Raw genomic sequence first — 65481 nt, forward strand, 5'->3', positions numbered from 1 at the left:
AAATAATAAGAAGCGACTTCCTGTCTAATCAAATCAACATGTTGTACTGTATATGATGCTGTGTGTGTGCTCACCATATGTACGATGACATACACACACTGTCTTTGTCCGTCTACTGTACTCCCACACACACATACAGACTTAACTTTGTTTTATGAATGAACACAAAACAGTTTCCATATCTCTTGATACAAACCGCCAAAGGTTTTATTGACATCCTTGTATAATTTGCGGGGGAGGCCTCGTGGTTGGTTGCAATAGGAAAAAAAACAAAACAAACGGAGAGATCGAAAGAAGAAAATTAACAGCGGGTGCTTGCTGACCAGCGTTCAACAAAGCATGTGAGCAAATCGATTTGCATCAACCAGCAATGATGGTGAGAACAACCGTGGCGACAGAGAAGGCTACGGCTAATATGTTCATGGTGGAGCCTCTGGGGTCACAAGCGTTTGGACAGCGTTTGTGTAATTACACTCACCACCAGATGGAGGAGATGAAGGTAAGACATGATTTCCGATTCATTTCTCCAGTGGAAATTTTCGTCACTTTTTTTTTTGTTTATTGTTTTAGAACATTTTAGGTAATATCGGAACATTTCATGTCTTCGAAAAGTCTCTATCCAATCACAAGTGTTGCATTAGGGGGACCATTTCTTACATTCACTGTGGCTCAGCAGGTAAAGTTGGATTCCCACTAATCATAAAGTAATTAGCTCATTAATTTGCTCTTGCATCACAGTGAATGAGTCAAATAAATGCAGCCCATTATCCTGGCAGTCCACTAGAATCCCTGTAATATTGAAATCATTACAGGAGTTCAACACATTTCTTGTGCCTTCATTGGAGCACAATTTATCATAGACCCCATGATTTCTACCTCATCAGTCTATGCTTTGCTAAATAAAGTGCTTCGCTTGAAACGGAACCGTCAGGAGTATTTTACTTCGCTCAGGAAAAACAAAATGCCATCCTGTAACAGCAGCTTCACATCAACACAACACTCTCTGATATGTGTTTCAAATGAATTAAAGCGTCAAAATGTTTCAGGGGTTGATGTGTCCGGCCACCTGCACTTTGACCTTAAAGCAGCCCCACAAAACATTTTCTAAGTCTCATTTTCCCAAAGTAGGAACTCATCTGTCAACACCTTTCATCTCCCTGTAGCCAAAACAGTGATTATATCAATCGCCTCTGCTGCGACTAATTTAGATAACAGCGACGCGGCAGAGGGAGAATTAAGTGCAGGGCTGCTAGAGACGGACAGAGAGAACCAGAGCTTGTCCTGCTCTCTGCCTCCCTCCACCACAGGCTCCATTGTCATTTTCGGGAAGGTGATCACAGCGATAGGGTTGTAATTGGCTTTAAGTGGATTAAGTGCTAGGCAGGGCAGAAGAGCTCTGGCCAGTGATGTGCAGTCCAAACGCAACCTGTTGCCTGAGCTGTGGCTGACTGAGAGCTTTCAATCTGGACAACAGACATGGCTGCTCACAGCCGTGTCCAGGTCACTGTAAAACATGTCGCTCCGGTCCTCGCTCCTGATTGGCTCAGTCACAGTTGAAGACTCTTTGTTAAAAAAAGCCAGTAAGCCCACACCTGTGGCCGCAAACTGTTCAATCCTCAGACCAGCACTGAAGTGTCCCATAGCAACCAATTTGTTGAGCTGATGTATGGGAGCTACATGGAAGAATGATGATAAAGAATAAAGAAGAATAAAGTTCAATGTTTGGCATGAAATAATTTGATTTAATGTCTTCAGGGATTTGAATGCAGCAACAGGGCTGCTAAGGGTCATAAGCAAGCAGGTTCAGTTAAGTCAGGTGCAGTAAAAAAAATAATGTTACATTTAAGTTAGGCTAAGGAGACTATCAATGAGCACTACCTTAATACCCAAGCCATTAAATCTTGTGTCATTAGCACATAACAAAATCAAGAAACATACTTGTTGTACTGTGATGGAGAAGGCCTTCCCTGTACTTGTCTTGTTTCTATTTCCAGCACAGTTTTTCTGTTTTGCAGAAGTCAAAAAATGTTGCTCGTTTTCGTTGGCAGAATACACCGATCAGCCACAACATTAAACCACTGACAGGTAATGTGAATAACATTGATCATCTCATTACAATACAACGTTCTGCTAGGAATCCTTGGGTCTGGGCATCAGTGTGGATGCTACCCACTGGCCCTTTAAAACACTGCAATAAAATTGTAAACGTGATTGTGGATCTCTTTCTGCTGACTTCAGGTCAGGCCAGTTAAGTCACAAGGTCAAAAACAAAGAACTGCGAAAACATTTGATGCACTTGTTGAATTTCTATAATAACAATAAAAGAAAAATAAGTACAACTGTTCGAGGTGCAGGGCATTTACAGTACTCTGACACTTTATAATGATGTGATTTGAAATGGGTGGGTGAGCTATTGCGACAAACTACAAACACAACTGTGTTATGCAGTCCCAACGTCACAGAGCGACGCTCAATTAAAATCTTCTTTCCATTGGGTCTTTACTGGTGGCTGTAAATTTAACTTGGCATTCCTTTATGGAGCAGGTGTGAGGGATTAGGCTCAGATGTCTCACAAAGCATACATGTTGTGAGACATCTGAACTTGAACTCTTTCTCATACAGATTGACTCACACACTGATCTGTGTGAGCAGCAGAGGAGGCTATACATTCATTACACTATACACTGTATACACGGACATTAACAGAGCGAACATTACAGCACAATGGAAATAAGAGTAGGTTACACTTGCTCTCTCAGCACCTGCTGTCATCACAGAGAAGACAAGTGCTGCTGGTGTAAACCTGCTGCCTGTTGAACTCTTCACAGCTTCCTTTAAAAGGTCCTTGACCATAAAGGGAAAGCCTCAGACGGACACTTTGTACGCGCCTGTCTGAGGATCCATGTAGAATGTGTTTATTAGTTATCACATGGGTATTGGTAGTCTAAGGTAATATTTGAATTACGCATGATGCAGAGAATATTTTGCAGTATTCTGTGCTCCATTTTTCTTGTCCGTAACATCCTTTCACCTCTAGAAAACAACTGCTCCAGCATTAAAGAAATACCATGATTCATTGGGACAAACTGTGGAAGCAGGATCAGTTGAAGTTGTTTATTATTTATTCATCTTGTATGATCTGATATCACCATGTTGGTGTCGGTCCTGCAGCATCCTAAGTGGTGTGTGCTCCTGGAAGATCATCGCAGCTGATCAATCGCATTTTTGTCCTGGCATTGTTGTGCGACAAAGGACACACATGGTAGAATTGATTCTTCCGAACAGAGCTGACGTTGCATAAACCTAGCCAAACTGTGACAGAGAACTGAAAAACAAAGCTAAACAAAAAAGAACTTCTTGCGCAAATATATGAGAGTACAGTCACATACAGGTCACAAACCTGATCGATCCTACGTTGAACCCATTCAGCCACAACAGCAACACCTGAATATGGATTTTTGTTTTTTTGGTCCTTCAGAAACATTGATTGTGATGCTGTAAGAACAACACCAACATGGCTATGTCAGATCAACCATCATGCTCTGCACTGTAAATGTAACCATTTTGCCTGCCAACTTGCAACAACTTTGCCCATGTGTTAGTTTTGATCATATCTGGGCAAAATGAGTAAAGTCAAGTAATGTTGACCTCAGAGCACACCATGGAACGCCCACAAGCAATGAATTCTGATTTGGTGTAGAGTGGGTGAAGAGACCGCCCTTAATTTATACAATAAGGCATGAAAACAGCTTCCATGTGATCTACTCTTACACCATGTTCTGTTTTTGCCTCTATGTGTCCATGTTTAAACGCTGCAGCCAGTCACACATCCACAGCCAGCCTTCGTCCTCCAGCTGCGCATTGCAGCGACTTAAAAGAAGGTTTGGCAGCGTTGAAGCAGTCGGTCAGAGTGAGTTTTTTTGTCACACAGGTTTCAGGAGCTCACTAAACATGTGCAGCCATTCCAAATTCCACCAGAGGAAAGAGAGAGGACCCCGGCTTCCTGTTTTCCCGTCTCCGCGCACGTCGCAATGCGACACCAGCCAAGCTGCTGGGCGGCACAATGAGTGCGGGTGTGATTCAGCTTTCAACAGGCCTGTTACCGGGGATTATCCCAGTGTTGTTTAATAGTGTTATCCGGACCACAATAGAATGTTGTTTTATCAGAGTAATAAGTCAGACACTTAGCTCACTGACGGCTTCAGAAATGTCGCTGTGAAATTTCTGCGAATCTGTCCCTGGCGTCTGCCCAGCCAGTGCAGGTGAGGTCCATGAGAGAGCACAGCTGCCACTCTCAAACTCGCATTCAGACACGCACCAGCAGGCATGTATGGCCCCCATAGATAGATTGATGGTGGCTGGGGGGAACCGAGGGCTGTGTGGCTGTCCTGAAATCAGGCCAGCTTTAACACAGCGGACACGCTCTCAAGCCCACAGTCATAGTAACATTTTATGTGACAAGCATTATAAAGGTGATTTATAGAACGCATGTGTGTTAGGCTGAATATGTTCCAGAATATTGAGCCAGGGGTATTAGGTCTGCATTTTCAAATCTGCCTGGTTGTTCGCATTGTCCCGACATCGACCGTTAAACAAACTTCCTGTGAAAATAATGAGCGTGGCGAATGGAAAACTCCAAATGCCCTCTCAGAAGGCCTGACAAGGACAAGGGAGGCACACTGTTGCAAGTACACACTTATAAGCATTGTTATTTTTATGGGATGGCCTCCCATGTATGGCACTGACCTCTGGCTTGTTCTCCTTTGTACTCTTTCATTCAGAGCAGACCTGGGCCATGGTGCCAACAGAGCCTGGAAAAAGGTTCACAGCTTTGATGTAAAATGCCTACACGACTGACGAGTGGAGCTTAGTGGGGACAGTTCAAAAGGCTTGAATTGTCAATCATACCATGGTTTCCTCATTGTACTGGCAATACTATTGTTCTTGTTTTTTTACATTTCTTGTGTCAGCCTGTGAGCAAACAATCTTTCTATTAGCGACTCCAAATCTAGTACGTCAGTTTTCTTTAGTTAAAGTTCAACTTGTTAGTTTGGGGGTTAAAGGCTTCAGAGCACAACAACTGTTAAAGGAGCAATTTGTAGGATGTGCTCTTTTAGTTTAAAACATTCAAAAAATGAACCAACATTATCCATACAGTCTGAAAAACAACAGCTTTCTGCAAAATGCGTTTTGTTGCAGAGACAATTACGGAAGTTAGCATGCTAACCAGCTAGCCCTGGCCCATCCGAGAGCCCAGTCCAGGCAACACTGGAGGGCTGATTAGCTACTGGTAGCTAGGTACAGCAAAGGATAGCAGGCAAACCTGGTGATATGCTTTTGGACCATATCTGGCCATATTCTACAGCTGACACCTTTAAGAACACACTAATAATGCCACATTTTTGAGAAGATACATTTTTTCATTACTTTCTATGACTTACTTTAAAGTGGGACAAAAAGGCACTGCTCCCTCCGTTACATGCATTGATGCAGTATTACAGCAACTCTTCCTACACGCTCACCATTGCCAGAGTTTACAATCCTTTAAATTCACTCTGTATTTCCTAGAGATTCAATGACCAGTATTCAAGCCATCAAATACCAAAGATCAGGGAAGGGGAAAAAGTCATAAAACCTCATAGGACCATCATTAAATCTGCAAGGTATGGTTTAGTCGTATCATCTTTGCTTGAAGCAGTTTCAACTTCCTCCGATCAGCAGCTCTGCCTCCTCATACTAACAAGCCTGCTCTTCTTTACAGACACATGACTTCCACATGAAAGCTGAACTGAGTGTTTGAAATGAAAGGAGGAAAGCAAAGCATGAATGTACATTAAAGTGTCTTTGACAATTACACTTAGTTACACTAGTTCTAACAAAACAAAGTCACATTGTACAATGTACAATGATAGAGGAGGTCACATTGAAAAAACAGGAAATCCAGAGCGCTCATATTTTATTGCCACCAGTTGACAGTCAGATTATGTCAGATGGCTGAACACAAGCCACCATTCCTAATGTTCATTTCCCTGCTCGAGGCCTGAGGACACCTGTTTCCCTGTGTGGACCCACAACTCAGCCAGCTCTCTTTGTCCCTCTACACTCTCCCCCCCATCATCCACTCACCCCACCACCGCCATCACACACAGCATCACGGCGCCTTGATATACGTCAGTGTCAGACACACAAATACACTTCATGTGTGAAGAGGACACAATTTACTTTACCAGTCACTGTTGTGTTATCATAGATGGAGAGGAGGAATATGTCTTGCAATATATTAGCAGAGCAGCTTCAGTCCTCCATCTTGTATGATGTAGGTCACCCGCATTTAGGCAGAACAGAGTTCAACACACACCATCACTGTGGTTACAGTATGTAAATATACATAAGTCATTTAAAACACAAGCCATTAATCAGCCTGTGTGAGCATCAGGACTCCACCAACTTACCTTTCCCACTGCAAACCCTTCTCACACTCCACCACTCCAGTTCTCACACTTTAAAATCAACTCTCCACGGGAGTCTCAACATCCGGGTCACCTGCCCGGTCAGTCACACTATCCGCTGGATCTCTAAGGACCTGACTGCAAACTGCCACACAGCACCGGACCTCTCTCATTTAAACACCGGGGCTGCCCTGTGGGGCATCTTTGTACTCAGCAGGCACAGCACCATGGGACAGCCCGGGCCGAGGGTTTTATCAGAACCACCTGCCTGAGCCGGTCCACCATATCTCAAACATCTTTTTTTCCCTCCTGAGGAAGAAGAAAATAATATAGAGTGTTTCCTGTTGACCTGCAAGCCATTACTGAAGCTTTTTCTGAGAGTGTGAGAATATGTGTGTTTAATGTCGCCTTTCTGAAATGATGAAAACTCCTTTATTCAGTTCTCCTGAGGGATCAGTAGCCTGGTTGTCAGAGGGGTCTTTCTATGGATGGAGTATGCAGTAGTATTATGGTTAAGTGTGAGTGTGAGGATGTAGTTGAAACAAAGGCCAGGTAGACAATGCCGCTTACGCTAGTGGTAGCATGTGCTAATGTTTACAGTGAATGTATCGTGGAGATGCTGTCGTTCAACCATACCAGTTTGACCCAGAATCAGGGTTAGGGTTATGGAGAAACTTAGCTTTGGCTCAGGTGCAGTTGCTGGGTCCCGTATGGTTGGGACTGATCCTTTTACCAACCCTTACATGACGACAATAGTTGAATCTGAACAGCCTGTATGGGCGCCGTTTTACCAGTGGGTGGGCTGTGGAGACCATGCAAAACTCGTTTGCTTTCCTCATTCTGGGAGTTGGCAGACTTAGGGAGGACCAGCTTATATATGTAGAGACCAGAGAAAACATGTTCTTCATTATATGGGACCTTAAATTGTGATAAAAATGTGCAAAACATGACTGTCCAGAATTCATTTATAATGTTTCAGCCATGGAGAAAAAACAATGACTTTACAGAAGATGTACAGTGTGTTGTGTTATTTACTATTCAATAATTATTTTCATGTTCATCTAACACAGATTTGTAGCATTATAAATGAGAAGCTTATGGGGAATAAATGTTATACTATGGTTAAACTCTGGCTTAAAATAACTTTGGTTACGGTTCCGTTACTCTGCTTCCACTCACCAGCGGTCTCCTTGGTGAAAGTCCTGTGCTTGTTGAACCCAATCATCCATCCCCAACCTACTCTCTATGCAGTACTGTCACTCTTCAGCAATGACAAGATGATGGCTGGCAGCACAGCACAATTCAGTATGGCACTAACTACATTGCGTTCATACACTGAGTCTTTATACTACTTTGCCTGACTTCCTCTTTAGATTATCTAATGATGCCCAGTAGGGTACAAATTAAATAAGAAACAATCATGGCTCATAATATGCTGCTTTCACAGCTGATCTACATTCATCACTTTTCTGATGACGATGGCCTGAATTAAATTAAATACATTGTTTAAAAGTATGTAATATATGGCTCAACCAGAGAGTGATGGGTGCAGGAGATTTCCTGCAAACGGGAAGCTGCACATCTTTTTCCAAATCCTCTTTCTGATCTTCCACTCATCTGTCCATTTTGGATCTGTTGTTAATTTACTTTTTCCTCAACTGTCCATCTTTCTTAAACCCAGACAGGGAAAAGCAAAGAGTCTGACCAACTGTATGAAGAGAGGAACAAAAGTTTCACAGTTGGCTGTGGCCTGATTTTCTTTTTTGGTATCAAATGTTTCGTCTGCGCTGAGAATGGCTGACATGGACAAGAAACTTTTGTTCTTGTTCCCGTGTGAATAAGTCTGTGTTAGGGAGGATTCTGTGGTCGACTGATCATGACTGCTGGGTGACAACATCAACAGCAGCTAAATTTTCCAGTCCAAAGTGGAAGGTCAACATCAGCAATGACAGGATGATGGCAGGCATCACAGCAAAATTCAGTGTGGAACAAATTGCACTGCATTGATACACTGAGTCTCTGGTATGAACTTGGGTACGCGCTGCTTTTGTCAACATTATTAGTTTTCAGAGTAAAATTGCCAGCTTCTATACATACCACAATCACAACAATGCTAAAGACAAGCTCGTTACTTTTTGTAAGACAATAAATAATGTTAGATTGGTTGTTTTTTATGTTTGAAGAGTTTATGCTGCCAACCCTTCAGACCCTTCAAATAATAACAAGCATGCATCTCAGCCACCTTTCAGATTCCTAAGCTTTTCATAGCCCAGTGGTTTGGGTCAGCCCGGTCTCACTCCCAGTGCGTCAAACACTGCAGCCTAATTAGTGGCCATACACTTCTAAGTATGATGCTATAGGTACCTCTCCAGTGCAATAGTGTAGTATTACAACAACATAATTTGTTGCTATCAATTGGTATCAGTAACAGTGGCTAACCTGGCTGTTTTTCCATCACTGGACGACTCATTCAATTCGGGTATGACATTCCTAGCTCCGGCATTTTTTTAAAGTCATATTATCAGTGTTGCCACAGTTACCCTGAAAAAGTAGTCAGATGACTGATAACTCCTTTAAAAATTAACTTAGTTACTTTACTGATTACTTAGTTTAAGCAACTAAGTTAGATAACAAGTTACTTCATTAGTTAAGTTCAGCAGCTGCCGACAACACCCCTTGTCCTCTAACCCTAACCCTGCTGAAAAATGAGACTTGTCGCATGCATGACATCACTCCCTGAGACCCAAGATGAAAGCAAAAACATATATTCTTACTAAGGAAAATGACAAAAATGATAGTAACGCACAGTGACTTGAATAAGTAACTTTAATCTGATTACTGGTTTGGAAATATTAATGCGTTAGATTACTTGTTACTAAAAAAAGTGGTCAGATTAGAGTAACGTGTTACTAAATAACACCATCACTGCATATTACGTCAATAAGTTAATGCACATAAATGATGTAACTCACGTCATTTATGTAATTGTGAACTTCAGACAGAACAAAGTTATTTCATACAAGTATGAACCTGACCGTGGTAGGCTCTGAGCCTAAACCTAACCAAACCACAACTGTTGATAATACCAAAACATCATTATGTGTCATGATATGCAAAATGCTTTTCAGCAGGCTTTATTTTCAAAGTATAAACTGACATAGCATATTTTACATGATTGCTAACTTGACTGCAGAGCCCGTCACATGTAGAACTGAGGAGTAGGTAGAATGGCATAGTTTAAAGCTTACAGCCACTGTCAACGTCTTGTGTGGGTATATTCAGGCCTCGGGACCTTTATGGCTGTTAGAAAACTGAACTGTGACATTACGGAAAAGTCTTACAGGAAAGTGGGAAACAACAGAAAACTGAAGCATGTGTTTTGTTTTGGTTTTTTTATAATTTTCATTATTGCTGTTAAAGAATAGATGGTTTATGATCTGTCACGGTTAAGAATGTATTGAGATCAGAAACTTACAATAGCATTTGAATGAAACAATGATTCTGACAGTGTATTTTTGCCTGTAATAAATAAAAGGGAATTGCTGCCAGAGACCAAAATTCACAAGCCGATGATTTGTGTTGAGGTTTCTGCTCTAACCAGCTTTAATTTTAATATTGTGAGGGGTCAAAACTGTGAGTCACAAAATAATGGCATGTGCATGCAGCACGTGATAGGACGATTGATCAGATTGGGTCATTATCTCAGCTTCAGTACATGCTCCTCTTTACTTTGTGAGTCATCATACTTCAGTTAGAGAGCGCGGCTTTCCTTCGGAGATCTTCTGTGACTGTAAAAACATTGGCCACATCACCAGAGTCTGCATGTTTCTTTTTTTTTAAGCCTGACATCTGTATCATGACTTTATCAATCCTAAAATAGTTTCAAGATGTTCCTTGAAAGGGAAAAAGAACACTGGCGTACGGCGACTGAAGGTATGTGAAAGCCCTTTGTGAAAGAGTGGTGATTTAGTGCCTCAATACACATGTCAGGCACACTGTAACACCTCAGAAAAGTGGGTCTACGTCCCCTGTCAGCAGTAATTTACTGTGAGGATGAGTCACGCCAAGGAATCTCAAGCATAAGAGAGGAATAAACACAAGAGGGCAATAGTTTACCAGGAATTTCTGATTGGAGCGTCTGATATCAACTCAGACTGTGTCGTATCAAAACCAGACCGTCAGATTCATGAAATGAAAGTTTTTTCTCCTCTTTAGCGTATGGTCACTGACCCCCTCCTTGGCTGGACTTGCGTCCAGTAAAGTTCCCCAGAGAGCGATTCTGAGTCTGTTAAAATGTCTGAGATGTGTTCTGACGGGAAGATCAATGACTGCGACAGGGGGATTATGGGATACCTTCCAGTCAGCGGGCTGTCACTCAAAATGGGCTCAAAGCGGCAGATTAGGCACCAGATCCCTCTCATCTCTGTCAGAGGATCTCGTTAAAAAACCCGGCCCTGTATCTCCAATTGTTCCAGTTTCATGTTTTACAGCAAGCTTGGCCGCACACTGCCGTTAATCAATCAATGGGATCGTTTGCATACTTTGTTTCTGATGGAGGACGCCACGATGAAAGGCAGAGAGCGGCTGTTAGTCAAGCTCCGCCATTCTTTTCCACTTAAGGACCTGATGGATAGTTTACGGTATAAAAACAGACCTGCTGTGCATTATGTCATACTGCAGCTCTGTAGGCCCATGTGCACTGCTCCTCTTTACAAATACATCTCCTAATTTAACTGGCCCCGAGGTAAGTTTGCGGTGAGGACTGGTGGGGGGGGCGACAAGAAGGGGGGACGGGGTGATTTTGAATGCTGCTGGAATAACAGAGGGGGTGTATATCAGACAAATAACATGAATAATTATTGGAAATAATGTCCAGATAGGTGGAGCGGAGCCAAATTATGAAATCATGCGCTTCTCTCCGGTACATCACCCTGCTCATTATTTGAAGTCATGCTTGGAAAAACAGGTGTTTCCAATACTGGGTCGCTGTCTCCACGGTCCCGCACCCCCTTCATTTTCTGATCAGGGTTCAGATATGATATTTCATGGCTGGAGCCGTACACATGATAGGAAGTGATTGGGGAGAGCCGCTCAGAAGACATCCGTGTAATGGACGCTGATTGGCCCGGGTTAAATCCCCGGAGTCTGTGCCTGTGTAACAAGAGGGGGAACCACAAAGCTAGTAATGATCCTAAATGCTGCAAGTTTCCCCTCTCTCGGAGGTTCAAATGATTAGAGGGGGATTTCTGTGTCTCTTTAAACAGGTGCCATATTTATGTGCGTCGAGCACAACAGCAGTGCAGCTGAGTGCAGTTGGCACACGAGCTTTATTCTTCATTCTCCTAATAAACAGAACCAGCAGGGAGAAAATTTGTCTTTTTTGGGTCGTTTTCTTCCAGTTTGGTTTATGATCGATGTATTGCGTCAGCGTTTGAAGCTCATGCCTGTGATGTGGTGCAGAGCAGATGTGTGTGTTTTATAAGTCGAGAACTCTCTCGTGTGATTAATAATCATGACACTGGTTGGTATTGTTGCCTACAGGCTTCGACTGACAGCAGTTTGTCTTAAACGCTGTTAAAAAGTGCATGTTCTCCACAATTTATCAGTGCATTTGCAATAGTCTGCAATAGCTGTGAAATACAAACCATCCAGCGTGTAAAGGCATCAATATTTCTGATGATTACCCACAGTAAACACTATAATTAGTTTTGTTTGTGCGCTCCAAATTATTTTATGAGCAACTCCTGTCAGTTTGGGGGAAAAAAAATGTCTTCATAGCATATGACACAGCTTGAAAGGCTCCTGCGAACAAAGAGACAAAATCAAAACAATGTACATGAATTAAAACGTTTATTGAGCTTTTTACGTGCTTGGCACCTGTATTTACATTTTTTTTTTAAATGCCTCAAAAAAAGAATTCCTTTGTTATATCCCTTTTTTCACACATTTTTATAACAGATTGGCCTGTAAAATTGTTATATTGCTCAGCACTTAAATACACATCTCTACAACACACCAAAACATACTTTAATTACTCTGTTTTGCTATTGCTTCTTTAATAACTTTTCACACAACAACTTTGAAGCTTATGTTATTGATTGCATTCGCCATCTTATATAAATGCTTAAAAACGTAATCCACCCAAAAATAGTGAAGCCATTCCAGTCTTTGAGGATTGTGGGTTGATGAAGCCCTGAACTCTCACGAAGCTCCCAGCAGGCGTGTGCTGGGAGCTTCTCTCAGTTATCCCAACCTACAGTTCTTTGACTTACTGCATCCACATGTTGTATTCACCCTGTTTGGCACCTCAAGCAGATTCTTCATCTCCTGCATGTCTGTGGAGCAGTGAGTCATTCAGTTGTCCAGTTGTCTCTCTCATTCCTGCCAAAACTTCAGACCATGACGGCAAACCACCGACTCCATGACATTTCTAAAATGAAGTTCCTCTGGATCACAGTGAAGATTCTTTGGTTGCATGATGTCATGACCGGATGGCATTAAAGTCCCAAAAAAATCAAGAATGAGTCCCTTGAAAAGTTGCTACTATTGCACCATAACAGATTCACAACTGATAATCTCTTCTAGAGCCAGAGCCTGTAGGCTCCTACCTCTCCTTCTTATTACAATCGGAGGAGTTTGCAGTTCCTTTCCTGTCAGAGACAGTAAAAGAAGTCAGGATGCAGTCCCACTATTTCCTTTATTAACACAAAGATAATTAAATAATAGTATTGACTCCCTTTTTAAAGCTTTGTAAGTGTTGGAGTGTCTTTAAAAACAAAAAAACATGAGATGATATCCTTTGTCTGAAAAGTACAAACACCGGTTCAACATCGACACCAAACCAGGTTCATAGATTAGAAATTTGCTTTTCAGCTGGAAGACTTTAGGAACATGGAGGACTCTGAGGTTCGATGCCAGTTTCTACACCATGTGCATAGACATCTGAGAGGAGGAGCCATACTGACGACCGTCACAGGAGCTGCTGCCCTGCTGGCCGCTGGTGGTGTTGCCGATCATGTGCATAGTGTCCATGCTCCCATTGGACAGGTACTGGCGCTCGGCGAAGGCCCCGGCCGGAGACGAGGAGCAGAGCAAACCTCCCTGGGGCTTCTCGGGGCTGGCGGCCAGGCGAGGAGAGGTGGGGAAGTTGTATCCGTACAGGTTGTAAGGGTTGTGCAGGGAGAAAGCGTTGTAGGAGCCCTGCTGCACATGGTGGTGGCTCCCGCTGAACATGTGGGCTGAAGAAGAGGAGGATCCGGATGAAGAGGACGAAGCAGAGCTGGAGCCACCTCCGGCCTGCATCACGTACTGAAGCTGCGAGGCTGGGAAGGAACCCAGTTGACCACTGTAGGCATCCATCTTGCCTCCAGAGCCGCCGCCGCTCCCGCCGCCAGTCAGGGAGGCATGAGCGCTGCCCTGCATGCCGGCAGCAATCAAGGAGGAAGTCCTCTGTGGCAGGAAGGATTCAGAGGGTTGAGCAGAGGCCACAGCACCTCCTGCAGCCTGGAGGCGCCCGTAGGAACTGTCGGCCAGGCCGCCGTAGCCCTGCAGGGCCGCCATGTTGCTGCGAGCACAGGCTGGATACTCTGAAAGGCCCAGGTTGCAGAGCTGACTTTCCCTGCAGCCCACATTAAAGGTGTTGGGGGCGAGGTGGAAGGTCGGAGGGGAGCAGGAGGGAGAAAGGAGGTGTGCCGCACCAGAAGGGGAGGGTGTGCCTGTGCTGGAGGTGGTGGGAGATGTGCCTGTGCTGCCGCCTGGAAAACACAAATACAGGGAGAATTAAACACAGTGACAGGTGCTTTTAGTCAAGAGCACTTTTACATAAAGTAAAGATAAGTTACAAGATGATACCCAGCTGAGTCTAAGAGGGTGGGCCTCTGAACTAAAATGTACTACATCACACTGTGTATTGTTGGACATAGATGTAATCCACTGAGGTGTCTGTGCTGTTGGATGGAATCATCTAAGACCTGATGAGGAACAAACAATCCCAGAATGTCTTTCATGAAGTAAAAGGGCAATGTCACCAATGATGCAGAGCACTGTTCATCTCTCCTAAGACTTATTTCTTGATTCAAACCAAATCACTTCATCATGTTGGTAAAATTCTTCCATGCTGAAGCAGTAATGGGCAGTGACAGTGGCGTTCTGGGTATAATTAGTGGTCATGATGGATGGTCACACTTGTACAATTTGAAGCTTTAAGGAACTTTAATGTTTTCTTCATAATGGCTAAATGTGGTCCTGAAGACAGTGTTTATATGTCTGTCTGTCTGTCTGTCTGTCTGTCTGTCTGGTGACAGCACACTAGCATAACAACTGTCCAACAATTGTGTTGTAGTATGTAGTAATGTAGTAATGACTGCTTTTCAATGCAGCTGTTGTGATGGCCATTAAGATTAGCTAGATTATATAAATTATGAAGACGTTTATGTAAAGGCATCAGTGTTAAATTGGTCTATTAAGTTATTATTAATTCATTTTACATAAGCTAGCTAAGACAAGTGGTTTATATGGGTGTGCATTATAAGACAACTTGATACATATCTAGATACATGGGCTACGATACGATTCACTGACGATTCTTTTTATTATGGAATTATTCAATCCATTCAGATTTGGGTAATCTGATACAATTCTTTGCTGCATGTGACATTCATTATAAATTAGAATAAGCCAGGCTAAAGTCATCACTTAGTAGTCATAACTTTAACTTTAAAACTGGTTTCTTATTTATATTGTTGAATTTTTACACCCCTAGTGGTTTGGCTGCCATATTTTTACATCTGTTAAGAAACTTTTCTCTTTTTTTTTCCCTCAGAAAATGTGATATGATGGGAAAGTGACACGAATCCCTGCCTGCTGATCTCTGACCTCCTTCCTGTGGAGTGTAGCATGAAACAAACAGGTTTTCCCTGTGGGGAGTGCGAGTCTCTCGGTGCTGGACCTCCACATCCTCTCTACCCTACGGCAGAGCAGGAGAGAACATCTCGTCCACAACTGGTTGGAACGTATGAATCTGTTTTTCAAAACGTATTCTTACGAACAACCGAACTCTCCGTCCAAACTCTTCATCATCTGCTTGTATCTTTTAAGTTTCAGCATGTGTTGTTTCTCTCTTCATAAGGAGCAGACGGAGGCAGAATGCAGTAGTAATCCCCACAGGGAGCATTTCCCAGCAGCCCACATGCACTGAGTCAGACTAATAAAGTAAGCAGTCAGTAACATTATGAATTCACCTGCCACCAATTTAATATAATATAAACTTGTCGATCCACATGGACTTTTTCAAACTTTTAGCCCCGGACTAATTGAAGGGCCTTACTCTTTCTACTGGATTTGAGATCATGCAGTGTATCGTAAAATATACTGTGTGGCTGGTATGTAGGGATAAATATGGATTTAGTTTTGACTGGGTCTGGTCAACAGAGCCGCCCCACATCCCCGGTCCTCTCCTCAACAAAAAGCCACGGACCCTGCCTCTGACATCCACTAAGTCAAGCCTTTCAAAATGAAATGATAGCTGTGGGATATCAATCGCATATTTCTGTATTAATGAGAATTTGGCCTGGGTTCATCTTGCCGTTGGATAAATTCAGCTTGAACCAAGAGCGAGGAGGAGGCATAACTAAATAATCCCGGACTTGCTTGGCTGGGGTTCTGATTTTGCACCATATGCATTCGATAATATCGCTGCAGCACTCTGCTCTGCTCTGCTCTGCTCTGCTCTGCTCTGCTCTGCTCGAGGAGATGAGGGGTGGGGGCTTGAGGGAGGGAGAGAAATAAAGAAAAGGAGGGGAGAGACAGAGAAAGGAAGGTAGATACATCTGAGGAACGAGAGAGAGAAAGAGAGGACGATAGTTTGATGATGTCATGTTTTCCTCTGCTTAGAAGGGCTCGAGGTGCTTCAGTGCCAAGGGGGAATAGTTGATTACTTGAAGGGAAAAGGGTGTATGAGCCATAAGGCCAAACATACATACACACTTAACGTCACTGCGCACACACACACACACACACACACACACAGTGTCCTGTCATAGTGACACAGGGTTCACTGGTGGTGCAGGGACTTTGATTAAATCCTAATCACTTTGGAGCAGTTTAACGATAACAAACACATGTCCGCAGCGTCACGTCATGCTGACCCCCAAAGGTAACTGAGATAGTGTCGGCGAGGAGGCGCTTCAAAGCGCGGTGACCCTCAAAATGACACATGACTAAGACCCCGTGCCGGCGCTGGAGCTGAGACAAAGGGAGGTGGCCCCGACCGACTCGGACTCGTGTCGTGGAGCCGTCCAAAAGCCACGGGGTTTGTTTAACAATTTTACTTTCAAGGGCTGCGAGCGATGTGAAAAGTTCAGCAGACGCCTGCCGACGTGCCAGAGGAGCAGCGTATGGCCAAGCTCAAATGAAGGACAACTATAGCTGATGCAGCGTGTGGTGATATATGAGGGGAAAATATGCAGAGGGAGAGTTCAGGTCGGGACAGCATGTGCAACAAGGTCATGCTAATCATCACCGTACGCTGCTCTCAGTTTAAGTACAAGTTCTTAATATGGAAATGCAGTCATTATCTCCTCAACATGCTGATGGAAAGTCGGGTGAAGTTTTGTAGTCCAACATTAATTTTTGTTTTTGGGTGAATCCTTTAACTACAGTATGTAGTATTCTTTACCCTGTTCCTGTGACTTTAAAAGTCAGGATATATTACTGAAATAGCAGCAGATTGTACACCACATATTGTGATCTAGATTTCTCCCTTATGTTTTTGGGAGGAAAAAAGCAGCAGGAAGGACTGCCTCGAGGTTGAGACAGGCAGCTGAAAGATCATGTGTTCAACCAGGAGAAATGTGCTGAAAAAGAAAAAACTCATTTCATTTGCATTTTGTACACTGACTAAACCTTGGCTTAGAAATCAAATGGAGTCACTGCACAGAAAAGTCGTGTTCTGTCACTACATAAGGTCAGAAAAGCAAAAAGCATGTAACGAATGTGCCGGGGATCATTTAGTTGGTTGTTGGGTGTCGTCCGGTGCAAGACAGATCATCGGCTTTGGATGTCAGTCTTTCAGAATAAAACAAGAGAGATTTCAACCAGCCTTCAACAACAATGCCAAGTAAGAATCCATCAAAGTGCAGCTGCAGAGACCAGTTTTTACTATGTGTGCGAGCGATCTGACCCTGACTTTTAAAGTTTTAATCAGAAGAGACAGATCTTCATTGGATGACTTTTCATTTTGTTTAAACAAACTAAATAAACAAACTCTCTTTGTTTTCATGACTGAATAAACTCATTAAACAAACTGACCTCAGAGGACAACACAATTTTATACTGTTTTACTTGGTTTATATGTGGCGGACCCTGCCACCTTTCTAGCTTCAAACAGTGTTCTGGGAACTTATTTTCATTGATAACTGCTTGTTTCTTCACTTATGGAAAAAAGTACGCATTTCTGATTCAGTATTATTAACACATTATTAATTTGAATGTATTTTATCTATTATGCTCCAAAACTACATAGTGCCCCTTTAAAGTTGCAATAATATTCTTTGTCTTTTTATCTTTTCCCGTTTATTTGTACAGAAAACAATTCATAGGAAACCCAGGGAAACTTCAGTGTTTTCACACACCTTGCTGTTTCTGCATGTTGGTGAAGTCTTCAAACGTGAGGGTCCTCACAGGAGGTCTCCAGAAAGCATAGGTCTCCATGATCGCCTCGAGGCCAGTCCTGACAAGGAGACACAGAGAGAGAGAAACTTCAGAACGCTGAAAACGTATGTGTTGACCAGATGATATGAAAACAGAGAGAGAGAGACAGTGTGTTGTGTGGGGTCATATGGAAGGAGGCTCGTCTCAGAATGTATTTTGTATGGCTGTTTATATCTAGGATCTGAGACTGAAGCCTTAAGTTCTGCTGGCAGATGAGGTCGACCGGGCCCTTTGCTGTGGAGCTCCCTACCAAAGGATCTTTGACAGTCAGCTCTGTGGTCTGATCAGAAGCATTTGTTTGGATTATCATCTTGTTTTTATTTTGCGCAATGTGGATCTTATTTATTTATAAACCGTCAGTCGTCCATGTTGTACTTATCCACCCTAATCGTGATTGACAGGAAAACTGAAACGTTGAGAGATGGCGCCCTGTGGTCTCGCCAGGTGGAGCGTGTGCCCCATGTGTGGAGGCAGCAGGGCGGGTTTGGTTCCAGCCTGTGGCTCTGTGCTACACTTCTTCCCGTTGCTCTCTCCGCACTTTTCCCATAAGTCAGTGATACAGTGATAATTTTTTTTGCAATTTGTCGCTCTTTTCTGTAATCCCTGTGTGCGATAATGAATTTCACAATTCCTCTGGATTTGAACACAGCTCAAATGGAAAGATTTGGGAGAACTCACTCAATAACAAAATATTAAACAGAGGTTTAGTGTTTGTGTTATCTTACTGTGGAATTGTTGCATATTATATATTTAAATACAAGCGATTTTATATGAAAAGTCAGAAAATATATGACTGATGCGTGTGTGTGTGTGTGTGTGTGTGTGTGTGTGTGTGTGTGTGTGTGTTACTGACTGGAGAAGGATGGATTTGGGTGAGAGACTGACTGTATATTTGTGATTAAGAGCAAAACATATTTAAAAGATCAGTTGAATGGAGAGGGGAAGTGATGTTGGTGATGATTGTGTGTGTGTATGAGCGAGAGAGAGAGAGAGAGAGAGGTTGGTGCTAAATGAAGCAGACTGAATAAGAGTGTATGAAGAGGGAGAGAGGGAGGGGAGAAACTGGAGTCTTGTTCGGAGGAAACTGGAGCCATTAAAAAGGAGCAGGTTTTTACTGTGCACATAAATCTGGGTGACGTTTCATCTTGAATCTGTACACGGTTCTCCTTCCTGCTTGATTTACATCCCTGCGCGCCGCTCGGCCCCGTCCCAGGGAAGCCAGCGCCCGTCTCTGCTCCCCGTGTTATTTTAGGGCCACTAACTCCCTGGCCGCGGCAGCTCGTTAGTGCGCCATGCTAATCGGCCGGACCGTCGCCATCACAGCACTCATTCATACAGCCACTCTGCTGCGGGACCAAAACCCAACAAATGAGCTGTATCCCTCCGCCCGGCCGTAAAGCCGGGTCACCAGACACAACTGACGACACCGCCATAACTCAGAGCTGGGGGAGACTTTCTATATTAAGACGCCATTAAGAAAGCCGGGAAGAGGAAAACAAGTTGGTGCTTAACTTGAGAATTAGCAGCGCAGGTTTGCCCTTTCTATTTATTTAGAATTTGCCCTCAATGTGGAATTAGTTAGTAATGTTTCACAGCAAACGGGCTGCATTCACACTGCTGCCACCTCACAGCCCAAATCCAATGAGAAGCGTGAGTTTTCTGACGACTGTTGACAGTGGTGCTGTCCTCACTGCAGATAAACTATAATTTATCTTCTAACACTTAAAACTGGTTTAGTACCAGTGTTGTAAAAAATCAAAAGTCATTCTTGAGTATAAGCAAAGATAACATTAAAATATGACTTAATGTGCTTAAATATCAAAGTGAAAAAGTGTAAAAGTTTATTTGTACTCATGCAGGCTTGGTAAATTTGAGTTTTTAGGCTTGTTTTTTTTTTTTTTATTGAATTGTATTCTTTTTATTGCTCTTTCTTTTCATTCCAATGGAACCTCTTGAGAGTCTGAAATAAAGTTTGAATGGAATTGAATTGAATTGAACTGAACTGAATTGAATTGAATTGAATATGGGTCGACTAATTACCAGCCTGGGATCCGGAAGTGATTATGGGATCTGATATTGAGCATTTTTCTGATTATCAGAAACAGTGTTTTGTTGTATTTACCTATTTTTAACCTGATTGTTGATAAAACAAATTTTTAAAAAAACAGTTGTTGGCAACAATACACTTTTTCAACACACTTTTTCAATTCAGTGAGTAAACTGTAACGTCCATATCAAACTGAATTCACCTTTTTTCACCACTCCTTGCAACTGATAAAAAATAATAATAATAATAATAACAAAACACTGTTCAAACCAAACCCACTGAACTGGACTTGAGTTTGAGTCAAGAATCAAAGATTTCCAAACATGCCAGATATGTTGACATGCTGCTACAGGAAAATGAAAATGATGCACATCTGATCTAGCTGTGCTGCCAAGAAATCTTGGCCTTCAGCTCAGTGGATATGAATGTGATACTTCAGCACAGTATACAGATAAAGAATGTTTCTGACGTTGTCAGACAGGATGGAAAAATGTTCTTCCTTTCCTTTTTCCTACACTTTTTCATTACATGTTCCACTCAGTCACACATCTTGGCTCCTATGCGTCCACATATCTTCACGTCTCAAACTATTATCCTATCAGCTCATGATTGGTTGTATCTACTGGTCTGCACTTGACATAAAAATGACTACTTGATTCTGTGACCCGGCAGCTGCAACCAGTAACAACAGAACTAAAAGAAGCCGCAGAAAAGTGACAGATGAGAGAGAAGACAGCGCTCGCTCATGGCTCACATCTAAACATCTTGGCGAGGATCCACAGTATGTTTACAAAATGTGACTGCCATGTCTGTCTGGGTGTCTTGCTCATGTAAGAACTGAAAAAGTGAACGTTCCTAATTGACAGGACACTCGTGTTTTCATAGGCTCAACTACGCCTGAGCTGGAGGAGTCAGAATACACTGAGCAAAGGCAATGCATCCACCTCTAATAAGATGTAAAATCAGATAACATTCACCTCTATCAAACAGGAGCCAATCACAAATCGGACAGCCGTTTATCAACCGAAGAAGCTGCACTGACATTGATGCTTACGTCCACTGCTGTGCATTGTAACCATTTGATGAACTGATGAATGTGAACGTGATCTTAATCAACTCTTGCAAGAGCAATGAGGCGTAATTAACTGTAACAGGTTAATGTTTCAGATCCAGTAATTAAAGCTCCCACACACTCGTACCACACACTGTGCCTTGCATGGAAAAGTTGAACATATCTAAACTTATAAAAGTCGCAGGCGCACCGTACCATAAGCAAACAATTGTTTTGCAGGCAACATGTTTCCTGTGTTCGGCTTCTAGTAAAGGATGTCGGTCAGAAACAAACTTTGACTGGTTTTTCTTGCTTTGTTTTCATTGCTCTGACGTTTTGCACCATATCTTTATTTGTGTATGTTTCATTTCAAACAAATATATATAATTTATATCTCTATATACATAGTTATAACTTTATTATCTAACTATTGTTGTCATTATTAATGCTAACTGCTATATTTCAAGACATAATTTTAGTATTCATCGCCACCATTGTTTTATTATCATAGAACAGTCTTCTGATTAAACTGAAAATGTGCAAGTTTTTATTCCTTACATTCCTTCCTACATGACAAATAAATGTCAGCTGTGATGTGAAATCTAATGTAAAAATACCTTGAATTCAATAATACTATATGTACAAATACACATAATGTTATGATCAGTAGACACCCTTATATTCAAAGTGACTTACAGTATGTGAGCAGTTGAACTCCTAAATCACCATAATTATGCAAAGCGGCAGTGAGAGGGTCAAAGGTCAGAGCCTCAGCTCTCTAACAATATTCAGGAATAATCAAAGACAAAGAGCCGCTCTATACACAGAGCGTGGATATCCAAACAACTGAGAAAGGGTTTTTAAGGCGACAGAAGCTGAGCTCTGAACAGAACAAATCCTAACAGGGCTGAAAGGAAGGCATCACCAGCGATACGTGAGGATAAATTCATTCTCTCTGTCTCCGGACAAATAGCTCATTCTCCGTTATCTTTTCATCTGTAGCTTTTCTGCAATGAAATTCTAATGCCAGTTCATAAATCAAACGGTCTATTGTTTGAAAAATGAAAAAAGATGTCTCAAATATCTGTGTGCCAATAATGCAGACCAGATGACGGGGCTGCTTTCATGTGCGGAGGCGTCTGGTGGTTCAGAACACCCCCTCTCCTTCCTCCTCTCCTCCACCAAAGTTATATATGATAATTCAGAGACTGACAGAGAGAGAGACGAATCAAGAGAAAGGAGAGACAGAGAGAGCGAGGGAGGAAAAGACGGAAAAGAGGACGGTAAGGAGGAAACTTAAAGGAAGCAACAAGCAATAAAGAAGAGACAGCGAGGGCTTGTCTTTACACACAAACTCAAACATGTTTAACTAGTCTGTTCGCTGTCTCTAAAAGTATGTGATGACCAGTGCATGACTTATCATTCTAAAATGTCAACAGCCAATAGGAGTGCTGTCTCTGGCTGACATCACCACAGCTGTAGTGATAACAAAGTTGATGCAACGGCTAACAGAGCGACAAAAGGGTCAGAGCAGCCAGGCAGTGTGTATGCCGTCACACAGTTTGATGGAGACAGAAAACAGCGACAACACCCTGTCTGCATGGTGTGTGTGTGTGTGTGTGTGTGTGTGTGTGTGTGTGTGTGTGTGTGCGCGCACGCGCATGGTGTTGCCCATATGTACAAAATGTTCTTACTTACGAGGGCTAAGAGTCATCATATCTTAAAGAATCCTGTTTGTGTCTTATAATGATCGGGAGGTTTTTGTTTATTTTGTTTTTTGGGGGGGTTGGTTGTTTTTTTTTTTTTTTTGGCTGTGCAAAAAAAAAAAAAAAAAACATCTCCTCAGTCAGAGTGTTAATAATACTGTGAGCATCAATTTAGTAACTTTTAGCTCACCTTCTGTCATCGTGGTCCACGCGAGAGGGTCGAAATTAGGGCCCCGTCATGAAAATTCACAGGCGTCTGTGTGTGTGTGTGTGTTGAGATTAAACTGAAGGAAAATGTTCTTGAGCGGCGGTCCAGAAAACGTTTGTTTTTGTTGTCATTTGTTTTATAATTCAGCACCATTTCATAGAACATTGTCTAGTAGTGCCGCATCACACTGCCATTTGTAAAAACTTCCACGATCCCAGATGCGAGTAACACAGATTTTGAATTGCCTGTGGAAAGAATAAACATGTACGAGCACGAGTCTGTTGGGCCGCTACTGCTGTGATGGCAAGTTTACAACGACGACGTATTTTGGTCTAACAAGATGGAATACAATCACCACATCATACCACGCTAAATGAAGAATAGAAACGCAGTGACTTTGGGATAAAAAGCCTGCCTGATAATGTATGATGATCTGTCATGTCATGTGGTGCCAATACAACAAATGTGCCTACATTTTAATGCATGAACAGTTTTTTTTTTTTTTTTTTATTTTGTGACGAATGAGAGGGAGGGAAGGTTTACAACCGACTCCATCCACCACCACTCTCAGCAAGTCTGTGCTGCAGATCTGAATTGTTCCTCGTGGGCCACAGACAAAGCAGCTGTTTTTATATGGAGCAGCATATGGTACTAAGTGCTATCTTCAGAGGCTTATTTCCATATTAAAAAAAAAAAAAAAAAAGACATGTTAAATTGTAACAGGCTGCGGCTGCTCGGTCAGTAGAGAGATGGTGTGGCAGTGTACCTGTTTCTGCCAGAGTCCCGGAATCCTTTGGCGAACGGGTTGCGATCGATCTTTAGTCTGGTGATCTGCAGACAAGGCGAACATGAAAAAGGACATGTTTGTGATTAGGGCGGCTTTACATGAATGTTTTCATTCAAACCCCTTCGATATGCCAACATGTTGCAATCAATTATGGTGATCCTGAGAGCTGCAAGCCATCCGTTGTTTTCTGGACAACAACATAATTGGTCCCTACCATGTCAATTGCCAATTGGCTCCATAGTCCAAATGGTTAGTTCAAAGAATTAGAGTGGTTGCATTCTGGGAAGTTTAATAAAAGGCGATTTTACAAGCACCACCTGAGATCTGCTCTCGGGAGATGATGCCCTCCCCAACGCAGATTACAAGGCAACCTTGTTGAGACTGAGGCTCTATATTAATTGGCTTTGGCATACGAAGTCGCTTGTAAAAGCTCATGATTTAGATCACACTCACACCAAAATCTGTAGTGATTGGTAAAATAATCAGACATCCTGCAGCGAATAATAAAAAATAAAAGATTGTGCAAAATGATTTGGCAGGGATTGTTTACATTTGCACACATTGTTGAGACTACAGGATCCCAGATTCGCGGGCACTGATTGATGCGATTCCCCTCTGAGGAAATAAAATAAGAGACCTGTTGGTTCTGGTAGGCGGTGACGGTGGTGAAGACAGTCTCAGGGAAGCTGAATGTCTTAACTCCCTCCCCACTCGGCACCGCCTTGTTTGGAGACAGTTCGCTGCTGAAGTCCTTCCTGATGACGTGGACACGGGGCTGATACTTGTGCATGGAGTGGAGGATGATCTGAAAAAATACGAAAAGGACACAAGTTGAAGTGGAGCTAACATTGTTAGTGTTATTTGGAGTAACGGTGTGATTATGACATCTCACAAATTCAGAACATTTTCCAGTCCTCACAATCTATTCAGTGCTAATCCATTTAAAAATAACCAGAGTGCAGACTCCGATTTTTCTTCAATGGCAGGTTGACAAAGCAAAGAAGAGGAGGATTCAAACTTCCAAAGCAAGGAAATAAATTTGACAAATGAAGGCTCTTAAGATTAGTCATTTATTCCAACACTTTCTCCCTCCAAACTCATTAGATACAGCAGCTTAATCAGTGACTATACAACACAAACTATGACACTCGGCCATCAGTTCTGTATATGAAGGCTCAATGCTTAAGATAGCAATAACACGTTACATGCATCATCTGGTTAGACTTTCAAAATAGAGCTTGCTGACAAGCAGTTCACTTATCATGTCATATGACTTCTGTGTTAACATTGTGAGAACGTTGTGGTTTGGTTAGGCGTAGGCACAAACAATGCTTGGTTAGGTTTAGGAAAAGAGCATTCTGCGGGTTAACATAATTACATTCGGTCAGGTAACATGTAACATAGGATATGTAAGTCACACAAGTATGTCAGTTACTCACATTTGATAATTTACCGAACATAACATTAAAGCAAATGTTTCTTGACTCTTGTTAACACTCTTGACGCACACCTCTGTCCCCAGGGGAAAAGTCCTTTTTATGACTCTTCCCACAACCTTGAACTCCCCCAACTTCCTGTTTATTAGTCTATTATTATTAGTTAACATGAAGATCCTTATAATCAGCATAAGTTCATAGGAAGAAGGCCCTAAGTCCTAATAAGATGCTTAGTAAAATTTACGAGACAATACAAGGATTCATTACAGCATCAATAAACACGTTTATTGTTAGATTATAGGATGAGACAATAAGGCATTGTTAGCTGAATGGTTATTTATTATTAAGTGCATCATAATGGATCTTTTAACATAACAAGGCGCTGTTCTCACTTTAGAGCCAGTGGCTTCAAAAAGCAAAGTTAACTGCTATTAAATGCTATAATGGATTCTAAATAAAGTATCATTAATCTTATTATTACCCATTAAGGAACACTTATTAAAAGGAATATCATATAGAGTCATATGCAAAACTGTATGGATGTGTGATTGTGTTTCAAAACTTCCCAGTTTAAGAGAAAACACAAAACCTGTAGTCTCAGTTTTCCTCTCAGCAAACACACAATACACACAAGTCCTCGGTAACATCAATTAGACTCATTCTGTCAGGGCAATGTGTCATTAAGAGGAAACGAGTTCACACTGCAGAGATGCTCGCAGGAGGGCCGAGGATTATTTCACAGCAGAGCGGAGGCGTCAGACGGTGTCGGCCCCAGCCTAGCCTCGGGGCCTCGGTCTGCTCTTGATTAATCTGAGAGTGAGAAAACCAACCCAGAGCCAAACACCCCCGACCCCCCCGCTCTGCTGAGACTGAGGGGGTCATTTCAAACCAGGGCCGTGGGGGGAACTGTTCTGAGTATCAGAAACATTACATTTAACATTCCAGACCTCGAGTCACACACACGCACACACACACAAACATACACACACACCAAGACCATTCACTAATAATGACTGGACTGCAGCATGGATGCACACAGATGCATGCTGGAATCTACAGTCCCTGTTTTTTGCTCAGCGCTAATTTCTGTGGTGTGGTCAGCACCGAGATCACCTGTCGATCAAACCGTGTGGGCGGGGCTGTGGTGTCTTTTGCTCACCAACTGTTAGGCAAAACTGCGCCTTCTCAAAGAAACAAAAGTCTCCTTGCTGCATGTCTTGGCATCGGTTTTACACCAGGGAAGACATACTTTCAAATTTTGTGGCTTGATTTCCTGCTGCTGCTCTCTCAATTGGTTAAACAGCATTTAAAAAATGGAAATTTCAGAATAAAAGTAGCCTGTCAGACATCAAGGCTTCAAAATAATGCAGTGCAGATTTGTCTCTTCGTGTCAGCTCTTTGAGGATATGGTTTTTCATTGTCTGCTGAGCCACTGTAGCCTTAAGTGTTGGCGCAGAATCAACTTCTTCCTCAATATTTTTATAAAACAGTTGCTACGGAGGGAAAAGTATAACACATACAGAGGGCATTTTGCCAGAAAAGAGCTTAAAAAAAAAGAGCTGGATTAGCAAAAAGATTTCAAGGGGATGCAGGTTGAATTGCTGTCATGTTTTAGTAACAGAAATGTTACACACACACTCACACACAGCTGCCTTATGGCCCAGAGGAGTCATACTTGTAGTCCCCGGTCGGCCTGAGGTGATGTAAAGTCAAAGCGGATCACACATCGACATGCTGAACTGAGAGGGCAGCCAGAGGACATCAGCTGACAGTTGTTCACGCTCAAATGCAATTAGGCTTAATAAGTGATGTTTTTCAGTTTCATGGTTGGTAATGACGCCCTTTTCATCCCCTTTGAAAATCATCTGGACGTTCACACCAGAGAGACACCAACACATCCCTCATAACAGATGTTGTGTGTATCGCCATGAAGTCAAATCACACCAGACTTTGTAAACAAAGCACATTTTACATGACAATGTGGCCGAAATTGATTTTCAAACATAGTTAAGAACACTTTGATGACCATAAAAATGTGACGATCAAAGCAATGAATCCCACAGGCTGGTTTGAACTGTCAAATTACTGGAGAAACTGCATCCTGTTACAGCCAGCAACAATGAGGACTCGTCACTTTGGGTCACGGGCGGTGAGAGTATTGATATCACATCATGTGAAAAACTTGCATCTCTAAACTTCCAGACTCCCTACTGGCGGAAAAACAGGCAAATGTTTAAAGCAGACTGTGTAGAAAATTCTTCAGCGGAGCGCTGAATGAACAGCATTGATACATTACAATGCAATGGATCATTAACAACAAAGCTGCAATAAAACAAAAGAGAAGTCACAAAAAAATGTTGGCTATTCCAGCCTGCCTCAGTCTTTTATTAGGTTTTCCCATGGACCAGCGAGGACAGGCAGGAAATAGACGACAGGCCAGAGCGACAGCATGAGGCCACGAGGACCCATGAGGACCAGGGCTCAGGGGTCCGGCCAGGCAACGAGGCATCACACGGGCAAAAACTTTTCAAGTGCTGTTAGTTTACAGTATGACATCCTGCGTGATTGTGTTTCAGCTGACGTACGATACAAAGTCCTAATGCAAATGTTGTTGAAAGCAAAAAAGTGAGATCCGTCATGTGATCTCTGAATTTTTTACTTTAAAGTAAATTAGGAATTAAAGGAAAGAATTCTATGCAAGAAATAACATAATTACTATCGGTATAAAGTAATTCACTTTTTTATATACATATGAGTGCACTGCTGTCTCGCCAGCAAAATAAAAATGTATCAGTATTGCGTTATAAGGTGAGAAGTTTGCTGATGTGACAAGATATTATGTGTTTACATACGTTTTTTACTATTCTTGTTATTTTTGCTGTCTTTGTCTTTTTGTCTTTCATCTCTCCTAAACTGTACTGTATTTAGTTTCTCAATGAACTTGGTGTATCCCTTAGACTTAACTGAATTTAAACAAAGTACAAATAAACAAAATTAAATCATTCATAAGATATACCATTGATTTTGTTATAACATGCAACATTTCACAATTTAACAAAATATTTCCACATTATATTACCACATTTTACTGTTTTACATGTCACGTAGCAACAATATACAATATCCCATTACAACATGAATTGTTTCTTGTCATAAGATAACTAGCATATATGAAGAAAGGTTACTTGTTATAATGTTATAACGTTGGTATAATGTATAATAAGAAAATACCTCATTATAATGTTAAAAGCATCTTGTAAAAGTATACCTTTCACTTTTCTACTAGATGTCACTGTAGTTTTATATATATAAATTACAGAAATTGATGATTTTAACAGCTGCATTGCATTTATAATCATGAAATAAGAGTAATCAGCCAACTGATAATAACGTTATATTATATCATGTTATATCTCATAAACTGATCATTGGATTTGTATGTTAAGAAAGTGTAATCTTCAAACTTGTGTGTTTCCTTCTGGATTAGAGTAGATGTTTAAAGTAGATTTAAATGTAAATACTAAAAGGATCTCAGATTTTTGCTTTAAACATCCAACTTTCCACCAAAGTCACAACAGTTTCTGTTCATTTGACGTGGGCGGGGCTCAGACGCAACACTGTGGCGTCACGTCCTTTCATACACCAATCTCCGATTTTATTCCGAATCGCAATCAGATCTGATCAAACCAAACCTGTGCATTGTTTCTCAGTGAACAGTCACATAGCAGATTAGCTGTGTGAGTGTTTGTTAATAATACCAAAGGGTGTTAATTTTAAGTTTAAATTTGATTAATGCTAATTTAGTCATGATTTTTAAGTGTGTTAAGCAGTTAACTTTGAGAGTGCAAGGAATGCTTTAATTAGAAGACTGTTTCCATCTATACATGTCATTTGTTTAAGTGCAGTACATAGTTAAACCTTCAAATTCCATTTCATAAACCAAACTAGTTTATCAGTCTGGATGACAACGTGCCATCCGAGACATAATAAATATTGTTTTTCCTCACACACTCTGCTCCTGTTGTGCGCCGTGACGTCGAATGATTCACGACATCTACAGTGTCTGTTTCTGATAAGGCAGACATTTCGCGACACCACAAGTCAGAAGGATGAGCGAGAAGTGGTGAGGTTTCCCACACAGGAAGCTCAGAAATTAATTTCCATTGGCCTCTAAACCCCCACCAGGGAGACAAAGCCCTTAAACTGAACAGTGGGAGAGGAAAGACAACCTCCCTCACTCGGAGAGAGAGACAGAGCTCTGCATGTGAATTCTCGCCCACTGACACCCATATGTTATTGCATTTGTCACCACTGAGCTGATGAGCTCATCTGCAGATCTGTGACAGAGCAGGAACCTGCCCGCAGCTCGCTGTGCTAAACTGGACGCCACCATTTTGTCGTACCGTTGGAATAAATTGCTACACCGTGTTTCTAATCATCGCATCAGTGGCAAGCTCTGAGAAGAAATCGATTCGTAGCAGTTCCTCGTGCTCTTTTCAACAGTATCTCAGGCCACAGCAATCAAAGCAGTCGCCTCTATAATATTTCTCGGTCATGACAGGAAGCACTGTGCCATCTTCTACTGTTTCAACATCCAGATTATGTGATGAAAAAAAAAATGGGAGCAGATCATCTCCTGCTTTCACGGACTCTCCGTCAGCACATGGAGTTCATTTGCTATGAATCAACCTGCTTTAATTTCCACAAAAGCCTTAATAACACTGAGGCTGATGCTCTAAGTAGGTCCGCACATTTTGTGGCAAAAGGCGACATAAAGGGAGCTTATTTTTCAGATTGTTATGATGTTTGAATGCTACACTTTGCACAAGTTGAATGTTATATTTTGCAGCACTTGAACACAGCTTAGTGTTTTCTCCTCGACACATTACCTCTTAGTTTGGTGGTAAACATATCAGGGCTGTGATCTAAAATGTGTATTAAAGCTGCATTGATCATTAAACTGCATGAAACATTAAAACAAGCTGACGGAAACACAGCCACCACCGAAATCTTTGGATTTTAAGGTTGTTTTGGTTGACATGTAAGCAAAACAACTGCCTCCCTGTAGCCCATAAACACTTGACCCAAAAATGAAAATGCAGGAAGCGGTCGACATGTGGTTCGGACAGCTGTAAGAAGCCATTTATGTTTCCTTTTCACTTGTTTTTTCTTCATTTTAAAACAAGTTGTATATGAGAATATCTCAGTGCTATGCTGCTGTGAATCTCCAGAAATGTCTTGTGGATGGCGAAAAACTTCACCTAGCTTTCCATCAACAGAGGGGGTTTGTAGATAATGACTGAATTTTCATTTTTGGTTGAACTTTTCCTCTGTGCTGTGTTTCTTTTGCTAATGAATCAAAGTCTAATATACAATTTCATTTTTTACACTCTGATGGGGTTTCCACCTGCCCCTGACAAAAGTAACTTCACCTTTAGCTTGCTAATGCTAAGCGACATTTCCTAACATACTTACAGCCACTTGGTATTTTTTTCAAAGTGATTATCAGAGTTTATAAGCTGGAACTGGTTAACTGTAGGAGTTGCGGTTCTGCTGTATGACCTTTATTGTATGGCTTTGCCTTTTCTCGAACATTTATTTTAACATTATTTTATAGATTTTTTATATAGTATTTTCTTAGCTTTCATTGCAGGTTTAACCATCAGGGACCAATCAAAATCTAAGCTGCATTCTTCCATTTAAAATTGTCCCTTTCCCATGAAACCCATTTCTAACTATGGACGGGTATAAAGTGCAAATAAGGGACTGACTTTCGCTCGCTGCCCACTTGCTGATTATACATAAGGAAGGCAGTAAATCAAACAAATTGTGGTCTAACTTGTTGCATTACAGTTAAATATTTCACCTATGAAAGCCACATTACACATTTAGAGCAGCCAAGAACCAATAAGAGACTTACTTTAGCTCACCACCTCTGTTACTAACTGGCTACAAGCAAGGCAGTAAATCAGGCAGATTGTGGTCAGACTCAAATTTTAGCTCAGTGGTGTGGCTGCTGGAGCACACTACAAATCAAATTCAATCATTAAGTGCCTTTAACGAAACCATTTTATTACTAAATGCATTACAGAGCCATGGAGGAAATGAATATTATATATTAAAACAAGGGCACAGGTTCAAATCCCCAAGCTCTAATATCTCTCCACGCTAATCCTCAAACCTAATAATATTCAGACAGGGTGGACCGTCTTCAATAGGAAAAAGTCTGACTGTGGGAGGGCAGTATGTGGCAGAGCAGACTGTCACATATTGCAGAAAATCCAATCTGAACAAGTCTCATGGCTTTATGTGATCCATGAAAGCTTAAAGTCCACGAGGGATGGTGTCGACTTTCCCTTCAACGAAATGGATCAGAAATATCTCCGTCCATTTCCACAGCACCACGGAGTTCCATGGAGCGTAAAGCACAGAAATTAAACTAATGTATAACAGCTTTAACATGATGACCCAAAACTGAGATAACTATCATCTATGTTACAGGACTAGATTCATAGTCAGTGATTAAATACAAATACTGACATCTGATTGGTCGGTCGCACCCAGGGTTTAAAATGTTGAAAAATATGAAAATGTTCAATTCAAGCTAACTGAGAGCACAAAAACATATGAAACTAAAGACAATATTGTCTGATGGGGTCAGAATTTAGCATATTTGTTGCTCCCCCTTTGTGGCCTTAAGATCATGTGATAATTATCGGAATCAAAAGTGCATGAACGGAGCCCCCCAGTAGCTCATTTGGTGGAAAGTGTGCCCCATGGACAGAGACTGTGTCCTCGCTGCAGAGGCCCATGGTTCAGGCTGCTGGTCATCCCCTCTCACTCATTCTGTCATCTCTCTAAGCTGTCCTATCAATAAATCCATGAAAAGGCCAAAACATAACAAATAGATGAATGATGAATGAACAAGCAAGACAGGATGAAGAAATGTGAGTATTAAATGGGTGATGTGACGAAAATCTTCAAACATGGTAAATGTAACTTTTGGTCGGACAAACATAAGAAAGATAAAGGGCAGCACTCCCATCAAACTGTTTATTCTTGCCACAGGGACTTTTGGTTGGAGGAAAGCGAGGATCACCTGATCAGTTTTTGGGGGGTAACAGCTGTTTCTGTATGACACAAGCCTTAAAGTTGAGATCTTCTGCTTCACCGACTACTTCACTGCTTTTCCTCCACAGATCTCTCATCATAACGGAGCTTTAAGGTTCCAAATGCGAAAAAAAAGAAAAAAGATTTAAAGAAGCACATATCTTAAGGACCACCATCAGCGCAATATAAAAATCATAGGCATTTGTCCACCAACTATCAGTCACACTCTCATTTCACGTGAGATCGCGGTAAGCAATCGTATCGTGCGAGGCAGCTGGACTCTCAAGATCACACAAGACTCCAGCCCTGAACTGCTGCATCGTCTGTCCAGAAGACATATATTAAGACAAGACGGGACAGCTCCTGCGGGGCAAACGGTTTGGCAAACCAAATCTCAACCGGGAGACACATTTCTACTACTGCATTGCGTGTATTGTCATATTGCCCAACCCCAGCACTACACATGCTATAAATCCTGGCAGAAAATAATTGTTAGTCATCAGTTAACCTTTGCTGTTGATTGTGTGTTAATATTTTGGGCTGTAACATTCCGGTAATGATGTTTTGAACGAGCAAAACAATAGGCCACGCGCAATCATGTGCGGTGCAGCATATAGTATTGAATAGTGTTGTTGACTCAATGCATTTATGAAGCACTGTGTACTTTATCACACATGTTTCCTGAATGATGATGTCATAACAGTATGTACAAACATTCACAGTTCTGAAGATAAAGAGATAAAAAGGTCGCTTACGTGTCCCTGGTCGTCCAGCTCGTTGTTGGTGAGTTTGAGCTTGTCAAAGCTGACCACCTGTCTCATCCAGGTGTCTCCTGAGGCCAGAGAGTCCGGGTGGATGTAGGCCCGCGGAGGCACAGGGGAGTCTGCGTTTCCTGCTACCATCCACTTGGAGCTGTGGTACACGTATCTGGAAGACAAGAACAGGGAACTTGGCTTAAGCACCTGTTTCAGGGATTGAAAAGAAACACTACAGATTTTGTAAGCTGGATAATGACAAAGTAGATGTTGAGTGTCTGAGACCCACACACAGAACTTTACACACTATGAACCCACAGTGTTCCCTAAAACTGTAATCGTGCTTTATACACTGTAATGGCAAAATCCATGTGGTTTTCTTCTACCCAGTTATGGGGGGTGAGTGGGAAAAAAGAATGTGAAGCAATAAATAAAACAACAAATTCTGAGATTAACAGAGTGCTATAACATACTAAAGATTCTTTATCACCGCGAAAATGAAGTAAAATTTATGAGTGAGAAACTGTAAAGAATCTGAAAATAATGCAAATCATTAGCATGCATTTATTTTTATTTTTTTCTGCCCAACATTAAAAGTGATCAGGCAGCCACTTTTAAATTCTTGAGGTGTCTGAACTGCAACACATTCGGGGCCTTTAATTCAACTCAGTTTGAATTGAACCTGTTCCTCCTCCTTGTGTAAGTCAGGGAACGTAGACAATACGGGGCTCACAGCTCCAAGGGACCTTGGAGTCAACATTCAGCTGTGTGAGAGCCCAGAAACTACATTCTGTTATAAAGATTTTACAAATGAAATTTGAGCCAAAATACATTAGGTCAGGTAAATCACTACCTGAACCTAGATTAGAAATAGTCAGGTAACACATGACAAGGAGCTGGTTAGCATCTGCTCCATTTTCATTTAATCATTAAACTGAGGGCAAATGTGAACACAATTTTTAAAAATAAAGACTAATGTATTTAATCATAAATCAAGAGTTTGAATATTTGAAAAAGTGGAATAAATGGATTGAATATGTTGGACACAGTTAATTCATATTGACAGTCAGCAAAGAAGAGTATGACGAGTTTTTTTATTTTTATTTTTACCTTATTTGTATTTGTGTGTATGTATGTGCATGTGTATGTCTGTATGGATACTGTATCTGTAACCACCATAGTAACTAACTTAACTTTTCTTATATTTTTCGATAATTTACTTCATTAAAATTTTTATTATTAGAAGCAGTGATGGAAATATTTGTATGTTCGTCTCCAATATAAAGGGTATGAATATGGTAAGGACATACAAAATCATACGTTATTAAATGTAAATGTATCCAAACTATATAAAAAAAAGAGTGAACATGATCTGCTCACAAAATAAGCTGACCGACCTTTTATTAATACATATGTGTTTTTTTTGTTTACAGTCATATATGCATATACAGTATCCCTCAGATGATGACCATGAGGTTACTTCAGGGTTAAATTTGTTATTATATTATAAAGGCCATCTGAATTTCAAAAAGGCTGGAGCGCCTCTGCTTTAGTCACTCGGCCGGAAAACAAACTCCAAAAAACGCACAGCTATGTTGCCACAACACTGGCTTTTAAGACTCAGCTGTTGCTTTTTTCATTGCGCTTGAAATTTAGAACAAGAGAAACATAAAATATTCCATATGTAGTCACACACTCGGCGGCATAGTTTCAATTAAGACCGGCCATATTATTTGATGATGTTATGTGCGAGTCTGGGGTACTTCAGGCCGTCCCACCCATTAAACAGCAGGGAGAGAAGGGGGGGGGGCGCAGAAAGAAAGTGTTTTTTTTAATATGGAAAACAGATCAACAAAAGGGAAGAAATAAATAAAGGAATAAAAATGCAAGAATGGCTAGAAGAAAATGAAGACGTGCATGGACAGAGAAAGTCGTCAAGATGAAGACAGCCAGCTAGAGTCAACGAGAAAGATAAAGGAGAAAACCAGTGAGATCATGGCGATGAGCGGAAAGGGAAAAAATGGTGGAATGGGAGACAGAAACACAGAACGCAAGAGCGAGGCTGAGAGTAAGTGGAGGAGAGCAAGTGTGAAGCACAGCTGTTTGCCTTTAGTTCTGGCCCTGCGTTGAGTTGAAAGTGTTTTTATCTGTAGCAACTCTGCCAAAGTCATCACTCACTCCAGAAATGGACAAAAATTTCATTTGGTCCTTTTGTTATTGCCTCCAATGGCTGTGCCACCCCATTACATACACACACACTCACACACTATGTACAATTAAATTATAATATAAGCAATAATATGTGTGCTTGTGTGTGTGTGTGTGTGTGTGTGTGTGTGTGTGTGTGTGTGTGTGTGTGTGTGTGTGTGTGTGTGTGTGTGTGTGTGTGTGTGTGTGCGCGCATATAGGTATTTATAGGTATAGTAGCCTCTGTCTGCTCCAAACAACAGACACAAATACATACACATTTAAATAGCTCTTAAATAGCTCTCTCAAAAAATCCATCACCTGTGATTAGACCATCCATCTGGCTGTCAGTGTCCATCATGGACTAACTTCTACCAATCAGACACAAGTGAAAATGTTCTGTACTTTCTGGGATCTGTAAATGTAAAACATGTTGTGTGCTATGTTGCCACAAAAATAAGAAATAACTTGTATGGGGAATATTAAAGTTCTAAAGAGGCTCTTAATGTATGTATGGTTAAAACCCAACTGATTTCTTTAACGAGATATTATCGCAGGGAGTGTGAGAGGCACACAGTGGAAACTGCAGGCAGCATCTGCAAATGGCCTGTTAATGCAACCACAGAAACCAAAAGCTTTCATTGGTATTTCTCCACTTCTTTTGTTTGTTATACGACACACAGTGTAGTCATCACCTGTACCACCTCTACAATGGTGCTACAGGTGTTCCTGGCAGCTTTTCCACAAATGTGATAACCACATTTGGGTTTTTATTCTCACAGCACAATCTGTCAGCGTATTTTGATATATGTTTAAAAAAAAAAAAAACTATATTGGAAGTCCATAAATATTCAGGAATTTTGTGCTGTCTGAACCAGCCCCTCGCTGGTGTGGTGTTTCTGCATTTTCCCATAAATCCTCACAGTGTAGGTGTTATTCTGTGAAATGTATATTTCTGTCTGTGTGCTCTTCTATTTGTTTAAGACATGTTGGCTGTTGTTGCACATGCTGAGTTTATTTCAGAAAGCCTGGAAATGAGAAACACACACTTCCTGTGTATCAGGAAGGAGCGACCACACAGCAAGTGTTCACTGAAAGCAGGGCACCGCAGCGTCTGTCAGGCCAAGGACCTGTTAGCTGATAGAGACTTCAAGCAGAGACCCCTTACTAAATATATTAAATTAGATTATGATGCATAACCTTAGAATAATGTGTATCTAAGTGGCAAGTATGTTACATAGTTAGCCACACGTTCTCATCCCAAGTTATCACACACTGACACCGCTTTGTAGCACCCTTCAGCGTCTCAAACATATACATAATGGACCCATGAATGTCTGTATTTTCTATGCAAAAGTTTTCCTATCAGGAAATCAAGGGAATAAGACCAGCTTGAGGTAGCCAGCAAGTCTGCTGTTATGGAAGGCATAGTGATTTAGCATACAGCTAGGTTAGCTTGTTCACTTAACTGTATGAATAATCATTTTTTTTTTATAAACAATTATTCCTACTAATATGTTAGAATCTTGTGAATATGTTGGAATCATGTGAATGTGTATTTCCATTTAAATATCTGAACAAATAAAAACTTTCTTAATGTTTTTGAACAATATTTAGTGGCCTCCCTGCAGTACCGCTGAGGACCAGCTGGGGCTTGCAGGGTCTGTGCAGCATATGACACCCTACACAATAAAACCCTCAATACAGATAATGAACAATTCCCCCTAAAACCAACTAAGTGCATATACTAAAGTGACATAGCTACCTAAGTTATATAGAGATGTTAAATAACCATATATATTTATTAGAAAATGTCTTATACTTTAAACAGTAAAACATGGGGCAACGAACTACAAAAAGAACACTTAACTACCTATTCCTCATTTTTACTATATCTAATACTACCAAGCACACACCTCTACACACAGCTCTGACTTTTGACCTTAACACACTCACATGAATATACAGCCACAAAGGGTACCAGGCTTTCCTGTAATTTCCTGTTTGGAGTGCTGTTTAGGGTTACGCTCGGCGTAGCAGGGAAAGTGTTAAGGAACGAGGAAACTTTAGCCCCAAACAGGACTGGAAATCTGATTAGTCGCCCCGCTTTCATCTTCCATAAATCTGCCATCTGGCACCGGCACGATCAATAAAGACCGGACTTTATGTGACACTCTTACTGGACAGATGGGGGGGACCCCTTCTCAGCCAACAGCAAACCACACAGCTGAATAATCCAAACTGCAATGCGCGCTGTAATAATTCCCTCGTTATTCCTCTCACATACACACAATTACACCCACTGGGATAAACACACACACACACACACAGGAACACACACCAATCAGAAAGCAAAACTTCTTGTCAGTGTGTGTGTGTGTGGATGTGTGTGTTCTCAGCTCATCACACATATACTGTAACACAAGGCAGGCATGCACATTAAAACACACACACATTCGCACACTTGCCAAACCCAGGCTGTATATTGGGTTACTGTACTGACTGAGTAAATATTGCTATTGAATTACCATTCGGGGTTGACTGGTGTGTGTGTTCAGAGTTTGCAAGAGAAGACCAACAGCTTTGTGTGAGCATGTGTGTGCAATCCTAAATTCTTATACATATTAAGACCAAATGTCCTCTCACAAAGAGAGATAAATTAGATTTTGCCGGTCCTCACCTCTACAAAGATCCACTTTAAGACTAGGATTAATCTTTATAGGATCAAGGTTAGAAAAATGTTAGGATAAAGTTGGTTTAGGGTTAAGATTCAATGATTGTCCTCATAAGTAGAGGAACATAAATGCCCTTTGGTGTGTCTATGTGTCTTTTAGAAATTTAAGGGTGTGTTGAAATATTGAAAGTTGGTACGTGTGTGTGTGTGTGTGTGTGTGTGTGTGTGTGTGTGTGTGTGTGTGTGTGTGTGTGTGTGTGTGTGTGTGTGTGTGTGTTTGGAAAAACTGAAATAGAAAAATGAAATCACTTCTATCTGAGTTTATTGGACGAAGGTTGGAATTAGGATTAGGATGAGGTAAGTGTATGTTAATTGTTGGCGTCTGGCCCAACCTACGAACCCAAAGTATTAATATTTGAATATTTCTATACGAGCTGGCAATGAGACTCAACCATCTTATATATTGGACTTTAAAGAACTTGGGTTACGGACAATATCAGGGTTAGGTGCTGGGAAACATTTGATCATTTTATCCTTTTACTGTGTTCTTAATTGTGTCTGAATACCCAGAAATATATCAAAGTTAATTTTGTTTTATCAGTGAGTTACAAATTATGACTTGAGTTCATCAGATCAAGGTAAGAAACAAAATGGCCGCCCGCCACTGGGTCCAGTTCTGCTCGCGGTTCCTACCACTGTCGCCAAGTGCTTGCTAATAGGGGAAATGTTGGGTCCCTAATCTATTAAAGTTGGAATACCACGTAAAAATAAAAGTGGAATGCAATAATGTTCTAATCATGACCTCATCAGCTTCATCGATTTTTTTGTGAATATCTGCTCATTCCGAATTTAATGTCAGCAATGTGTTTCAGACATGTTGGGACAGGAGCAACAAAAGATTGGGGAAATGTTCCAAAAACACCACTTTGGAATATTCCACGAGTAAACAGGTTCTTTGGTTAATGGCTGATAGTATAATGACTGGGTATGAGAGGGACATCCTCAAAAGCCTTGTTGTTCCCAAGCAAGGACTGGGCGAGGTTCATCACTTTGTCAAACACAGGAGTGTATGAAGGACATGACTGCATGGGCTCAGGAACACTTAGTAAAACTGTTGTCACTAAACACAATCCATTTGAAAATGTCTGCAATCTGACTGTATTTATGTTTCACGCAGCATCTGAACTTTTTTGGAAGAGGGGTTGTATTCAGTGCCTCTCTTTGCATGTATAGCAACACTGATGTGTGTGTATGTGTGTGTGTGTGTGTGAGGACCAAATGTCTTCAAAAAGAAACATAAAAAAGGAGAAATAATTAAATTTGATGAAATCTTACTACTCCTCACTTCCACAGAGAGCCAGTTCACATTCACAAGTGGATTAATGTTAGAAGTACATAACGAAATGCTTGTCAATGTGTTTGTGTGCATTTTATCCCTTTTGACTGTGTGTGTGTGAGTGTGTGTGTGTGTCAAAGCAGAACGACAACATGCTCTGGCACACAGTTGGAGGAATGAGGTATTTTTGAGGAGCCAGACAGCTCCACGTTCAGCGGCTCGAGCTCGGAGCAAACCGAGCGACTGTCCACATAAAAGAAGCGTAATATATGGAGATTTAATGAGCGCGGTACCAATGAGACGTTCCTAAAGAGGGGCAGGGATCCCAAGTAAAGCAAGTCGATTCCAATAAAGACCATGTTTCCAGACCCCAAACTCCCGAGGACTGTGAGACACACCAGTGACAGCTCCCAGCTCAGTTTGCAAAGGCCTGTGGTAAATTCCCCCAGCCAGGAAGAAAATCCTATTTAATTTTACAAGACCTTCTGGCCCCTAAAAATCCTCCATGATGTCTTGGTTCGCTGGTGGGAGAGCGGGAGAGGTGGCAGGGCAGAACGTCTGCTACGCGCTGGTGGAAAACTTTACATCAATAAACAGCGATATGAAGCCAAGGATGCAGGGGGTTCAAACTAAATACAAACAAAGCAGAGGTCACTTTATGTTTCTGAGATGTTTTCGTGCAGACTTTGATTTCTCTCTGACAAATTTGTCTTTTTTTCCTTAATAAATCTGACTCGACACGAGGGGGAAGAGCCTTTTCTCCACTTCCCTCAGAGATGACAGGGCTTTGTTTCTCTGGAGGAGCGGGGCTGTATCTGTGGCGGGCGCAGCCTTTAATCTAGTCACTCTCACACAGCAAGGCATGAAAACAAAAAAACTAACTCCCTGTAAACATGTTTTATGACTTGAACTTTAAAAAACCTTGAAATATGCTCACCAGCTGCCAAGAAAGGCCATGTAGGCCTTTAAAACACACACACACACACACACACACACACACACACACACACACACACACACACACACACACACACACACACACACACACACACACAGCTCAATAGAACTTGTTATGCAGCAGTGTTCAAAGACATGCTTCCATGTTGTTTTCTGGATTTTCTGGATATATGTGTTTTTTGGGACAGCTAATGGGTCTGGTGTTAGTCAGCTTCAGTGTTGGTATATATCTGTATTTAGGATTTTAGAAAATGTGTGCATGTATTCTTAATCAGAGTTTAATTAAAGAGCAAACACTTTCTCAAAAATAAAATACACGAGTGGAATAATCCTTTAGGGTAAATGACTGCAATGAAAGCAGTGCTATGCTGCAAGTAAAATACCCGCATACAAATTTTATGTCAAGATGCTGTCAATAATTTTCAGATTTGACACATTAGAAGTCTTTAAAAGAAAACATTTTGTGTGTTTCTATTCATTTATGATATAACATGACTGTAGCATTTATCTGCATTGCAGGTGTAAACAAACTATTTAGCTTTAATGTACTAAAACAGCTGTCAATCAAATTTTAGAGTGATATCAGGATACAATTCTTTATTTAGAATTTGAACTTCCTTATTGTCAAAAAAAAAAATCTTGTTTCTTCTTCCATTGTTGTTCCATTGTTATCCACAAACAATTAAAAGCAAAAAGAACCACACTGTTGCACTGAATGACAGGTTTTCTTCATTATAATGAACATGGGCGCTGGTGCCTTAAATACTCAACAGACTGCCAAATATGTATCAATCCACAGCTAGAAATAGTTCCCAGCAGATGTACTATTTGTTCCTAACTAAGTAATATTGACTGAAAACAACAGTCCCCAACTGATTTTGGGAATGAATGAGCCTTTTAAAAGTGAAATCATACTGTATACCTGTGAGTTGGTTTAAAGAAACCATTGGACTCCAGGCAGGCTGCAGAAATAATGCTGTATACGATCTAAAGCTCTGATCATACATCGTATAATATAATGAATGAAACAAGTGTTCAGTTTATGTTTGTAATGCGTGTGCAGTCGACACACTCGCAGTGCAGACGGTCACTCCGTGTGGACGCACGCATGTGGTCATAAATAATGGGGAGCATGCAGTCATCTGCACAGGGGTGACCAGGATCTTCCTGGACTCGGGCAAATGTCAACTTTTATTTGAGACACTTTTGCAGCCACGTGGCAGCAGAACCTTTGGATTGGCCGCAACTTATTGTTGGTTGTTTTTATGCGATGTGTTGACAATAACCACGAGAATTAGCGCAAACCAGCCAAGTTGCACTTTCCATCCATATCTGTCCAGACTCAGAATATGTGCACTCTGAAGGAATATAGTAAAGTAGTTATACAAGTAGCTCTGGGTAAAATGGAAGTTATTACTATAAACATGATTCCAGTGAATAATTTCCAGTGATACACATGCTTTTCTTCACCGAGAGACTGTTTTTACAGACAACTCATATAAATCTTCATCACATGGTGAAACAACAATCCCCAAAGATCAACCAATGAGCTAGTGTTGGTTTACTGCTATATCTGTGAGTGTGTAAATTATTGAGAAAGTCAAATTCTTTGTATGTGCTCATGTGTTTGACCAATAAAGCATCAAATATTCACACACGTGTTCGACCCGGCAACACGGACGATCTCCACAATCAGCACAGTTTGAAGGTAAGCATCCAAGATGGATGTCACTTTTTCAGCATCTGACCACAATGTAAAATATAGTCACAATCATGGAGTCATGGTGTTGGATAATGGCCAGGAAAGTGTTTTTACAGAACACTAAGATGACCTGTGACCTTTTATATAAATCATAATTTGGGGGTTGCAATGGTATTCAATTCACACTATTAATGAGGTAATAATAAAAGAAAATTCATAAGTGAATAAACAAGCTGTTCTCAGATCCCAGAACACTGTGTGAAGCTAGGAAGGCGGCAGGGTCCGCCACATATAAACAAAGTAAAAACAGTATGAAATCTTTAAGTTCAGTTTGTTTCTTTAATCATGAAAATGAAGAGAGTTGAAGTTGAAGATCTTTCTCTTCTGATCAGAATTTCTCCCCCAAAACCACAGAGTGCACCTTTAATGTAAGACCGAAAACAGATTCTAATCAGTTCATCCTTGAGTCCAAGTGGATGTTCTATTGCCAAATTTGAAGATAAATAAATAAATAAAAATCTGTTCAGACTTCACTGACACGGACAGACGGACACGCAACCCTAAAACATAATGATTCAAGCCGTGGCTGTCGCTTCCATAGAAGCATAACAAGAGGGTAACTGGAATTTAAACCATTCATTTGAAATAAAAGGTCTAGTAAGAAAATTTAAAAAAGGAAAAAAAATACTACCACTACTACTGTCTACTGGCAGATCTGAACCTCTATTTTAACTGTAACGAGGCAGCTCTGGGTTATTTGCCACATTATCACTTCATCAGATAAAGTAACAGCCTGTATCTGCATCAGCATCTATAAAGCAGGACGCAGCCGCTGAATACGCAGGTAAACACATTTTCCTCCTCATCATCGTCTCGCTTCCTCATTTCTGTCACGATACCTGAAAGTATTAAACTGAGCCATTAAAGTGACCGTAGTCGAACCTTCCAGCAGCAGGTATATGTGCTGCATCACAAATCTCTTTGTCTCGACCCTGTTTTTTCCCCCGTTTCCGTCATTAGACCTGAATGTTGAGAGTTATCCTATTTGCAGGCAGCCTCTGGCTCTGCTGCTCGGCCTGTGGGATGATGAATACTTTTCAATCTCCTCTCTCTGGCTCTGACTTCAGGGACCAGTACTGTGGGCCAGGATATCAGTCTTATTGCATATCCAGATAGATCCATCATATACAAGCCTTCCACCAGCACATGCACTCTTTAATCACATTCGCTTCACTTCACTGATGCAAATGATGGGAGGAACTAGGTTTTTTGGTGTTGCCAAGAAGAAGAAGAAGAAGAGGAAGAAGAAGAAGAAGAGGACAGGAACACCACTCATAGTACTTATGAGAAATCTGAAAAATGAAAGAGGCTGGAGGATCTTTGGTCCAAATCCTGTTACGTACAACTCGAACATGAGAAATGGCATGCAGATGAGAATAATCCAACTAGGTCAATATGTTTATGCTCCAGCCGACATTTGAGATCCATCCAGGAAAACACAGCTTTGTGTCCAGCTGCAGCGGCGGGAGAGTTGTGGGGGGGGGGGGGGGGGGCTGGAAATGCAGAAATGACTGTGCATGTGCCTATTATGTACAGCTGTGCATTTATTGAAAGGATTTTTTTTTTATTTTTTAGAAGTGCTGTTGTCTCACTGAAGTGGCTGAAAGCTGTTGTTTTGTGCTGGTGTGCAGCATCTGTATATTTGACATTCTTTCATGTACGTGGAAAAAAACGCAGTTACTCAGCATTTTCCCCGCAGTTTAATTCTTGTCCTGGCTGAGAGGCGACTGAAACAGCATTGAGGTCATCATGGGACATTAACCTTCCCACCAAGTCATTTTGGGTTAGCAGCAGTTTAGCGGAGGAGCTCTGGGATACATCTCTGCATTTGGAAGGTCAGTAAATGGTGAGGAACATAATGTGCAAAGAAGGTTTTAAGACTTTTTTCTGTGACTGCGTTCAGAGAGGAACCTCAGTCATGCACTCCCAGTCATACATCAGTGTGCAGGAGGTACCTGTATCTCTTGTTGTCCACGGGCACGATGTCCATGGCGATGTAGTACTGCTGGTGAGGGTCCAGACCGGCGATCTTTACCCGCATGGCAGGAAACATCCTCCTGAAGGCGGGAAAAAAATAACAAATACTGATTAATCTGATGAACTAACACTTGTTTCTGTCCCTTTCATTATGTTCTGTAAGTTAAGAACATCAATAAAAACATTTCGAAAAAACATCTTAAAGTAACCACTGAATGAAAAAAATAAAAAATGTAATCACTACAGGTGAAACACTGAAACCAGCAGCTGTAAGATGGCACATTGAACCTCAACAGTAACAGTATTCAGAGGCAGTGTTCGGTTCCCCTGCATGAGTAAAAGGACTGACACCACCAAAAGCCACATTGCAACTAAAAGTCCTGCATTCAAAACCTTACTTAAATAAAGGAATGTAAGTAGTATCAGTAAAACACTCTGTTGTTTGTGGATTAATATTACTGCTGCATTCATGTGTATGTGCTATTTTGCTGCTGTAAATGGTTCATGGGGAGCTCATTTATATACTGCTGGCGAGTTTAACCTACAGCGATGCTTCATATTCTAGAAGATATTCTAGACGATGCATATTCAGCTAATCCAAGAAGGTTTTTAAGTATACGTTTAGCCACAGCATTAGGAGAATTTTCTCTTAGTCTAGGATAAATCAAATGTCAGTTTTCTGCTGTTTTCAAGGAAGAAACTGAAGCTAAAATCTAAGAAAACTAGTTTCTTATTGAGTGTTTCACTTCTTGTCACAGTAAGAGCTTTCAGGGAAAAAGGCTGAGAAATAACACGGTAACGGAAAACACGGTGAAAAACAAGTATATAGAGAAAAAAAAAATTCTCTATCTTATTGATGTGAGAGGGGAAGAAGTATACAGCGGTGTACAGTCATGTACATGACCCGAATTATCTCTGAAAACCGTCCCGCGTGTATTCCAGTGTAGAATAATTCAAACTATCAACATTCAAATTATTCAAACTGACTGAAAAAATACTTTTTCATTTTACCCCAGGTCACCGTATAATGCAATGAATCCCAAGAGAAATTCATATCTAGCAAAGACCATTACAAGTGTTACCAGCTGATGAAAAGCCTCTGAGCTACAGGTCGTCACTGTAAGCGAGGTTCAATGCTGTTCATTATCATAAATGTCTGCAAGCTGCACAGTAAAATTACTGGTGATAATGACAAACTACACTGGACTACGTACATTTACGCAAGTACGGTACTTGAGACTTTTCACACTTTTCACACAGTTACTAGTTACTTTTACATGAAACTGTGATATTTTTATTTGATATTATGCAGTACTATACCACCTATCTGGCCAGAGGTGAACACAGTGTCTAAAATTGGCTGTGCATTGAGGAACAACATTAAAATGTTTTTGTGAAAAAAAAAAGCCCAACATAATATTCTAGAACACTTTGAAATTTTGGAATTTTACTTTTGATTGATTTTCTTAAGTCAGTGATCGAAAAACTTCCTCCAAGAACTGAAGACAAAAACTATATACTTCGTCACTCAGTACACACTTCATGAAAATCAAACTGATGACATTTAACAGTCATCAGTAACAGTAATCAGTTACAAAAAAAAACTTTTTTTTTTTAATATATTTTTTTTTAATTTATTTTTTTATTTTTTTATCCTTAACACTAGCACTCTGAGTCAGTCTCTAACCGCTGACATGAGGAGGGGGCCACGTCACTCATCTGAACAGCCTCCAGATGGACGTAAACACAGTGATGTTTGTGCAGTGCTGAGTGAACCCATCATACAGACAGCACACACACACACACACACACACACACACACACACACACACACACACACACACACACACACACTTCCAGACTGTTCATTGAAAGGGTCCTACTATAGAAATTTAAAAATATACAAATTAGAATATATAAATCATCATGGAAATTCGTTTTTTGGTGCATTTTCAAACACTTCTCCATTTGGTTTGGAGGCAGTTTCACGTTAACTGAAATCCAGCCCGAAATTTAGCGGCTAATGAAGTGTCAACGCTCCTCTCAGTGTGTCCACCACCTTTGAATCAGAGGAGATTCGGCCCTCTCTGACTACAGTTTGGTATTTTCATACATAACGTATAAAGCTACTACAACAACACTATCCTGACACCGAGCCTTGATGACTTCTCTGTCATTACTCTGACTTCTCGGTTTATACGACATTTTTTGCGTTGATTTTCTCTTTTCATGGTGTGAACGATCCCCCCAGCCTCTCTAACCCAGCTCAGCTTCATCCTCATTATTTGAGCAGAGGGAGATCCTTCAGTCCATATTATCAAGCCGCTGTGACCTCTGACCTTTGCACAGTTTAATTTTCATCATGTGGTTGTAGAACTTATTCTGTCACAACACTTTAAAGCAGTCACACTGCAAATGGCATTTATAGATGTATAAATAAATATATTTTTCTTCTTGAAATATTTTTAGCAAGCGGCTCCTCCCATTTGGAGGCTGCTGACTAAAGCTTTAAACTGATGCAAACCTCATGAAAATTAAAGTCTATGAAAAGAAATAAAAAACATCTATATTAACGGTCTATATGTGCAGAGGGAGACATTTCAACTTGATTCCTCATTTTGCACTTCAAACGCGCATTTTTCCCTTTTCATTTAAAGCTCGTAAATCCGGGCCTGCCTAATGAGAAAAGAGGGCTGCGCTCTCGCTCCCCTTCTCCTCTGGATTTATGGGCTTATTATGAGCAGGCCGTGAAATACGCACGGCGACGGTCGTGTCCGCCTCCATTCTGCTTCAGCGCAAACTGATTGTTGCTCTATTTATGAGCTGATTACCAATTTAAAGTCAATTCATAAAAATAAATAAATAAATAAAAAACAGCCGAGTGTAGTCCGCAAGGAGCTGAGAGAGACATCCGAGCTCATTTCGTCGGAGAAGAGACGAGAAACTGAAACGCGAGTTGCGCGTCGTTCGGAGCTGCGCGCAAAAAAAATACACGCCAATATTTATTTTTGTCGAGTGAGCTGGACTTAAATACAAAGATCTGTCGCATATTTTATACGTCACAGACAAATATAGTGTTCAATAGAAAAATACACAACTAAATGATTGTGTGTCCAGGTCAGTTATCATCTTAGCCATTTTTCAAGACGAAATATTCCACACATGAATATTATATAATATTCTGCACAGCACAGAGACTAAACACGTTATAAAGCGCCAACACTGGATCGTCCTTGTTATTAACAACACATTTAACACATGGGAGATAGTTCATAAAAAATGAATAAATAAAATTAGATATCATAATCTTGAGGAAGTTCAAAACGTCCGTTTAAATCAAGAAACTTTTGTTCAAATGCATTCTTTATTTTTATTTCTCCAAAACGAAACCTTAGTTTTAAATGTGACGTTTAATCATTAACGCGCTAAAGAATCAACATGATTTTAAAAAAGATATTGTCCCGGTTAATACTGAGCCTGACGTCTGTGTCGCTGACGGGTGTGAACTGGGGGGGGCGGTGGTGGAAATGTGCGGCGCGGGGAGCGGAGCAGACTGCGGAGAGAAGGTTCTTCCTGCAGGATCCGCAGGTCAGCTCCTGCGCTCGCTCTGAGTTTGGACTGTTGGCCCGAGAGAGCGAGAAAAAATCCGGAACATGTTACAGAAAGATTAATTAGAAGCAGCTCTGCTTGTTCTCCGACATCAGGAGTAACCTGCCGCGTCATGAAGGCCTGAACACAACAGAGCGGCCTGCATGTGCAACACATTAACACCCTCCAAACAGAGCTCAGAGGTGTGTGTGTGTGTGTGTGTGTGTGTGTGTGTGTGTGTGTGTGTGTGTGTGTGTGTGTGTGTGTGTGTGGTTCAGTGCGTCTGCGGGTTTCAGGTCTGATTAAGAATGTGTGACTGAGTTTAATCATAATATGACATCATTAGAATTTTTTTTTTCCAGTTTTGTTGTAATCACACATAATGTCATCGAAAAATAATCGCTGCGCGTAAAAGTACGCAAGTCGCCCGTAACGCAGTTAGCGTAAAGTCTGTGTGCGCCATGAGTCTGCCGCAGAGCTACACGTAGACGGTCTGACCTACTTCCAGCAGCTGTACGTGTGCGCGCTTTGTGCGTCCGGCCTACCTGCCCGCCTTGGTGATGATCATCTCCGTGCCGATGTCATGGAAGCGCTTCCACAGGTCTGCGCACTGCAGCTCCACCTGGATCTCCTCCATGGAGGCCGGCGGAGACGGCTCGCAGGGGCCGGGGGCCAGTTCGTCAGGTGAGCCGAAGGAGCACGACGTCCTTTCGGCCAGACCCTCTCCGTCGGAGCCGGGACTCGCCTCCGAGTCTGAGGGGAAAATGAGGGAGATGATGAGAAGGCAGCTCTCAAACAGTGGAATTATACGCTTTACGCAGGAAACTTGGCACGGCGAGAAAGTACAGCGGTTCTCTCTGCTGACTCCAAATCACCTGCCGTCTGCTGCCGGGCCTGGCTCAGCTCGTCATGGAGTTCTGGGTTTGTGTCAAAAGCAGAATAAATGCTGCGTAAAGCCTTTTGAAACGCGACGTAGAACGTATTAACGTTTAAATTGGGCCACACAATGGCGAATTCCGACGGGAAGCGTTAAGCAAATGAAGTTTCCCCCTCGAGTGCTCCTTCTGGACCAAGTTTACAGACTGACCAGTCAGAGTCATCAACACGGTCACAACGCTAGAGCAGATAGAAGCGTTCCCCTCCATCCTGAATCTAATCCAGACCTACATGAGAGCTTTCCATCAGGCTGAGCCGCTAACTCCCAGAAACCAAAAGGCATGACCTCAGCCTCCTTCACATTTTTCATTTTTTGCATTATTTTCATGCAAAAAAAATGTCCAGGCCATGGCAGGGTGGACAAAATAACAGGAACATTTATTTTATCTTATACCCTGAATGACCTTTGATATATTGTCCAGATTGCAGTCTCAGCATGTATCAGAAGGATCCCTTTTATTTTCTCCACACACATTTTTTACTGTTAGGTTCAACGTGTGATTTAATCTCAAAAGCTCTCAACTGAGAAATTTATTTTAAAACAAGATGAGGCCCGCAGGCCACAGTGGGCCTACCATAAGGTTCAATTTGGCTTAAAGTAAAAATTAGATAACAATTTCAACCTTTTTGTTAAAAGACCCTTGATTACTATTTTTATTTTATTTTTTAAATGAGGATGGCATGCGGAGTGACACTTTGTAGGGGAAAGTCAGTCAACTAAAGGAATTTGTGGTACCATTTTAATTCTTAACAACAGAAAAAATATGGGTTTGCTCTCTGCCCGTGATGCTCAATTAAATTTCAGCTTCAGCTCCTTTAAGGGAAACAGTTTGGGCACCACTACTTTAACCCGAAACAGGAAATTACACCAGATTCTAAATCCCGGCTGCTTATTTTTTGCCAATTAATAAAAAAATGTTCAAACATCCAAATCCACTTCTACTGAATATTTTCACGCCAATTAATTCTTTTTCACTCAGACCTTTAAATATTTTTTTTAGCACATCTGGTGTTATTTCTATTTTATTATTATTATTTTTCAAAGAAAGGAAACTTTTTGGGTGAAATATCTGAGCGCATCATAGTTTTTCCAGCTGGGATGTAAAAACTTTAGTGCTCAACACCTCAAAACTGCACATTACCCCGACAAAACTCTCATAAGATCACCACATGCTATCTCTTATTTCACTTTTCTCAGAAATAGTTTATAGCCGAATATCCTCCACCCCCTCCCACACCACCGCCACCACCCAAAAAATAAAAAAAAAAAGAATCTAATAATGTATTATTTATTGGGGGCCCTGACACGAGGAGGTTGACTTGGCAGACTAAGGGCACACAAATATGGTTATGCAAATGCAGAGCTGCTGAGCGACTGGACAGCGTCCCAGGCGAAAACCGCCGCAGCGCACGCCAAGCCAACCCGGCTGGAAACAAGAGCACGGAGAGGATAGATGGAGATAGGAAGAGTAGAGGGAGGAGGAGAGGAGAAAGGGTGGAGGGCTGTAATAATGACCACAGAGAGACAGAGACAGATTTTCCATCATCTACTTGGGAGATCCTTCCAGTGTCACTGCAGCCAGCGAGGACTGTCACACACGATTACTCTCCCTTCCTCTCCTTTTGATTGTTCACACACATGCAGATACACACTCGGACCATCTCTCAGGCAGTCAGCTGCCCCCTCGCTCTCTATTAAAAACTCTTATTACACATACAGCTAGTGTTAGAGGAAGAGGACGGGGCCAACAGCTTCAATGACAGCCAAAAAAGAAAAAAAAAAAAGCCCTGCGCTGTTGTGTTGTAATCTTCAGATGGGACCAATAAAATGAGATCATGTAAACAGAAAGCAATTCATTTCATGTAAAAGAGGAAGATTAGGGATTTTACTAATAAAACATTTAGATATTGCATACAGACAGTAGCCTACATACAGGGTATATGCAGCATTGTAAAAAGGCAACATTACTTGGCTTTACTTGAGTAAAAGTAAAGATATCATATACAAATATTACTTTAGTTAAAGGGAAATTCAGCTGTGCAAATAGCACTCTGATATTAAATCTACTTAAGTATCTAAAGGTTTTTTGTTGTTTTTTTTTTTTCTCTAATGAACGTACCTTAGTATCAAAAGTACAAGTAAGGGTAAACTATAAATTTATTCTCATGCATTCTGTACTGAATACTAGGCTTCTACAAATTTCGGCTTGAATAATTTCCAACATTCAGCATTTTCTGATTTGTTTTGTTTGTTTTTTATCCACTTGCCAATGAATTAAATACAAATGTGCTACTTGGGCTCTTATGCAACATGCAGTCGGCAAATTACCCAGTAAATAAAGCAAGAAGAGTAAAAAGGACAAAAATTTAAAAAATGAGGGTTATAATATGAAAATATGAAAAGCCCCTTTAGATGTGTGTTCTTATCATTTGTTTCCCAACCATTATAGAACATGTGATGTTTTTCAAAATTGTGCTTTTGAGGAGATTTCAAAATCGCAAAATCTGAAGGCTGTATCATCCAGCTGCAACCAACATTTTTCTCATTTGATGTTCAGTAACTGTCAAATTATTCATCATTTTGCAGCACAAAATAAGTCTCTTCTAACCAAACAAAGATTCATGTAAAATAATGTCTTCATTATAGGAATTGTGGCTGTGACAATATTATGTAACATTATATAGTATATGATAATAATTAGTAGATTTTTCACGGTGACAGGAACCAGATTTGACTCTCCATGAGGAATGCCAAATTTCTGGCATCCAATCTGAAATCTGCTTAAATATTTGCAGCCAACACAGCCTGAAAAGCCACATTGAGCAGCCGCATATCTCCGACAGGCATCTAAAACGGGATGTTGTGTGAAATGGAGGCGTTCAGAGGAAACAGATGCATTCCAGAGAGCCAGCGCGGCCCGACTACATAAGATAATTTGGCAGGAACGCCTCCGAGATGCAGAGAGGGGAAATGTCGGCCGAGCGGGAGCCTGTTGACTCCACCCGGTCCGCCCTGTCATCAGGGCGAAGGACCTGTCCTCTGCCACTCACCAGCCACACACACACAGATACTAGTACTTCTATGGTCATGAGGACCTTAATTGATGTTATGCACTTCTAGCCCCCATAACCGAACCTGAACCTGAACCCAAGCCTCGTTCTACCTTTCCGCTGAAAACAAAGTCTTAACCTTCAAACAGGCCTTTGAAGTCGTGAGGACCGGCTGAAATGTCTTCATTTCCCAAAATGTCCTAACACGGCTGATACTTTTTTATTGGTCCCCACTATTTAGCAAGTGCAAGAATATGCATGAGATCTTCAAAACGTGTGTGTGTGTGTGTGTGTGCGCCCGCATGCATCTGTGTGCGTGCGTGCATTTGTATGTGCATGTGCATATTAACCACAGTATAGATCATGTGTAGAGTCAAACATCAGAGATCATTGGATTTCCAAAGGTCAAACAAAATGTGCCCGCAGCTCCGACTGGACGTAACTCTCAGTGGGCTATCACACAGCGTGGAGTTTATATGAAGGTTCTCTCTCAGCGTCGTCGCTGAAGCTTCGGTTTAGTTTTATTCAAAGCTGAACGAACTTGATAATAAACAAAAATCTGCTCCCTCAGCAGAACGTTGCCCTGACATCTGCTGTGGTTACATGCGCACGCATGCACACACACACACACACACGATTCGGGGGCCTGTATCTTGTGGTTTAGGGCTCCCAATCACTTCATGCCAGGCCTCATTAAAATGAGGCTAACATCCATAGCAGCCCACTAATTGGTCTGAATTGAATCAAGTCAGTGCTGTACATCAGGTCGTCCTCTGTGTCACAGTTCACATGCAGTCGCTCTCACATCAGCCCCTCACAGCTAGAGAAGGTCTGCAGTAAACTAAAGCATGAAGATATCACGGAGAGGGGACTGAATCAAATTATGAAGGGAATTTCAGACAAAATGACAACTTAAAAATAAATGTGTATCTTTATGAAGTTCTGAGGATTTTTATGTGGGGAGTCAATAAACATTCAACATTTATAGATTTATATCACTTAATGTTTACTTTGGATGCCTCTGTGGGAGACAGTGTTGACGATGCTGAAGCAGAGGTTTTAAACTCGGAGCTGCAGATAAATGTGGAAAACTTGAATCATTCAGGGAATCATCTTTATCATTTACTCTGACACGCAGCTGCAACTGCTTTAACTGCGGTAGCAGGTAGAAATTCTTCACTTGATTTAAAATGGTTAATTTTCTTTTAAGATGTCTCAAACCGACAGGATTCATCGCTCAGACCTATCTGATTTTCCATCTTTCCGAGCATTTTGTACAGCCAGCCGTTGTTCAAACCTTCAGAACCTTATTCTAATGCAAAAAGTTTTCAAACACACCAAAAATCACAGGCTGAAGCTACAATCATTTCATGTCATTTACAGTGTTTCACTGTGGTGGTGGAGCAGCAATTAAAAAAAAAGGTGTGGATCTCAATATTTGAAGACGAATACGCTCCGCAATCATTCAGTGAAGTGTTGCACACGGATACAGAATGTGTGTTTTACTCTAATAGTTATTATATATATCACATATTAAGTCAGTGTGTTACTAATATAATTATACAGAAATAGAAACTGTTTTCTCTGATGGTCTTGTTTACTTTTGTAGACCAAATAGAGAAATCAAAAATGGAGACTGTTTTATAGCCAGTTTGAAAAGGAGGTTTAATGAAGCTGCAGCAGGCTCCTGAAGTGGACAGTAGCAACGTGTCAATCCATGAAATCACCGAGTAACCCAATCCACACAATGAGAGCACCTGTTTCCACACTGATGGAGACTCGGGGCACGAAGGAAGCAGTTGAAGCTTCAATCCCGCTCATACACACATCTCTATTATCAGCCTGCCTGCTTAAAGTAGACGGAGAAATGACTCTTCGCACATGCACCGTGGAGGGACCAGCGCGGAAATCATTTGAGTATTAGTAGTAATATTATACAGTTATATTATTGTTGTGCGTAATCTGTGCGTAAAAGCGAAATGTGTCGTCTTGTAAATCACATAGTTCGGGTCAGGCCTTTTTATAAATAGCATTAGATATTAAGTTATACAAGGTGTAGTTCGACTTGTTAACTATTAGTTTAAAGGGTAAATATTATGAAGACTTGGTTGTATTAGTTTTGTGAGGTCTAACAAAACGACTGTTTCTGTGCTAACCGAGCTGCTCAGCTCCTCCGAGCAGGCCGTTAAACGCGAGCCTGGTTCAGAGCCCGAGCCTCTCTCAGTCCTGCCCTTGTCTTTGAGGCTAATAAACGTGTTATACGACCAACCAGCTTCCAGACTTGCCTGGAGTTGGGTAAAAATAAAATCACTCCGTTAAGGATTCCTCTAAACCACATAATCTGACCACAGAGACTCGCTGTTCTCGGTCGCCGCCACCCGACCCGCCAAAGCGGAGGCTTTAGGACCCGAGCAGGACCCGCTGAACCTGCCAGGAACCCGCTCGCTAATGAGCGGGTCCATGGGGGGGCGAGGAACCGGGAACTGGGTAATTCATTCAGCCACAAATCCTTAAACTCCCCGGACAAAACCGGCAGATGATGAACAGAGGATCCAAAGAGCATTTAGGGAGTGACTGCAGGGCTGCTTAATGACGTCTGCTCCAACTTCTGTTGATTATCTTTGACCTTTTAAAACACACAAACAGGCTGTTTACCCTTGACATCAGCGTTTATTTTCACCTCCCTCACACCGCGGACTGATCTCTGATTTAATATCAGCGACAACAACAATCTTCCCAGAAGTGCTCCTAGGGGAAAACAAAAAAAAATAAATTATCACCCTCTTTAAATCGTGCTCCTGCTGAAGTGGAAGTTAACTTCCCTCTTTTTTTTCTCACGCTTTAAAGTTCTGCTTTCTAGTGACCTTCCGTTTCAGAGCGGAGGAGCCGTGCGTAAAGGCGCTGCGCCCCGGAGGTCAGACGGCAGCAGGCCGCCAGGCTCAGCTGCGGCCTGAGGCTGTCCGGGCAGCGCGCAGAGGTACGCTTCATTCTGTCCGCCTCTGCATTCCTACAAAGGTTCAAGGAGCTTTGCTGTACATATGAGACAATATCGTTTGTGTATTCAGGCCCAATTTGATATTTGATTATTAAAAACGGGACTCGTTTGGATCCAAAATGCCGATGAAGACTATTTGAACCAATTTAAAGTTCTGCAAGGAAATGACTGAAGTTTAACATCGCCTCGTATGAACACACTCATTTGAATTTTCAAACATGAATGAAATTGAAGGAATGGCTAAAGCAGCGCAGCTTCTGTATCTCTGATAGAGTCGCTCCTGAGCGGCGCAGCGGGTTTATCAGCTCTGTGCCTTCAGTTCATGTCTCCACACTGACGACTAAAAATGAAAGAGCAGGCAGCCAGAGTAGTTTTACACCTGCAGCTAATTCTCAAAACAGCAGACTGCTGAAGTTCATGTGCTGAAAATTCATTTAACGTGAAGTTTACGTCAATCAGCCGTGAGCTGGAAACAATAAAATTAAATTAAATAAGCGACCAACAATGTTGTTAGAAGTGAATTTCTTATATAACAATTGTGGCTGTTTCTAAAAATGTTTGTTTTCCAATTCGCTTCCACGTGATTATAATAAAGAGATCAAATACGGAAAAGACGAAATTAATGAATTAAATTGTTAAATTAAATCGTGATTTTTAACATCCGGTTATTTGTTTTACTAAACTTTGATATACATGTATTTTAATTTCCTGGATGTTCGTCATGTAAATTTGATTTGACATTTTTTGCGTTGTGTTTGTTTGGAAACACGTCCCGCACTTCCAGTATTGGAGTTCATAGTTTATTCATATTTTGCACAAAGGTTGCCTATATTTTATTTTTGTAATTATTGTTTACTTTTTTTAAATTGTTACCATATTTTATTTCTTACAAATGTTAGAACAGACGGCACATTTTCCTCGCCTGAAGTCTTAAGTCGTTCACCTGAGCGCTCTCACACCTGGCCTGTACTGGATGTTCGGCTTGTGGCGCGGCAGGGACGCGTGACTCTGGCTGTGCGCGGGGACCGAGCAGCGCTCAAAACGTTCGCGTTGGTTTCAGACGCATCAGGTCATTTACTCGGTGCCGGCGGAGCTCGGTGCAGCAGACCGAGGCCTCCCTGCAGCCTCGGCCACAGTGCGCGCACACAGCGTCCCGGCGGCAACACGACCTCACGCTTCTACTCATGGTTTTCTTCCTGTCACTAGTACATCCAGCAGTCCGGAGTCAAAACCTGGACAGGCCGACCCGCAGTGACACACAGACCCGTCTGATAATTCACCTCGTGTTCAGTCTAAAATCTGTAATGAATTGTTTTGATCATGTGATTTGTTGCTGATGTAAATGAGCTCCTTAAAGTAAATTTCTTGATGCATATGTTGTGTGCTGTCCCTGACAGTACCATCAGGTTTATAAGCCGCAGCTACAGCAGTATAAAGCTGTTCTCTTAGTGTGGCAGCGCTGCAGCAGCGCGGACCCTCTCAGTGGGTTTAAAGAACTCCACACTGACATGAGAGCGTGCAGCTCACAGCTACATGCCCTGTCGAGGGCTGGGTCATTGAAAATGGAGCCATGTTCTGACTCGTGCATGGCCCTGCAGTGATATAACGGAGATCCGGACATTTGAGCGGTGTAATGCATGTCTGCGCACTGACCCGGGTCCATATCCAGACAGTGCGCCGGGTCCTCTCCGTCCGTGCCGAGGCTCTCCATGGACAACTCCAGCTCCTTCTCCTCCCAGCCCCGGAGCTTCCTCTTCTTGTTGGAGCCGATCAGGGCTTCCACGGAAAAAGCGTGGGCTCTCGAGCTCAGAGCTGCGGCAGATCGCCTCCTCTCACTCATTTCTCTCAAATCCACCCGACGGGGGGGACGCGGCGAAAAACCCACTCCGTCCGTCCAACGCAGTGGAGCAAAACAGTAGAAAAAAAAAATGCACACGTCAGTGTTTACAGCGGGACGCAAACTCACCAAGTGTCCAAAGTAATCCCAACTGTGACTAGTAACGCTGCGTCAAAGTTTGGACGGCAGACTGTGCCATCCCGGCCGCGCGTGAGATCAAGTCCGGCAGGAGTGATAGTTTCGATGCGGTCTTGTCTCTCGGTCCTTCCACTCCGCGGCTTTCTTTTTCTCTTTCTGTCCCCCGAACTTCTCTCTGATTGATACTCACTTCTGGAGGAGTTTTTTTTTCTTTTCTTTTCTTTTTTTTTTCCAGGCGCAGGGGGCGGCCCTCCTGCGCCCTGTCAAACACGCTGGTCCAATGAGAAGTGGGGAAAGTCTGCGACACAAAGTTTTCCGTCCAATGGCAGCGGAAGGAAGAAGAACCGTGATCCGGACTGCAGCAGCCTGATGAACTGGCTCCATAATGTAGCCTATGGAAAATACACCAGCCTCGCATCTTCGTCTCATTAAACATGTGTCTGACTCACAAACAGATTCCTGACAGAGGTGGATGATAAACTGATGAGCAGCGTCAGTCTGAGTGAAGTGATGCGCTGATTGACCCAACAGTCACACCCCGCAGCCTCACCTCTCCCGCCTGAAGGTGGATCATCCAGGTTCAGAGGCCCCGGCCTCATGGCGAACACCCCAAAGTCATTTTAATATCCGTCTTTTCACCAAGTGCGCCTGAGCCGCTGACTCCATCATTACCAGGGGATTGTAGGAAAAGTCACATTACAGCTTCATTGTGCGAGCCGACAGCTGAGGAGGCCGGGCGGAGCGGCGGCGGGACAGGTGGGCCGAGCGCAGCGCTGGAGAGGAGCGAGAAGATTAGCGAGTGCAGAGGAGCAGCTCTGCTCGGCTTACTGAGAGAAACACACTTGACGAGCAGCAAGAGCGCGACTTTACAGTTCGATCATCAGGAGCGGATAGAAAGACAACGAGCTGTCGCCTGTGCTGGCTCTGACTGAATTAACTCATTTATAAATGTGTTCAATTACGCTGAAGGTACAGTGACGTTGAAAGAACACAACACTCAGACGGCTAATCGATTAATAACTAATCGATTCAGCTGTTTCACATATGATAACTGCATAACTAACTTTTTGCGTTTAATATTGTGTCTCGAAAATAAAAAATATATATTATTTTCATTTTGGTCTGATGTAAATATTTTTTTCGCAGAAGCAGAATAGATAAATACATAGGCCAGGAGGATGTCGAAAATTAAAAATAAAATAAAATATATTAATAATTAAGTATACTACTACTACTACTACTACTACTAATAATAATGATAATAATAATAATAATAATAATAATAATAAGGAGTCTGGTCACCACCTTTCTCTTTGCTCTGAGCTGCATGTGGTCAGCCTGCAGGCCTGACGCAGCTGCAGCACCGGACAACATTTCGGTTGATCGTGCAGCGGAAAAAAAATATATATATATATATATATATGTTTTCTTATATATATATATATATATATATATATATATATATATATATATATATATATATATATATATATATATATATATATATATAAGAAAACAACAACGACAACAACAACAAAAAAAAACATCTCACACATTTTCCCTGTCAGCGGTAAAACGAAACGATCAGGGAGAAGAGCCGGGGACGTCTGGTCCCTCAGCCAGCAGGCCTGAGGTCAACCTGCGGACCCTGGACCTGAAGCTCTCCACAGGTCACCGCCGTGCGTCTGAGGGTGAAAGTGCGCTCCCGGATTAAATCTCACCACCAAGACAGACCAAAGGCAGAGACAGAGACAGCTGACACGAGGATAATCAAATAAAATAATAATAAAAGATAAACGCTTTCGCGGATTCACTGTCGGGAGATCAATTAAAAGTGTTTGGTGTCTAAATTAAAAAAAATCATAGTAAAGTGACTTTTGATCAGAGACAGTCGCTGCCTGCTGTCAGTCTGCAGGCAGATCAATGCAGCGGACTTTATGGGAATTTAGAGGCTTTAAAGGAGCATTGTGTAGTTTTGGACAAGAAATTTAAACTGGGATTTTTTTTTTTTTTTTTTTTTAACCTTTTCAATATCAATGAGGTATTAATACAAACTCAGAAATGTGTTTTTTTTGTCTTGTGAATTCTAATAAACTTCAATAAATGTGAATGAACAAGCTGTTCTCAGAGGAAAACAAGGTTTGAAGTTTAAAGCGAAAAAGATGGCAGGGTCCGCCACATATAAACAGAGTAAAACAGTATAAATTGTGCTATCCATCTCAATTTGTTCATTCACTTTATATCACTCTATTCAACAAAGACAGTTAGTTTATTTAATTTGTGTTGGCAGCAACAAAAATCAGCCAGTGAAGATCTTTCTCTTTCCATTAACATTTCTTCACAAAAAAAACTGCAGACTGCCCCTTTAATGTTAATATTGTCCGTGCTAGAAAAATAAAAACAATAATTATAGATTAATAATTATTGGGGGAGGTTAAGAATCTCACAGAGCGCCTCGCTGACTCGGTGTCTGTCATCGTGTTCTGGAGGATTTTCGTGCGTAAACTCCAGGCAGAGTCAACAAGTGAGCTGGATATCCAGGGCGCAGGGTGGCTCGAAATCCCTGTGAAAGGAAGGAGACTCGTTAAACACGAGCAGTAAAAGCTAAAACCAACTGTTTGCTGTGTAGATCCCAATTATAGCTCCGGTGGCATCTCATTAACTGACGCATGGGAGGCTCATCTGAGCGTTTTAGCTCAATCGGATAAATATCTCCGCAGCTTCGTTTATGTGGGACATATATTTTATAAGGTTCAATGCGTTCAAATGTTTTTTTTTTTTTTTTTGCTCTCAGAGACTCAAACTGCATCCAGCAGCAGCAGCTTGTGCGCTGAGCCTCATAAAACGCGCTATTCTTCACAGTTTTGTTTGGTTTTCCGTTTTTGTGCGTGCGTGTGTGTTCATGAGTGTGTGTGTGTGTGTGTGTTTCTTTCTTTTCTTTTTTTTTATTCACCAAACTGGGCTTCTCACACTCATAAACCCAAAAATGTCTCTGAAGGATCTTTGTTTTCTGGCCTCGTCCCTCCAGACCGACACGTGGAAGAAGGTGAAGCGGCCGGACGCGACGTTAATGTTCAATCAGTAAAAGGGGGATTTTGACCCCCAGTGACCCCGGGGGACCGGGCGTGCAGCGGGCAGTAAAGCACCCGGAGTGACAGCAGCTCTCCGGGCGTTTCAGCACCTTCCACCCCGGGCCCAAGGACTGCAATCCACCCCCCCATGCCAGGCCGAGCGCTCTAAATATAGCGTGAGGAGCGACTGCAGGAGCCTCGGGCCGGTGGAGGATGTGAGGATCTGTCAGGCCTGCGGGAGAAGACCCCGCACTCACCTGACGCTCGTTTTACCTGAGGCGGAAAATACTAAATCAGCAGCATCCGGCTGGTTTCAAATGACTGCGCGCGTTAAATAGTGCTTTTAATAAGAAAAACTGCGAAGTCAGAGTTCAGCGTCTCTTAAGACTCACAGGTGAATACTGAAACGAGAGGATGAACGAAACAGAAAAAAAAGAAGAAAAAAACAGAAGGAAATAAATGTGCGCAAACAACAGGTCATTTGGTTTTTTTTAACCGCCGCGGAGGGACTTTTATAACGAGCTGGAGTTCATTAAGAAACTGTAGGTCTACTGAAAGTCACGTTTAAAAAAAAAAAAGTTTAGAACGAGTGCACATTAAAATGAATAAATAAACAGCCTGTAATAACCGTGGTCGTGATCCTGCGCACTTCTTCCGTTCGGTGAAATCGGACTCTACAACAAAAGAAACGTTTGTTATGCAGATGTGATTAATAACCGAGGCCGTGCAGCTGCAGCCCGGGGGCCAAACCTGCCTCCCGCCCCCATCCAACTGAACTGCGTCCCCGAGCTGCTGAGGGAACACGCTGCATCTGCCGGTGGATTAAGTTTGTAACACGTTTCTAATCAACATGTGTTTGACATTTATTCTGCCACAGCGCGCCGGACACCGCGCCAGCCTGGTATTAATCAAACGATCTGTTCTGGTCTTAATGACTTGATTTCATTTATTTATTCATTATTTATTTATTTATTTATTTATTTATTTATTTATTTTTGCGTGAACATCACACTCCAATTATTCGACGTGAAACCTCCAAACTAAAGACATTAATTAAAGGTATATCATCATGGGTGTGAACTTGGATGTGCGCGTTTTCTCTCCTTTTCTCCTCCGGTTTAATGACCTAACTACCAACTCTAGCCGCAGTTATCCGCTAACAAAATGTCAAAGAAAAAAAAAAAAAAAAAAAAAGTAAAAAAACTCAATTCCACAAATGATAGAAAATGTTGGATGCCTGCTGGCCGTCACGCCATTACCAGCGCTACAGTTCCTTACGCACCTTCATGTTGAGGGAAAGCGTGATTAAATCGTAAATGAAGTCCAGTGTGTGTTACTGTGATAAATACACTTGTTTAAATCACTATTAGAAAGCGATGCGTTCATGAGCCAGCAGGCCATAATGTGAAGGTGAAGCGGCGGACTGCAGGGACTCAACATCCGTCAAACAAACACACTGAACAACAAAAAAAAGTCTAATTTTCATATTTATTTTGTTTCCGCCCGGAGTGTAGCTGTTTCCATGTGCCACCATTTCTCTCAAAAGAAACATTTATTACGACCCTCCTAAAGTTTTTACTCGTGCGCGTAAAACGGGTCAGTTACGGTGTCGTGCTGTCGCGCAGAGCGGCACCACCGCAGCCTCCCCGCGTCTCTGTCACAACACCGCGCTCCTCACAGCTCCCGCTGATTTACAGCCCGCCGCTGTGTGTGTGTGTGTGTACATGTAGTCCATATATTTGTATTTATATTCTGTCAGCTTCTCGCGCCAACAGGAAAGAGGGACCAAAGGGAAATAAACCGAGTGAGGACACGCTCTGTTCCCAGGTAAACACCGGGATGGAAAAAACACGGCGCAGTCCAGCTCCATGGTGTGTGTGTGTGTGTGTGTGTGTGTGTGTGTGTGTGTGTGTGTGTGTGTGTGTGTGTGTGTGTGTGTGTATTCCCTTCAGGGATATTTAAGGACATGAGAGGTGCATTTTCAAAGAAAGTGTGATTGCAGAAAAGTGTCGGAGTAAAAGAAAAAAAACAGCATGAGGAGGGTGAAAACTCCTGACAATGACAGTGACAGTAAGGGAAGGAAGAATGGAGGGAGGACAGGATGAGAGGCAGAAGAGAGAGAAGGGGTACATGAAAATAAAAAAAATGGGAGATGAGAGAAACAAAGAAGGAAAGGAAAAGAGAGGAGAAGAGGGAGCAGGCAGAGAAAGAAGAGACAAACCTAAGAATGAGCTGATCTGTTGAGTGTGAGGTTTGTGTAATCAGAATCTGCATGCTGCTAATGAAGAAAGCTGCCAAAAAACCTCCATTCTCATTTATTCTGTTCAGTAGGACAAAACAGAAATAAACATACGTTGTCTCTCTCTCTCACACACACACACACACACCTGCCTGAGGTGTGATGTGGCATCATAAAGAGGCTGAGCTCAGGCTGTGATCCTGCAGCAGGGCTGACGATCAGCGACAGTGTGTGACGGTGAACAGTGTCGTGCTGTATAATATGGGCAGGCAATACAAACTAAGCGGGTCAGAACAGTTTGGAAGAGATGGTCCACACTGATCCTCAGCACACAAGTCATAAGAGAGTAACTGCTGCCAGTTGTTGCAGCACAGATGCTCATTAATCCTCTCTGCTTCACAGTTCACTGTAGGCATCAGAACATCAGAGTCCTGCAGGCTGACTGGTTTTTACTCTCCGGCTTTAACTCTGACCTGAACTTTGTTTGCTCGCGTAAAAAAAGCATTTTCTTGTGTGTGTGCTTGTTGTCAGTTCTCTCTTTTCTCCCCCGTCTTTCTGCTGTGTGAGGCACTTTTTTTATGAACGGTGCCGTGTTAACGTTGAGGCTCACTCTCAGGCCGACACGTTCAAAAGATCGGATCAGGAGTCAAAGCACCGTGAAGCTGGTTTGAATCTCACATGTGTCTTTTTCACCTTGCTATGTTTATTAGAGAGATTTGATAAATCCCATCAGATTCTAATGTAGATAGAAGAACATCTGATGGGCTGCCAGTGAGAACTGAACTATGGCCGTGTACCACAACCATACGTCCTGCGGGGACGGCGTTGTCCCCCTCTTGTAATCTTTTCATTTTATCATAAAGTAACATACACATTGAAAAAACGTGAGCTTATAAAGATGCTAAACATTGTGTTTCCCATGTGTGCCACCTTCACACGCCTCTCAGCGTGACAGTGGAGCGCTCAGTGTGACCTTCTCCCTTATTTACTTCTCCCAATCAGTGAATTGAACAGAGTTACAGTTATTGTGTTCTGTCAGTTAGCTCATGGTTGAATCTTGGACATTATCCAGTATAGTTCAATAGTAGTCATCACCTTTGTTTTTCCCTTCCAGTTGCTCTCAGGAATTTTCTTTGTTAATTGTCCCACACAACAGTTAAAAGAAGCTAACTTGGACAATATCAACACCAACAACACAATCTGTATCTGAACAATACAGCATCATATCTCTACATCCCTCTGAATTCAAAATTCAAGCAACTGAACATTTGATCATTGATAAATGTCATGTAATAAACATGTGACCCATTTAACTTAGATAATGTGTCACTGGTGTTTTGCAGCAGTTTATTATGTTGCTGACATGGCAGTTGGAAAATATTGGAAGGAATATAAAAAGGGAAGTTCTGTATTGTGTGGGGAAACAGATGGAGCCAACACTAAAAGGCAGATAAATACGCTGCAAAGTCTTTCAAATGAGTGCGTAGTACATTCTTATATTTGGACCAATACTCTGACACAGCCTCCTCATTCACTTCAATGAGAAAAAGACAGAAGGCTCAAATAACAGAGTCTTTATTCTCTCGCCCTGCTGCCTCTCAGCAGAATCCCACCCGCTGTCGGACCTCTCTGAGAACCGGTGCAGCCAGTTCCCGAGCTCTGAGGGTCCCCCGGGCCAGCAGTCCTTCCAGGTGAGCGGGGTCCGACCTCAGACGCTCGATCTCCTCCCTGATGGGCGTCAACCTCTGGATCACAGCCTCAGTTACAACCTTCTTATAGGCACTGGTGTCCAACCCTCTGGCCTGCGACACCGCCTCCTCCACACTCGTCCTCGCCATGGCAGCGTGGATCGTCACCAGGTTAGACACACCTGGGCGCTTCTCGGGGTCAAAGGTGACCTCAGAGGTAAAGTCGGTGACAGCACGGCGAATTTTGAAGGCGATGTCATCGGGAGAATCTGTGATGGAGATCGTCGCCAACGCCTGGGCGTCAGATTTGGACATTTTGGACGAAGGGTCACGTAGGGATTTGACCTTTCGCGTGGAGCCTGTGGGAGGAAGAACCCACGATTAATAAAGTGATGCCAAACAATACATACATTGTAAAATAAGACCTCCCGCAGCTGAAGAATCTGACTCATCAAAGAGGTTCATCAGTCGAAAAACAACCTTTTTCTGTTACATTTATGAAACTCAGGTTTAATGATCTTTATTTGTAATAGACACAGAGCACAGAGTACAATGTGCAGTGAAATGCACTTCAGGACCGGGTTATAGCTGATGATACAAACAAACAAAAAAGAAAGAAAGAAAATAGCATAAAGATATCAAGATAAAACTAAACATCATCTAAGCGGAGCAGCCAGGACAGGATCCGGTCTAATCCATTCCCACCCAATGCACAATGAGTTTCAGCTTCTCCCCTCTGGGCGCAGGTTTAAAATCCCCAAGTGCAAAACAAAAAGAAACAAAAACAGCTTTGTCCCTGCTGCTATTACACTGAAGAATAAGTAATTACTTTATTTTGCACAAATGATTGATTATTGCTGCTTTTACTTATTTCTCATTGGTATATCTATTTATTTTCTTTTGCTTATGTCTGTTTTTACAACCTAAATAATTGCTTTTTGTTTCATTTAGTATATTTTCTTCTTACTATCAGTAGCTCAGTTCAATTTTACCATCTTAGAATGACCTAAACCTGTAAGAAATTTTTAAAACTTCTAAGAAGTTCTTAAATGTTTTTTTCTTTTTCTAACTTCACTGTCCTAAGTTTGGATGATGTGTGTTTGTGTCTCTATGTTTTCCAATATGTGTGTATAAGGACTCTACTAATGCAAACAAAATCTACCTCTGGGTACTAATAAAGTAACTTGAACTTGAGCATCGCTGGTCGCACAGGGACGAGAGAGACGGCCATTCAATGAAATCAAAAATAAAATGTATGATAAATGACACATTTACATCTTTTCACAATACAAAAGAGCACCGTCGTTAAATGCATCTTTTCTTTTTTTTTTTCCAGCTCAACCTTACTGAGGAATGCTAATTATAAATCAGAATAAATTGTAGATGTGGAGCCTTCAGTAATGTTGACATATCCTCCTCTCAGGCTGTGTGTGAATCCAACAGTCCCAACCACTGGCAGGGCAGGACAGCCTGTGTTTAGCCTGATGGCCTTTGACCAGGGGATAAAAAGCTAAATAAGTGTATGAGAATCTAGATGAACTCTGAGCTTCATTCTTCTTGAGTTTGTCGACTGAACATCAAGGCTACACTTAAAGGGGTTTAGAACCGTCCTTAAATTCATCATTTGGCTCAGTAGTAGTTTGACGCTGTAAATACATTTTCTTTAAATACAGTTCAGATTTGGATCATCTAGAGATGGATTTCAGCTGGTAATCTTTTTTATATTAAAGATATTAATTTTACAACATTTTGAAAAACTTAGTTTAAGTCTGTTCAAGATCGAAGGA

At 41.7% G+C, this 65481-nt stretch overlaps 2 protein-coding genes across 3 annotated transcripts in view; both read right to left on the minus strand.

Annotated features, from left to right (window-relative positions):
- Nucleotides 1-12302: 12302 nt before the first annotated feature.
- Nucleotides 12303-60035, minus strand: tbx15 (T-box transcription factor 15). Of its 2 annotated transcripts, XM_037110492.1 has the most exons (9): nucleotides 59650-60035; nucleotides 59144-59259; nucleotides 48285-48492; nucleotides 44130-44231; nucleotides 33259-33430; nucleotides 24595-24762; nucleotides 23937-24001; nucleotides 18080-18177; nucleotides 12303-14203 (listed from the first exon to the last, which is right to left on the minus strand). In XM_037110492.1, the coding sequence occupies exons 3-9, from the start codon at nucleotides 48374-48376 to the stop codon at nucleotides 13371-13373; spliced, it is 1530 nt and encodes a 509-aa protein (XP_036966387.1). In that variant the 5' UTR covers nucleotides 48377-48492; nucleotides 59144-59259; nucleotides 59650-60035; the 3' UTR covers nucleotides 12303-13370. The 2 variants fall into 2 exon arrangements, with proteins under 2 accessions (XP_036966387.1, XP_036966386.1); XM_037110491.1 differs by lacking the exons at nucleotides 59144-59259; nucleotides 59650-60035 and adding an exon at nucleotides 56375-57577.
- A 3290-nt stretch (nucleotides 60036-63325) lies between these two features.
- The window catches only part of wars2 (tryptophanyl tRNA synthetase 2, mitochondrial), a 29896-nt gene continuing 27740 nt past the window's right edge, over nucleotides 63326-65481 (minus strand). The window contains exon 6 of the mRNA XM_037110493.1: nucleotides 63326-64053. Coding sequence (XP_036966388.1) covers nucleotides 63605-64053 — 449 coding nt within the window. The 3' untranslated portion in view covers nucleotides 63326-63604. The remainder of the gene's footprint in view (nucleotides 64054-65481) is intronic.

The sequence above is a fragment of the Acanthopagrus latus genome, chromosome 9, assembly GCF_904848185.1.
Source record: "Acanthopagrus latus isolate v.2019 chromosome 9, fAcaLat1.1, whole genome shotgun sequence".
NCBI classification, from domain to species: domain Eukaryota; kingdom Metazoa; phylum Chordata; class Actinopteri; order Spariformes; family Sparidae; genus Acanthopagrus; species Acanthopagrus latus.

Excerpts from the sequence above, each read along its gene's own strand:
- tbx15 (XM_037110491.1), bottom strand. The coding sequence starts at position 56,561 with ATGAGTGAGAGGAGGCGATCTGCCGCAGCTCTGAGCTCGAGAGCCCAC. Across the intron at positions 48,493-56,374 it reads CTGTCTGGATATGGACCCGG|ACTCGGAGGCGAGTCCCGGC; the intron begins GTCAGTGCGCAG and ends TTTTCCCCTCAG. Across the intron at positions 24,763-33,258 it reads AGCTGGACGACCAGGGACAC|ATCATCCTCCACTCCATGCA; the intron begins GTAAGCGACCTT and ends GTATTTTTTCAG.